We start from the raw sequence: 64,266 nt of genomic DNA, 5'->3' as shown, positions 1-64,266 counted from the left end.
AGTTGGGCTATAGGCATAATTATCGGCGATTTGTGAAAGTATCTAGGTGGCTATGAGATGTTGTAAAGGGAAGGATTTTACTTCAGAAAGTATCCAATACAGAAATTTTGTTATACATATACATTGAAAATGGGAGATGTCGATCCAAGGTCCATATCCGGGTATCCCAAAAAAATTTGATATTTTTAACCGAATTGATGTTTATTTGGATTTTCAGTAGTTGGAAAATCTTCCTACCAAAAATTATTAATATTGGTCCACTTTTCAGGGTAGCCCCGTACCTTCAGAATTTCTGTATCTTGGGGAACTTGAGTATATATTGCAACCAAATTGCCTGTAATTTAATATTTTGAGTTCTCATGGGATAGCAAATCGTCCTACCAAAAATTATCCATATCGGTCCACGTTTAGGTATATCTCCCACACAAAAGAACCCTCTTTATTTCGAATTTTGGGAATCTTGGATAGGTTGTCCACACGAATTACCTGTAAATTGTCATTTTGAATTATCATGGGACAGAAAACATCCCTACCAAAAATCATGAATATCGGCCCAGATTTAGGTATAGCTCCCACATAACAGTATCCCAAAATGTTCGAAGTTTGAGGATTTTGGTCACGTTTATCAACCGAATTGACAGAAATTTCGTATTTTAGCTTCTCATTGGATTGAAAATCTCGCTAACAAAAATTATAATTATTGGTCCACTTTTTAAGGTAGGTGGTACTTCCTCCTGCCAAAAATTATCAAGATCGGTCCATGTTTTGGTATAGCTACCATACAACGGCACCCCAAAATTTTTCGAATTTTGAGGATTTTGGGTACGTTTTCCTACCGAATTGTCTATAATTTGATATTTTGGGATCTCATGGGTCAACAAATCTCCATACCAAAAATTAGGCAAATCGGTCCATGTATATCCCATGGTATAGCTCCCACACAACAGTCCCCTTAATTTTTCGAATTTTGAGAATTTCAGTCAAGTTTTTTCAACCGAATTGTCTGCAATTTGATATTTAGAGTTCTCATTGGGTGTTACATCTCCCTACCAAAAATTATCCAAATCGGTTCACCTATAAGTATAGCTCCCACACAACGGTACCCTTAATTTTTCGAATTTTGAGAATATCAGGCACGTTTTTCAACCGAGTTGTCTGTAATTTGATATTTTGGGTTATCATGTGGTGGTACACCTGCCTACCAAAAATTATCAAAATCGTCCCACATTTTGGTTTAGCTCCCACATAAAAATACCCTCAATTTTTCGAATTTTGAGGATTTGGGCCACGTTTTTAAACGGAATCAACTGTAATTTGATATTCTGAGTTCTCATTGGGTGGTACATCTTCCTACCAAAAATTATACAAATCTGTCCACGTTTAGGTATAGCTCCCATATAACATTACCCTATATTTTTCGAATTTTGAGGAACTTGAGTACATTTTTCAACCGCATTGGTTGTAATTTGATATTTTGGAATCTCATGGGTCAACAAATCTCCATACCAAAAATTTTGCAAATCGGTCCATGTTTAAGTATAGCTCCCACACAACAATACCCTGAAAATTTCGAATTTTCAGGATTTTGGCAAAGTTTTCCAACCGAATTGTCTGTAATTTCATTTTTTGGGATCTCATGGGATGGCACATCTTCGTACCAAAAAGTATCTAAATAGGTTAACGTTTAAGTATAGCTCCCATATAACAGTACCCTACAATTTTACGAACTTTGAGGATCTAGGGCACGTTTTCAAACCGAATTGTCTGCAATTTGATATTTTGGGTTCTCAAAGGGTGATACATCTTCGTACCAAAAATTATCCAAATCGGTCCACATTTAGGTATAGCTTCTACATAAAGGTACTCTAATTTTTTAGAATTTTAAAGATCTTGGGTATATTTTTCTGCCGAATTGGTTGTAATTTTATATTTTGGGTTCTCATTGAGTAGAAAATCTCCCTACCAAAAATTGTCCAAATCGGTCCACATTTAGGTATAGCTTCCACATAAAGGTACCCTCAATTTTTCGAATTCTGAGGATTTTAGGTACGTTTTTCAACCGAAATTGTTGGAATTTAATATTTGGGGATCTCATGGTGTGTCAATTCTTCCTGCCAAAAATTATCAAAATCGGTCCAGGTTTAGGTATAGCTGCCACACCACAGAACCCTGAATTTTTCGAATTTTGAGAATATCAGGCACATTTTCTAACCGAATTGCCTGTAATTTGATATTCTGAGTTCTCATTGGGTGTTACACCTCCGTACAAGAAATAATACAAATCGGTCCACGTTTTGGCATAGCTCCCATATAACAGTACCCTAAAATGTTCGAATTTTGGGTATTTGAGTCACATTTTTGAACCGAACTTGCTGTAATTAGATATTTTGGGTTCTCATAGGTCAACAAATCCCCATACCAAAAATTATGCAAATCCGTCCACAAATAGGTATAGCTCCCACATAAAGATACCCTGAATTTTTCGAATTTTGAGAATTTTGGCCACGTTTTTCAACCGAATTGTCTATAATTTGATATATTGGATTCTCATGGGGTGCCAAATCTTCCTGCAAAAAATTATCCAAATCGGTCTATGTTTAGGTATACCTCCCACACAACAGTACCCTGTATTTTTCGAATTTTTAGGAGTTTCGTCAGGTTTTCCAACGGAAATGCCTGTAATTTGCTATGCTGAGTTCTCATTGGATTGTACACTTCCCTACCAAAAATTATCCGAAACGGTCCACATTTAGTTGTAGTCCCCTTTAAACCGTACCACCAATTTTCCGATTTTAGAAAATTTTGTTCGAGGTTTTCAACCTAAATGGCTGTAATTTGATATTTTGGGATCTCATGTGGTGTCAAACATTGTGAATATCGGAATTATTTTTTCCCTAATTTTTTTTTTAATTAAAGATTTTTTTTAATTATTTATAAATATATATTTTATTTAATGAAACACAAATATGTTTAACAAAAACAAAAGCTATGTGAATAATTTTGTTGTTGCAAATGTATATACGAATAAATAAGCGAAATTATGTGTATATTTAAATATATGTATATATAAAAACACAGTTCGAAAATACTTAAAATAATTAAACATTGAGTGGGGGTTTTCTTAATTTGTTTTTTCGCTTTTTTTCTACAAAAACATAATATTTATTATATAAATTAAATATTGTGCAAGGGTGTATTTGTTTTAAACAATTTTTTTTGTTTTTGTTTTGACAACATTGGAGGATACCTAAATAAATTGTGTTAAATGTGTTGTTGCGGTTATTTTCATAATTTAAATTAATTAAGAAATAAATTTATTAAAAAAATTATTTATAATAATAATTAAAATTATTATTAATTACATAAATTAAATTAAAAAAAATAATTATTAATTTTAAAAGAAAAAAATGAAACTAAATTGAAAACATTAAATTTTGGAATGTAAAATCTCTTACACACACACTGACTCACAACATTTTTACATTAAAAAAAAAAGATGCACACACACATGCAGACAGGCACATTCAGACAGACAGACAGACCACATCTCTAGACATTTTTTGTTTGTTTTTTCTTCTTCCTTTTCTTTATATACATTTTGTGTAATTTGTTCCTTAATATTTAATTTGTTTGAATGTATACATATGTATATATAGGCGTTAATAAATCTCAACATAAAAAAATAAATTTATATAAATTATAAAAAAAAATATTTTTTATTAAATATTTGTTGTTAGACAAAGTCCATGGTGATGATGTTGTCGATGGTGTTGATGTTGTCGATGGTGATGATTATCTGTTTTGTCCTCCATTTCTATCCTCTCGCCCCTTCTGATCCATTACAAATCCTTTGTACAATTATTACCATTGTCCAGTAGACGCTGATAATACCATTCACCACCACCACCACCTCCCATCAAGTCGTGGTGGAGGTGTTCATGAGGCCGGTGTCAGTGTCGCGACATGGTGCCAAGGCGATACCATTCAATAATTTCTTTACGTAAATCATATTTACGCAAATCGATTTTAAAGCCACCTAGCAGCTCGTTTTCCTGCAGGGTATCATGGGACCATACGGTGACATGTAATTCACGATTTTGTATAATCTCCAGAGGCATGCGATATTCCAACTAGAAGAAAAAAAATAAAAAAGTGTTAAAAATCCGCAAAATTCGGAAATTTTAGGATATTGTTATATGGGACCTAAAACTAAACATGCACCGATATTAATAATTTTTGGTAGGAAGCTGTATCACCCAATCAGAACCCAAAATATCAAATTACAAACAAATCGGTTGAAAAAAGTGCAGAAAATCCTTAAACTTCGAAAAATTTTAGGTATTTTTATATGGGACCTATACCTAAACGTGGCCCGATATAGATAATTTTGGGTAGGATGATTTACCACCCAATGAGAACCCAAAATATCAAATTACAGAAAATTCGGTTGAAAAACGAGACAGAAATCTACAAAATTCGTAAAATTTTAGGTATTTTTTATATGGGGCCTATACCTAAACGTGGGCCGATTTTGATCATTTTTGGCATGAAGGTTTACCAACCAAAGAGAACCCAAAATACGAAATTACAGACAATTCGCTTGAAAAACTTGCCAAATGTCCAACAAAATTCGAAAATTGAGGACAACATTACATGGGAACACTACCTAAACATGGACCGATTTTGATCATTTTTGGCATGAAGGTTTATCAACAAAAGAGAACCCAAAATATGAAATTACAAACACTTCGATTGAAAAACGAGACCAATATCTTCAAAATTCGAAAAAGTGAGGGCAACGTTACATGAGAGCAGTGCCTAAACATGAACCGATTTTGAAAATTTTTGGCATGAAGGTTTATCAACCAAAGAGAACCCAAATATAAGATTACAGACAATTCGCTTGAAAACCGAGACCAATATCCTCAAAATTCGAAAAATTGGGGGTACAATTACATGGGAGCTATACCTAAATATGAACCGATTTTAATCATTTTTGGTGGGAAGTTGTGTGACCCAATGAGAATTCAGAATATAAAATTACAGCCGATTCAGTTTAAAAACGTGGCTAAAATTTTCAAAATTTGAAAAAATCAGGGTACTGTTGTATGGGGGCTATAATTAAACGTGGACCGATTTGAACAACTTTTGGTAGGAAAATGTACCACCCAATCAGATCCCATCTTATCAAATTACAGACAATATGATTTGATAATGAGATTATTTTTCTAAAAATTCGGAAAATTTGGGGAACACTTACATGGGAGCTATACCTAAATGTGGACTGATTTTAATCATTTTTTGTAGGAAGGTGTGCCACCCAATGAGAACCCAAAATATCAAATAAGAGCCAATTTGGCGGAAAAACATATCAAAAATTCGGAAAATTGGAGGATACCTTTGTATAGGGGCTTTGCCTAAACTTGTTCGGATATTGTTAATTTTTGGTAGAATGATTTACCACCCAATGAGAACGCATAGTATCAAATTACAGCCAAATCGGTTCAAAGTCGTGTCGAAAATTCCCAAAAATCGGAAAATTTGGGGTATTTATATATGGGAACTATACCTAAATGTGAACCGATATTCATAATTTGTGGTAGGAATATTTGGCACCCAATGAGAACTTAAAATATCAAATTACAGCCAAATCGTTTGAAAATCATGCCCAAGATCCTCCAAATTCGAAAAAATAAGGGTCACTTTATATGCCAGCTATACCTAAAATTGGGCCGATATTGTTAATTTTTGGTAGGTAGATTTACGACCCACTGAGAACTCAAAATATCAAATTACAGGCACTTCCCTTGAAAAAGTGCTGTAAATCATTTAAAGTCTGAAAATTTGAGGGTGCAATTACATGGAAGATATACATAAACCTGCAAAACATTTTGATAGGAAGCTTTTTTATTCAATTCGAAACCAAAATATGAAATTTGAGCAAATTCGGTTGGAAAACGATGTCAAGATCCTTAAAATTCGAAAAATTTAGGGTACCATTATATGGGGGGTACACCAAAACATGGACCGATTTTGATCATTTTTAGTAGGAAGTTTAGCTACCCAATGAGAACCAAAAATATTGAAATAAAGTCGATTCGGTTGAAAAATAAAACCAAGATCCTTAAAATTCGGAAAATTGGATAATGGGGCCCATACCTAAATATGGTCCCATAGTGATCATTTTGAAGTGGTATGATTTGCCACTCCATGAGAAAACAAAATATGAAATTTCAGCTAATTTAATTGAAAAACGAACCCAAAACCCTCAAAAAATGCTACATCTTATTTTTTAGGTTATATCAGAATCTGTCAATATCCTCCCTCCATCCCCTTCTTACCGTTTCCATATAACTGGGAACACAAGTTTTACGCACCACCTTCGTCTTACGCTTGGTGGCCTTTTTGTCGTCCGGTTTCAGATAGCATTTGACATAGGTATTGGGCTCCTGGCCACCGGCCAGCAAGGGCAGGCCCTTGGCGTGATGTATCTGAAAAGAGGAAAGAAAAAGTTTTCAAAATTAGAAAAATCGGACTAATATCAGTTGTAAAAATTTCCGCTTACCATAACAGTCAAAACTTCTCTTCGATATTGCATGGATAGTTTGAGTTGGCCCACCTCATTAGGTTGTTCGCGTGATGTTTGGGGTTTGATCTCTGCCAAAAAATACTTGTTAATATCTCTCCTTCGTATCCAAAAGTTTCCAAAAAAAAACTTACCCTTAACCTTCGACATATTTAGATTAGCCTCTTTTTGATCTCTCAGCAGTGGATGGAAGAAGGTGTATACCAAATCCGAATGGGCAATTTCATCGGCTGAATTGAATAATGAGATTAGGAACTGTCGGATTTCCGGTAGACGCCTTTCGGCAACCGATTTAACATTGGACCGGCCCACATGCATGCCGCTGGGTAAACTGGAGGTAAGAAATAAAAAATAGTTAATATTAGAGATTTAAATTCAGCAACGATTTCTATGTCATACGGTTGAAAAACGTGCCAAGAATCCTGAAAATTCGAAAAAATTTGGGGTATCCTTATGTGGAAGCTATACCTAAAAGTGAATCGATATTTATAGTTTTTGTAGGCAGATTTGGTAATCAATGAGAAGCCAAAATACCGAATTACAGCCAATTCGGTAGAAAAACGCGATAAGAATTCGGGTACCCTTGTGTGGGAGCTATACCTAAACGTTGACCGATATTGATATTTTTTGGTAAGATGATTATCTACCCCTTGAGAACCCCAAATATCAAATTACTACCAATTCGATTGAAAAACGTGTCTGAAATCCTCAAAAATCGAAAATTTGATGATAACTTTATATGGGGGCTATACCTTAATGTGGACCGATATTGATAATTTTTGGTAGGAGGATTTGCTTACCAATGAGAATCCAAAATATTAAATTAAAGCTCAATCGGTTGAAAAACGAGACCAATACCCTAAAACTTCGAAAATTAGAGGTTATATTTATGTGAGAGCTATACCTAAACGTTGACCGATATTAATAAATTTTGGCAGGAAGATTTGCCAACCGATGAGAACCCATAATACCAAATTACAGCAAATTCGATTGAAAAACGTGCCTGAAATCTTCAAAATTCGTAATATAGAGGGTATGTTTATATGGGAGCTATACAAAAACGTTGACCGATATTGATAATTTTTGGTGAGGAGGTTTGCCACATAATGAGAATCTAAAATACTAAATTACAGGTCATTCAGTACAAAAACGAGCCAGAAATCCTCAAAAATTCGAAAAATATGGTTACCTCTATGTGGGAGCTATACGTAAAAGTGGACCGATATTAATAATTTTTGGTAGGGAGGTTTGCCACCTAATGAGAATCCAAAATATGAAATTACAGGCAATTCCGTTGAAAAACTTTATAAATTTTCAAACTTCGGAAAATAAGAGGTAGCTATATGTGGGAGCTATATCAAAACGTTGACCAATATTGATCATTTTTGGTAAGGAGGTTTGTCTCGCCACGAGAACCCAAAATAATTAATCACAGGTCATTCGGTACAAAAATCCTCAAAAAAATCGGAAAAAATCTGTATGGGAGCTATATATAAAAGTGGACCGATATTTATAATTTTTGGTAGGGAGGTTTGTCACCTAATGCGAACCCAAAATACAAAATTTCAGCCAATTCGATTGAAAAACAAGATACAAATTCTCAAACATCGAAAAATAAGGTGTAACCTTATATGGGAGCTATACTCAAATATAAACCGATATTAATCATTTTTGGTAAGGAGGTTCGCCACTCTATGAGAACCCAAAATACCAAATTACAAACAATTCGATTGATAAACATGCCTAAATTTCTCAAAATTCGAAAATTTGAGGGTATCTTTATACCGATATTGATAATGTTTTGTAGCATTGTACTATCGCGCTCTCTTTATTCAATCACCAAATATTAAGAGAAACCACCCAACATTTGATTTTTCAATGCAAAACTTTATCAGCAATCATCAGGTGGCTGATAAAAAAAACACCGAACCTACAAGCAGAACCGCCGCACTGATATCTGTTATACAAAAATAAAAACAACAAAAACATGATGAAGAGTTCATAAACAGAGTACTTTTTTTCTAACTGAACTGAGGGTAAAAACCCATAGCTATATTGGAGAAGACGGTCAATAGACGTTTTGCCGTTTCCGAATCGGAAAAAACGGGGTGTATCGGTCGGTTTAACGCATGTTGGATATTTTTTGAGGAGAAAAAAATTGTTTCAATAAAAAAAATTACAAATAAATAAACGACGACAATCATCGAAACGAAAAGAAAATAAAAGTTTTCAAACAGTGGAGAAGAAGAAGCAAAAAAATCGAAATTGAAATCAAATGTGTGATAAGGCCATGATAAAATTCTTATAGGCAAGGTAGTAGGCAGAGAGCAAGGAAGAATATCGAGAAAAAAGAAGAAGAAATTGAAAATAAGAAAAAAATAGTGGTAAAAAATAATGGCAAAAATTAATTTCAATCAGCAAGGTATGAATGAAGAAGCGAAGTGAAAAAAATATTCAAATTTAAAAAAAACCAAAAATTGAAAAAAAAAAATTCCAAATTTAAAAAAAATCCAAATTTTAAAAAAAATTTCAAATTAAAAAAAAAATTTAAAAAAAATTAAAAAAAAAAAAAAATTTTGTAAAAAAAAATTCAAATTTAAAAAAAAAATCAAATTTTGTAAAAAAAATCAAATTTTGTAAAAAAAAATCCAAATTTTGTAAAAAAAAAATCCAAATTTAAAAAAAAATCAATTTTTTTCAAAAATCCATTTTTTTAAACATTCAAATTTAAAAACAAATCAATATTTAAAAAAATCTTCAAAATTTTGTAAAAAAAATCTCTATTGCCTTTCAAGATCCCGCGTACTCCCCCGCTGCCCTCCTCGCCACCCTGGGCGTATTTGTGTGTTTAATCTTCTCTGTGGTGGGCATAAAGTTATGGTGGTTTAAACGCCGTTTGGAATTCGATCAGACCATAACACAAAATGGAGCTGCCGGTGGAACACCGCCACAGGTTGTGGTCACCAGAAGGGAAAAGAAAAGCAAGTTCTCCAAAGACAAAAGATGGTCACAACAGGTGAGTCGAAGGAGAAAAAAATTCTCAAAATTCGAAAAGGGGGAAAATTAGAAAAAAATCCCCAAATTTGGAAAATTAGCAGTAACCTTATGTGGGAGCTATACTTAAACGCTGAGCGATATTAATAATTTTTTGTAGGGAGGTTTGCCAACCTATGAGAACCCAAAATACTAAAAATTAGGTCATTCGGTACAAAAACGTGACAGAAAACCTCAAAATTCGAAAAATAAGGTGGAACCTTATATGGGAGCTATACTCAAATGTAAACCGATATTAATAATTTTTGGTAGGAGGGTTTGCTACCCAATAAGAATCTCCAATATCGAATTCGAGGTCATTCGATACCAAAACGTGCCACAAATTCTCAAAATTTGAAAAATTAGGGGTACCCTTATGTGGGAGCTATACTTAAACGTTGACCGATATTAATAATTTTTGGTAGGGAGGTTTGCCAACCTATGAGAACCCAAAATACTAAAAATTAGAACATTCGGTAGAAAAAAGTGCCAGAAATCCTCAAAATTGGAAAAAAAAATTGGCTACCTCCATGTGGGAGCTATACGTAAAAGTGGGCCGATATTGCTAATTTTTGTTAGGAGGGTTCGCTACCCAATAAAAATCACCAAAATCAAATTCGAGGTTATTCGGTACAAAAACGTACCAGAAATCTTCAAAATTCGGAAAATTAGGGGTACCCTTATGTGGGAACTATACTCAAATGTAAACCGATATTGATAATTTTTGGTAGGGAGGTTCGGTACCCTATGAGAAATCAAAATACAAAATTACAAGTCATTCGATACAAAAAACGTGGCAGAAATCCTCAAAATTCGAAAAATACATGGTTACCTCTATGTGGGAGCTATACGTAACAGCGAGCCGATATTAATAATTTTTGGTAGGGAGGTTTGTCACCTAATGAGAACCCAAAATACCAAATTAGAGACAATTCGGTGGAAAAAACAAGACCAAAATCAAACAAAGTTCGAAAAATTAGAATCCAATTTGTTTTCATATTGGGGTCCCTATTTAAATTCCAATTGGAATCCAACTAGTTTTCATGTTGAGGTAGCAGCCCCATTGCCTTTAGGGCTGCTGAGGTGCCAGGCGTTGCCCAAGTATGACTCGAGTCGTTGCGAATCCTAGAGACCCCATTTAATTTCCAATTGGAATCCAATTAGTTTAATTTAATTTTTTTCTTATTTTTGTTTTTTTCCTTTTGTAATTAAATTAAACTTGTCTAATTAAAATAAAAACCCTGCCTCCATTTGGCCTTACTAAAATGACAGTCACTCAGTCAGTCACTCACTCATAAAAAATAGCAACAATAAAAACTATCATATTTTTTGTTCTATATATAGATAAGATTTTTTATATGATGGCTGGCTGGTTGGTTCGGTTGATGGTTTTGGTTGCGGTTACGGTGTTTAACGCGTAGATGACGCATTGAATTTTTGAGCGAATGTCGTCTTCTTCTATCAATTTGTGTGGTTGTTTGTTTTGTTAAAAAAATATTATTTAACTCCAGCAGCATGGAGGAGTTCGAACATAAAACAGATACGTTTTTCTCTCAGATATTTGTTTAAAATAACAAAAACAATAGCATCAGAAAAATCAAATAACAAACAAAAAAACAGACACCTTATATGGCGAGCTATACCTAAAAGTGAAGCGATATCGGTAATTTTTTGCAGGAACAGTTGTCAACCAAAGAGAACCTGAAATATCAAAATATAGCCAATTCGCTTCAAAAAACGTATCTAAAAATCTCAAAATTCGAAAAATTAGAGGTAAATTTAGGTGGGAGCTATACCTAAACGTTGATCGATTTTGAAATTTTGTTTCATACGGAGGTTTGCCACCCTGTGAGAACCCCCAATATAAAATTCCAGGTCATTCGGTTGAAAAACGTGCCAGAAATCCTCAAAATTCGAAAATTTTCCGGTGCTTTTAGGTGGGAGCTATTCCAAAACGTTGACCGATATTGATCATTTTTGGTAGGGAGGTTTACCACCTAATGAGAATCCCCAATATCAAATTCGAAGTCATTCGATACAGTAACGTGCCAGAAATCCGCTAAATTCGAAAAAATATGGTTACCTTTATGTGGGAGCTATACGTAACAGTGGGCCGATATTAATAATTTTTGGTAGGAAGGTTTTCCACAACCCAATATCAAATTCGAAGTCATTCGATTGAAAAAGAAGACCAGAATCTACAAATTTCGAAAAATTAGGGGTACCCTTGTGTGGGAGCTATACCTAAACTCTGACCGATATCGATAAATTTTGGTAGGAGGATTTACCACCCAATGAGAACTCAAAATACCAAATTAGAGCCAATTCGGTTGAAAAACAAGACCAAAATCCTCAAACTTCGACAAATTAGGGGTAGTTGTATGTGGGAGCAATACCTAAACGTGGACCGATATTGATCATTTTTGATAATGGGGTTTGCCAAACAAAGATAACTCAAAACACCAAATTGTATCCAATTCGGTTGAAAAACGAGACGAAAATCCTCAAAATTCAAAAAATTAGGTGTACACTTAGGTGGGAGCTATATCTAAGAGTAAAGCGATTTTAATAATTTTTAGTAGGAAGATTTGGTTCTCAATGAGAATCTAAAATATGAAATTACAGCTCATTCGGTTGAAAAACGCGAATAAAATCCTTAAAATTCGAAAATTAGAGGGTAACTTTATATGGGGCTATACCTAACCGTTTACAGATGTTAATAATTTTTGGTAGGAAGATTTGCCACCCAATGAGAACCCATAATATCAAATTACAAGCAATTCGGTTGCAAAACGCAACCAAAATCTTCAACATTCGAAAATTGTAGGGCACTGTTGTATGGGAGCTATACCTAAAATTGGAATGATTTGTATAATTTTTGGAAGGAAGATTTACCACCCAATAAGAACCCAAAATATTAAATTACAGACAATTCGGTTGGAAAACGTGCCTGAAATCCTCAAAGTTCGAAAAATCGAGGCGAACGTTGTATTGGGGCTATATCTAAATGCGGACCGATATTGATAATTTTTGGTAGGGAGATTTGTTATCCAATGAGAACACGTGATATTCAATTACAAGCAATTAGATTGAAAAACGTGTCAGAAATCCTCAAAAATCGAAAAAATAGGGTTACCCTTATGTGGGAGCTATACTTAAATGTGGACAGATATTAAAATTTTTTGGTCGGAAGATGTGCCACCTTAAGAGAAACCATAATATCAAATTACAAGCAATTCGGTTGGAAAACGTGCCTGAAATTCTCAAAATTCGAAAAATCGAGGTTACCGTTGTATGGGGGCTATACCTATAAGTTGACCGATGTTAATAATTTTTGGTAGGAAGATTTACCACACAGTGAGAACCCAACATATAAAATTACAGACAATTCGGTTGAAAAAACGTTTCCGAAATTCTCAAAAATCGAAAAATTGAGGGTATTGTTGTGTGGGACCTATACCTAAATGTGGGCCGATATTGATGATTTTCTACCCCTTGAGAACCCAAAGTAACAAATTACAGGCAATTCGACGAGATATAAAAAAAATTTTCTCCCCTTGCTTCGAAAAACCTACGATCGGATTCATTGTTGAAACCACTTCCACATTCTGTTCTACATAACACCCGGGTCCTTTATGATCATAGTCCAGACTAAAACACATTTTTCTTCCCTTTTAGGTCTATCACAATGTTGAGGTCCATGGAGTTTTCAAACCCAAAACCGATGAGGATGCAATGATAGAAAGGCCCTCGCAGTTGCCACGTGAGTTTTGAGGTTAAATTTTCTTAAAATAGGAAACTAAAAATTGTTCTCTCTTCCCCAGCTGTTCGCATTCGACCCTCAGAAAGTGCACCTTCGCTAATTCTACCACCACCGAGAAAAAATCGACGTCCCCAATATGTACAATCGACGGCATTTGAGGAATTCACAGAATCAAATGGAACTTCTGCTACACCCTCATCTCCAAGTCTGTCACAGGAAATTTTCAGTAATCTCTCAGGCATGTCGGAACCCAAAGAAACAACATTTAGCATATCACCTGCTGCTACACCTTCTCCCCAACCCACAACACCTTCCTCCCCCTTAGGACCCAAGGGAGATGCAGCTGAAAAATCTCCGGAAATCTCTTTAACCTTTAAAGAAGTGGAAAAGGATATAAAACTACCACCCTTGGTGGCGGGTGATGTTCTAGCTCCGCTGCGCGAACCTCCCACCCCTCCAAAACGTCTGAATCGCAGTTCCTCTGCTGCCACTAGCCATCCCGTACAAGAAAAACCTGCACGTTTCTTGAAATCTTCACAATCAGTATCGGTGCCAGAATTCCGCAAGGTAATTGAAAGACGCCCAACCGGCTTCCATCGTCCCGCGGAAGTTGATGATCTCACGAAAATCGATGATTTAGAGGAGAAGACAACGAAGTTGGATCTGCGTCGTGCTCCTCCGCCTGGTTATATAAAATATGAGGAGGTCGATATGGAATTGGAAGCGGATGATTATCGTTTTGAGAGGGCATATTTAAAGGCTGGCATGTCATCATATCATCATGAACCCATTGATGCGCTGCGGGATGAGGAGATTATCTATCAGAATCCAACAAGTCCTGATATATGTGAGATTAATGAGGCCATTGAGAGTTTTGAGAAATCGCAAAGGGGTGGAGGAGGGTCGGAAAGGGGAGGAGAGTTGAATTTTAAGAGAAATGGAGACTTTGGAGAGTTCCATAATAGTTATGGGGGCCTGGAGGGTGGTAAGAGGCATCAGACGCTGGATAATAGGGTGGATTATGAAAATGAAGATGTATTCGGACTTCAGGGTAATAAATTCGACACTTCGGGTCAACATTTTAACATTGGCGATAAATATCAAAATCTAAGACTATATACCGATCAGAGTACACCCGTGGATTTTGAGTCATATTTACCCTGGCAGAATAATCGAAAGGAATTACATTCTAAAGAAAAATCCGATGAAAACCGACCCGCAGATTTTGAGTCTTATTTACCGAGACATGGTGGTAATGAAGAGGACTTGAAATCTTTGAAGCCCAAAGGAGGACCAGATGAAATTGATGGATTCTCCAGGTCTCCAAATTCGGTTAAGGCCTTACCTGACCTTCACTCCTTTGAGGAACCCCAATGCTTCGAAGAGAAACAAATCAATCCTTCAAAGGTACAATTTTCTGCAAATGATGGAGAGGAAGAGGGTGAAGAAAAATTCACCCTGAACCATCGGAGACCCACCGAATACCCTGGCTATGAAATGGAGGCATTTGAAGCGGAATTTAAAGAGACTCCTAGGCCAAATACCAATTACTCCTCCATTAAGGCCTTTTTGTTATCGGAAATGTCAAGGGACGAATCCGATTCGGAAGATGAGGGTCTAAAAGAAAATTCTCAACAGCAATCGGTGAGATTTAATGCCGATCGAAATGAGAGCGTAGAGAAATTTACGCTCAACCAGGGAAGAAGGCCAACAGAATTTCAGAGAGAGGGGAGAGCTTTTGAAGAGAATGACTTCGAAGAGAGTGGAGAGCGAGGGTGGTGAGCATTCGACTGTGAGATTTGCTTCAGATTCTCTCAGTCGGGATGATGAGGAAAAATTTACGCTGAATCAAAGGAGACCCACGGCATTCCAGAGAGAAGAGAGAGCTTTCGAAGAGAGTGATTTTGAAGGGGGAGAGGGTGCTGAGCATCCGACTGTGAGATTTGCCTCGGATTCTCTCAACCAGAATGGTGAAGAGAAATTTACATTGAATCAAAGGAGGCCCACGGCATTCCAGAGAGAAATATTACCCAATGAAGAGAGCGCTTTCGAAGAGAGTACTACTGTGAGATTTGCGGCCTCCTCTCTCAGCCAGAATGATGAGGAGAAATTCACCCTGAATCAAAGGAGACCAACAGCATTCCAGAGAGAAATATTACCCGATCAAGAGAGTGCTTCCGAAGAGAGTACTACTGTCCGATTTGATACCTCCTCTCTCAGCCAGAATGATGAGGAGAAATTCACGCTCAATCAAAGGAGGCCCACGGCATTCCAGAGAGAAATATTACCCGATCAAGAGAGTGATTTCGAAGAGAGTACTTCGGTGAGATTTGATGCCTCCCCTCTCAGCCAGAATGATGAGGAGAAATTCACGCTCAATCAAAGGAGGCCCACGGCATTCCAAAGAGAAGAGAGAGCTTTCGAAGAGAGAGGCTATGAAGAGCACAGCACTGTGAGATTCGCTGCCTCTTCTCTCAGCCAAAATAATGAGGAGAAATTCACTCTCAATCAAAGAAGACCCACAGCCTTCCGAAGAGAGCTACCATCCGATCCAGAGAATCGGTATGAGGAGGACGAGGAGGTATTTCTTCAAGAAGCCAATGAGTCTCATGTCAGATTTGAAAGTCAGTCCACACTCGAAGAGAAATTCACATTGAATCAAAGGCGGCCCACGGCCTATGTTCCTGCCGGCTCGGAAATAAATCGGGAAAAATTAGTAAATTTTGAAAATTCGGAATATGCCACAAAAATTATCTTAAATCAAAGTAGGGGTACCGCATATAACTTCGAGCAAGAAAATTGGCAGCAGGTCGTAGATACCGCTAAACCAAACATGCTACGATTTGAATATGCTCCCGAAGTGGAAGAAGATGATGAGAACCACAAGAAATATCCGGTAACCCCCACAGCAGATCTGGATGGAATTAAGTTCGTTTCGAACCTGGAGAAGGAGAGAGGATCCTCCGCCGGTCCATCTAAGGTCACATTTAATTTAAATGAAGATTACGAACCCTTTGAGGTGGTCAATGAAAAATTCACCCTCAATCAAAGAAGGCCCACGGCATTTAATCGGCCAATCGAAGATGGTTTTGAGGAGGAGGTAACAAGTTTTATTGCCCCGGAAGAAGAGGGTACCTTCAAATATTCCACAACAAAATTAGAAAATAATCACCCTTCCGACCTCATCTGGCAAGAATTGGAAAAGGATATTGAAAAAGATTTTGCCCAAAATATCGAAGAAGAATTCAACCGCATCCGACAATCGTTGGAACTGAATGAGACCGGATTTTTGGAACTCAAAGATGATTTACAGCTGCTCAATTCCCCCATTGCCATGGAGGCCACCCCCATAGCTCGCAACAATTTTGGTAATGGTTATGGTAAATCGATTGAGGAGGATTGGGAAAATTTTGAAAAATTAAAATCCGCAGATGAAGCCATACAAATAACCTATAACCAACAACAACAAACGACAAATGAAAACGGCTATACAACAACAACCACAACTGTTTCAATACTCAAAGAAACCAAGGCAGATGGTTCGCCACCCACAGCAAAGCCCAGGAAAAGTAAGGTGACCTTCGACTCTAAAACCGAGGAGCATTATATACCAGCCCGGAGATCGGTGTCCGATGAAGATGATGACAGTGAGGAGGATAATGAATACTATGAAACATCTCTGGCACCCATACCCTCACAAAGATTTCAAAATTCCGCTGCAGATGATTTCAATCCAATTGTTCTGACCTCCCCAAAAACCATATCCCTATTCGGTTCTCTAACAAATGAAAACGAAGTGGAAGATAGTTGGTCAGCCATACGCAAACATCGTTATATGACGGAACAATTTCAGGAGCTGACATTGAATTCATCATCGCCACCGCCACCTTCCTATCCTCCACCACCATTGCCAATTGAAGACGAGGATGATGATGGAGGAGGAGGAAATGGTAGTTCAAAAACCAAAACCAGCCTATCGCAATCCCATGGCCTTATTGGCCGCCCAGCGAGCCAAAGAAGCCCGTTCGGATTTGGCCGACTTCAAAGGACGTTCCATTAAAAATGCCAAAAAGCGAAGTAGTCAGGAATTTGTCAATTTAAATTCGGATGATTTTGATGATACGGAAGCTTAGCGAGTTTTTTCTTTTTGTTTAGAATATAAGTTCGGAATAAAAATATAATTAATGTAAATTAATTTAATAAATAAAAATCAGAATAAAAACATCTGGAGCACCAGAACTTTAAATAATCGTTTGGTAGGTGGTCCGGAACAAGGTTGGCATCTTTTCTTTGGACATTTTTTTAAAATATTTTTAGGACCTCCCGCACGGGACATCCACAATAGGCCTGGATTTTTTAAAAATATATTTTGAGAACCTTCAGGATAGACGTGGATTTTTTAAAAATATTTTTAGGACATTCCGGATAGGCGTGGATTATTATAAAAATATTTTTTTGAGGTCCACCCCTTGGCTACACTCAATTGTGGACACGGACCTCCTGTCACCCCGTCGATAAGATGGATGATTCATCAGTAACAGTATCCCTTCAAAGAAGGAGAAAACTGTTGTGGCCGCGAGCAAATCGAGATGTAAAGAGGTCATAAAAAAAGACATGCGGATTTATGGTTAACAGGAAAATTCTACCAACGTAGATAAAACATATTCCAAAAAGAGAAGTTCCGAAGGCTTTGGTGCAGGCTTACAACTCCTCCTGTAGAGATGAAATCCCAGGATATACCCATTCTGGTCTCTAATGACAGATACAGACAGCGTGTTGGTCCACTAGGTGCTGTCCTTCTCCTACTAAAGGTCCACTACGAACGTTGCGTCACGAATTAATTCGTACGTCACCCTCTAATTGTCACTGTTCGTCCACCTTGTCCTCCACCTATCAACAACACAGTCCCAAAGGATAGTGCTGTACCGCCTACTCTCCCCACCCACCAAATCAGAAGGCCTGAGCCAATCATCCTCATCCAACTGCAAGCCACGCTTAAGCTTATACATGATAGCCCTACATCTCACTTCAAGATCAAGCGGCGCGGCGCCAAGCAGCACTTGCAACGCCTCTGTGGAAACAGTGCGACACACTGGCAATCATGCTAACATGACGACCCGCTGACACGAAAGGAGCTTCTTCTGCCCAGGCTGTTCTGTACCATATAGGTGCACCATAAGTTACGCAGGCAACAAAAAGCCCACCATATATGATACGCACAGAACGCCTACTCAAGCCCCAATCAGTCCGCAAAACACGCCGGATGGTCCCAACGACCGTTGTCAGCTTCTCCTTCAACCGATCGAAGTGTGGTAGAAAATTTAAACGCTCTGACACCGTTATCCCGAGATGTTTGACAGTACACAAATACCTTATGCCGCGTTCACCAGCTCGAATGCAGGGAGGATGGCTGCGTGTCCACCTGCCTTTCAGCAGGAGGTAGCTAACGTCTTCTCGGTAGCCACCACCACTCTAACTCGGTCATTATGCACAATCTGCATAGCTTGCTTACCACGCTTTTCCAGTTCAAGGCGACTATCCCCTTCAATCATGATGAGCAAGTCATCCGCATATGCACAGGCCTTGAAGGATGCAGTTAGCTCCCGCTACAGAGGATCCATCATAAGATTCCATATACATGGACCGCAAATGGAACTCTGTGGGCAACCACACTGCACATCCCACCAGACCGAAGTACTGGCTGCCACGACACAAGCCTTCCTATCCCGGAAATAAATTGCCCAAAGAGCGATCTCCCTACACCCGACCTCTGACAACCTTGTGAGCACGCTATCCCATAAAAGGAAGTCAAATTCGCCTTTAAAATCCACAAATATGCAAAGGACATATATGGAATATGACCCGCTCAGGCTATCTTGCACATGCCGCCACACTGTAGCAATTCCTAAGCCGTGCCATCATAATCCTCTCTAGTACTTTTCCAAGCACTGGACAGAAGACTTATGCCCAAGGTATATGGAAGATCTCTTCTATAGATAGAAGAAGGTCTCTCCTTTCTAGCCTTATTTCTAAAATTTTTGTTGTTCACTTACCTATGCAATTTAGCCAATGGAAAATGCAGACACAGCTTCTGATGAAATTCTGTAAATTCTTTATATGAACGAAACAGATGTGTAGGATCCTTTTGACCGTGGCGGGTTACTTGCAGTATATAGGTATAATATTTTTCCATATCGTAGTGTTTTTGACAGCGGACAACCATGACACTTTTTAAGCGGCCATCCTGCTGCATTCTGTAGAGAAAAATAAATATATTTTTATATAAAAAATTATGAAAACTTCGTTCCCCACACTTACGTATATTTCCTAGGAACAAAAGAGAGTAGCTCTCCGTTACCCTCATCATTGCTAAACCGCATTTGTGCTAAATTGTGCAAAAAGAAATTGAATTGGGTGAACCAACTTTTCAGTGAAAATTGTATCATTTTGGCAAATGAGGCTGCTGCCTCAGGGTTCGATTGGGAGGGTAATAGAGCTTTGCGTACATAGGTAACAGCATCCGCGGTTACACCCGGTATACCGGCAGTGGCCATCAGAGCCAGCATATGTAACAGCAGATCTCCGTGTTTGCGTATAATATTAAAGGCACGACAACACAAGTCCACAAAATGATGGAAATCTGTTGAGGATTTATCACCGTTATTAATGACATAGGCCATGTCCGAGGTAAGAACAAAGGGCGTGCGGTCTCTGTAAGAAAAGTGAAAATATAATTAATCCTCCAGCCTAGAGAATAAAGTGGTTTCTATGTCTTACCTCTTGAAATTGCCAAACATTTGGGCATCACCCAAAAATTTACCAAAATCGATGTGAAACAAATGACCGGAAGTTTTCAGCATAATATTGTCATTATGTCTATCACAAATGCCCAAAATATAGGTGGCTACACAATAGCCAGCACAGGATGCTTTAAAAAGAGAAACCCCATTTAATTTTTAAAAATATTTTAAATTCGAATTTCAAAACCCTACCCGTAAAATTCTTCACAGCCCTTTGATATTCCAATTGACTGGGATTTTGTTTGGCCAGCCATTCGGCAATGGGTCGATCTTTAAATGAACCCGTTAAACCATATTCCACCTGGATTTTCCTTAGCGTCTCGGCATCGGATACCATTTCAATCATACCCTTTTTATAGCCGGTGGGTACACATTTAAAGGTGACAATTTGCAGATCCAAACCATCAGCCAGCCACATTTTATTCATGGCACGGATCAGTTGAATGGTCAGCATATCCTGCTGCAGATCATCGCCAGACTAAAAGAACGAGAAAGAAGGACTCAATTAAAAAAATACAAATTTTGTATTAGAAAAAACCCACCTTAAAGATGGCCGGTAACGGCTCCGCATCGGGTCCGACAAAGGAGATTTTCAACGGCAAGGTGTTGGAGTTAAAGTAGCTGCAATTGCGTACATTTACCCCGCTAACTTCCAGCTCTGGACCCAAAGGCAATGAGGTATGTTTATCCAATAGCTCCTGATTCAATTCATCCATGCCGGCACACAAGAACTTTTGGCGTAAAGCTTCTCGGGCCTCCTTGACATTTTCGGCAATGTTGGCAAGGTTCTGGAAGAAGAAAAAAAGAGAGGAAGGAGGTAATCGGAAGAGAACAAAAAATAAGAAAAAAATAAATATATTTAAAAAATCCCAAACCTGACTTCTTGAATATAATTAAAAAAAATCTGGACAATGCCGGACTTCTTAAAAATATTTTTAAAAAATCCCTACCAATTGCAGAGCTCACGATCCTTAAAAATTGCAATTCAAACTTACCCTACACATAAGATTCTGCAGCAGGAACCTCTCCGACAATTTTTCCCCACAAATGGCCAGCAGAGCTCGCAACATCATTTTATTGCGACGATGATATCGGGCCTGTGTCACCAGCGACTCATCAATTTCTGCCGCACTGGCCGATGAGGAGTCAATGGAATTTTGTGGATCATCACCGGGTAAACTGTGTACCAACAACCAATACATATGATGGGCAATGCGAGGCGATTCTAATGATTTACACAGCAGGAAACGAGCCATGGCCGATGCCTCATAGGTATCATGTTTTAGAGCCTGTATTAGCTGAGGCAAATAATCCACCAACTGATCATTGGACAGCTTCGATATCCATTCTACGGCTTTTTGCCGTACCTTGGCATCGGGGTAGCGTGGTAATAGTAGTTCCAAGGCTTGTAGAGGTGATAGTGGGGACCATGAATAGAGTAGCGAATGTAAATCCATGAGGCTGGCATAATCCCAACTGTGGGCCGCGTGTAAAACCTTGGGCAGGGCGTGAGGATAATTTTGCAGATACAAACGTTTCTCCCAGAATACCTCACGTTTATCACTGGCTCCCGGATAACCCTGTTCGGCGGTATCCAATAGCTCTTGTTGTAAATTTGTGTCCAAGGAATTGAAATCGTATCTGAAATGTGAAAGAGGGAATTTTAAATTTGTCCTCTAATGGTATGGGAGAGGGGCTGCAGAACCCACCTTGGTGCCGGTGCTGGATTTTCCAAAGGTTCAGGGAATTGTATTCTACCACCATATGGTGGTATTTCAATACTCAAAACCGGACAATAATCTGGATGAGGATGACAACCCTTGGCTGGAGCTGGACCCAGAAATTTATCAGCCGTTGCTGGCCACATGGAGAGTAGATATGGACCACATATCATTTCACGTTTATAATCGAACAATTGTATTGCACACCAACCCAATTCGGTGGTCACCTGACGTTTCTCATCATTTTCATTATTCGTATTGGGTTCATTCTCCGCCAACTGGGTACCATAGAGAACGAATATCAGACGAGACTCTCGGGGTAAAGTACAAATGGGATTTTTATCAAATGTCAGCCATGAGGAGAAATTTAAACGGGCAAAAAGACCTCCGGAAGTATCATTGGAACACTTTGTGACCACAGGTTCCGAGATGAAACGGGTGCCATAATTTATGTGGACCCCCAGAGAATAGCTATCATATTTCCACAAAGGTGGTGGACGATGCAGGCAATTGATGCTGACCACAACGGGTTTTGAGACACAAGAGACATGGATAGGGGCTGGAAAAGAAAAGGAGAATCGATTAATACAAATTTTAATATAAAATAAGGACTTCCGACTTACTTATCGAATAATCGATGGTCTTCACCGAAAATCCCACCCGAAAAACATTAGAGTACAATTCGATTAGCTCCTGTACAGCTTCCCGCAGCTTATTGCATTTCAATTTGATTTGTTCCAAATTCGAACGAGGCCTCAGACACACCTCAGCATAATCTCCACAATCCTGAACAATTTCAGGATTTCCCACATTGGAGGTATATTTAATTTGACTCTCTTCACAAATGTGTTTGAGCTGATCAACACATTCCGCCAACTCCAGGGTATCAATGGAACCCAATAAGGCACAAATCGCTTTAACACCTTGGACCACACCGGAACAAGATAAGACACTGCGTGAGGTATTATCACTGGCTGCTGATTGTAATTTATCGATTTCGTTTTCAAGGGTTTCTGGAAGGAACAAAACAAAAAACAAAATTATTTTAGGGGTCTAATTAGAACCCATAGGGGTCCAGAACAAGGTGAGGATTTTTTTTGAAAATTATTTTAGGGGTCTAATTAGACCCCTTAGGGCTCCAGAACAAGGCGTGGATATTTTTTAAAATTATTTTAGGGGTCTAATTAGACCCCTCTTAGGGGTCCAGAACAAGGCGTGGATTTTTTAAAACTTTGTTTAGGGGTCTAATTAGACCCCTTAAGGGTCCAGAACAAGGTGGGGATTTTTTTGAAAATTATTTTACGGGTCTAATTAGACCCCTTAGGGGTCCAGAACAAGGTGGGGATTTCTTTAAACATTATTTTAGGGGTCCAGCCAAGGCGTGGATTTTTTAAAAATTATTTTTGGGGTCTAATTTGACCCCTTAGGGGTCCAGAACAAGGCGTGGATTTTTTAAAAATTATTTTTGGGGTCTAATTTGACCCCTTAGGGGTCCAGAACAATTTTAAATATTTTTAGGGGGTCCAGAGAAATTCTAAATTTTTTTTAAATATTTTTGGGGTTCCGTATCCTTCTCCCTTCCTCTTCTTCTTCTTCTTACCTATCAAAATCATCATATTATCATAGGTAATTGTGGTGGCCGATTCGTTGGGCAGCACATCCTCTGGCCTCAAATCCATATCGTTCATATCATCACGTTGGGTACGGGCAATGACCTGCATATTTTCACGGCTCTTCAGCCACAGTCCCAATTGGACATCCTTTTCCAATTTGAAACAATTATGGACATATTCCAATTGACTTAGTTTTGAGGTATTCGCCAACCATTCCGAAACACCAATTGGCTTAATGGCATAATCATCCACGGAACCCCTTATCTGGCCCTCCAGCGAACAGTAGGCCTGGCTGATGACCAATTCAACGGGAGTGTCAACTAGAAAACAAAATTCGACATGATTGGTTTATTGAAAAATTGGGGAGGTATTTGCTACTCACTGTTACAGGTGAAGACCACCGGCGACCCATAACCCTTAAATTGTCCACCATTCAGTGTGGCAGCTGGTACATGCGACTCCAGGGCATTCAGTGCTGGATGCACCAGAATTTTTATACTGGTATCCGGTGGAAATAGATAATTAAATTCCGAGGCAATTATGTGACCCACATTCGTTGCGGCATCATTGTAGGGATAATTTTGACGCAACTCCTTAACCATATAATAAAAATCTAGCAATTCCGGATCAATTGTCCGCTGATCGGTGACCATGTCATAGAGGCGAGAATAAGTTTTTCGTCTATCCAAAACATGGCTGCCACCCAATACAGCGGGTGCATAATTTTCATTTGTTATTATATCCCGGGCAAAGGTATTGAATGAGGCAATACTGTTGCCACCACCGCTGTTGCGGGGTGGCAATGGTGGTGGCGGAGAATGGGAATGAGAATGAGATTGTGTTTGAGAGGCCAATGAATAGGTCGATTGTAGATCTACATCACGTGCCGGATACTCTGAGGGACTGTAATCACGGCGCCAACCTAGAAAAGAGAGAGAGGGGGTGAATTTTATTTGTTTATTAAAAAAAATAGTAACCAACTTACCAATCGATCCGGTTGCTGTTTTATCAAATTTATTCACCGCCTCATAGACTGGATCCGAACACTGTGTACTGCCACCACTATAGAGATAATCGAATGGATCATATTCCGCATAAAAGGAGGTACAATCGGAGGCATCATCATCGCCTGAAAATATTGAATGGAGCATGATTATTTTTGTTGCTAATCTTTCTCGTTCTTCGATGACAAAAAACACGACGAGTGATTTCAATGCATCGCCACTTTGTATGAAAACGTTTTTTGTTAATGAAATACTAAAGAACAGCAACAACAACAACAAATTAGCATTGTTTTGTTTTTTTTCACTATTCGAGTGATTTCGGAATTATACAATAATAATACTACACTATTAAGAACAAAAACAACAACAATAATAAAATAATCAAAAAAAAAAAAAAATATGCGACACACTAAATATCAACACACACACGATACAACAAATACACATACAAAAAGTATTATGGGTATTCAAAAAAAGGCAATACCTAAAGGAGGCTATACATAAAAGTGGATCGATTGCGATAATTTTTGGTATGGAGGTTTGCCACCCAATGAGAACCCAAAATACCACAGTACAGTCAATTCGGTTGGAAATCGGCTTCGAAATTGTGAAATTTTATGGTACCCTTATATGGTGGCTATACCTAAATATGGATCGATTTTGATAATCTTTGGTATGAAGGTTTGCCACCCAACGAGAACCTAAAATATGAAATAACAATCAATTCCGATGAAAATTGGCTTCAAAATCGAGAAATTTTATGGTAGCCATATATGGGGACTATACTTAAATGTGGACCGATTTTGGAAATTTTTGGTATGGAGGTTTGCCACCCAACGAGAAGCCAAAATATGAAATAACAATCAATTACTTTGGAAATCGGGTTCGAAATCGAGAAATTTTATGGTAGTCATATATGGGAACTATACTTAAATGTGGACCGATTTTGATAATTTTTGGTATGGAGGTATGCCATCCAATTAGAACCCAAAATATGAAATTACAGTCAATTCAGTTGGAAATCGGCTTCGAAATTGAGAAATTTTCTTGGTGCCCTCATATGGTGGCTATACCTAAATATGGATCGATTTTGATAATTTTTGGTAGGGAGATTTACCAACCAATGAGAACCCAAAATATGAAATTACAAACAATTTGGTTGAAAAAACCTTTCCCAAATCCTTTTGATTCCGAAATTTAAGGCTACCGTTGTATGGGGGCTATACCTAAAAATGCATCGATTTTGATAATTTTTGGCATACAGATATGCCAGCCAATGAGAACTAAAAATATAAAATTACAGCCAATTCGGTTGGAAAATGGAATGAAAATAGGAAAATATCGAAAATTTTAGGGTAGCTATATATGGAGGCTATACCTAAATGTAGATCTATTACGATAATATTTGGTAGGTAGGTTTGCCACCCAATGAGAACCCAAAATATGAAATAACAAACAATTCGGTTGGAAGTCGGGTTCGAAATCGAGAAATTTTATGGTATCCATATATGGAGACTATACCTAAATTTGGACCGATTTTGATAATTTTTGGTATTGAGGTTTGTCATCCAATGAGAACCCAAAATGTGAAATTACAGCCTAATCGGTTGGAAAATGCGATGAAAATAGGAAAATATCGAAAATTTGAGGATAACTTTATATGGAAGCTATACCTAAAAGTGGATCGATTACGATACTTTTTTGTATGGAGGTATGCCAACCAATGAGAACCCAAAATATGAAATAACAACCAATTCGGTTGGAAATCGGCTTAGAAATCGAGAAATTTTCGGGTTCCCTTCAATGGGGACTCCACCTAAATGTGCACCGATTTTGATCATTTTTGGTAGGGAGGTTTGCCAACCAATGAGAACCCAAAATGTGACATTACAGCCAATTCGGTTGAATTTTTTTCTTTTATGTTTTTCATTTTCCGTGAATACCCCTAATATTTGCCAAATCAGCCCCCAGCTATGAATTATTTTTTTGTTTCTTGTCACACAGAAACCCCTTTTTTAATAGGATTATTATGGGGGGAAATATTTATTAACATGTGTGTCATTATGACGATGATGATGACAATCGTCATCATCATGATGATCGTCATCATTCTCATAATCATGATCAGCATTGCCATCCTTGGTGGGATTAGCATCATGTTTTTTGTTTGTATGTTTGTTTGTTGAGATTGAGAATTGTTTGCCACCATCGACGATGTGGTCGGCTACTCAAGAAGATCACCCGCACAACAAGTGAGAAGAATATGGTCTTGGTGACATTGGTGTAGGCCCACACATTATAAATAGATTAACAAAAAAAAACAACAAATTAAAAGAAATAAAAATATCGGAAACATTGAATTATTGTCATGTTCTCTTTTTGTTGTTTTGTTTTTATTGTTGTTGTTGTTTTAATTTTTTTTTAGTTATGGCCAATTTGCTTTCCTTGCCATTTTTTTAAATTATGTGATCACATTTTTCGATTTTATAGCAAATAAATTATTTGTTTATTATATGTGAGAGGGAGAGAGAGATAGTCTGCTCTCTACGAGACAGGAGCAGATATGTTTATATGAGTGTGTTCAATGTGATTAATTAAAATTTTCCCCTATTGAATTGCTTTGACAAAACAAAAATTTTGTCTCACCCTGAGTTTCGGAGGTTTACCATATTTTACGGATTTGAGACAAAATTGTCAACTGAATTTGCTGTTATTTCATATTCTGGGCTATCATACAGTAACCTCTCTTCCTACCAAAAATTATCAAAATCGGTCCACATTTAGATATAGTATCCATATTAGGTTACCATAAAATTTCTCGATTTCGAACCTGATTTCCAACCGAATTGATTGTTATTTCATATTTTGGGTTCTCATTGGGTGACAAACCTCCATACCAAAAATTATCGTTATTGATCCACTTTTAGGTATAGCCACCATATAAATATACCCTCAAATTTTCGATATTTTCCTATTTTCATCACATTTTCCAACCGAATTGGCTGTAATTTCATATTTTGGGTTCTCATTGGGTGGCAAACCTTCCTACCAAAAATTATCCAAATCGGTAATCATTTAAGTATAGTCTCCATATAAGGCTACCCTAAAATTTCTCAATTTCGAACTTGATTTCCAACCGAATTTATTGTTATTTCATATTTCGGTTTATCATTGGTTGGCACACCACCATACCAAAAATTGTCAATATTGGTCCACATTTAGGTATATTCTCCATAAAGGGGTACCACAAAATTTGTCGATTTCGAACCAGATTTCCAACCAAATTGATTGTAATTTGATATTTTGGATTCTCATTGGTTGGCAAACCTTCCTACCAAAAATTATCGTAATCGATCCACTTTTAGGTATAGCCCCCATTTAAAGCTACCCTCAAATTTTCGATATTTTTCTATTTTTATCACATTTTCCAACCGAATTGGCTGTAATTTCATATTTTGCATTCTCATTGGCTGGCAAACCTCCCTACCAAAAATAATCAATATTGGTCCACTTTTAGGTATAGGTCCCATATAAGGGTACCCTCCAATTTTAGGCATTTTTGGGCATTTCGTTCCGGAACATTTTATTATTTTCACAATAATAGATGCCACAATATATATATTTTATTATCTTTTGTTGTTGTACACATTATAAATATTTATATCTGTTTCAAGAATTGTCGGAAAAACGTGTTGCGGATTTCAATATTATTTTGTTGTTGTTTTTTTCATAGATTTTTTTTCTCATTTTTTCAAATATGTATTTTTTTCTTGGTTAGCATTCACTTGCCAATTGTCGTGTTAGTAGACGCTGTCACCGACATTCGCCAGCCGATACTTCAACAAAAAATCGCAACAACAACAATTGTTTTAGTATTGCGCGAACAAAAAAATCAAAATTTTTTGTTGTATATATTTTCCCGACGATAAGCCGTTAACCGTTCGTTCGGACAAAAGCAAAAAATCGACAACTACTATTTAATTATTCTTATGGTGGCGAACGCCGCCGTGCGCCGTAGCACTTATCATTTTGGCTAGTTCAATTGTTTTGATATACTAGGTGGTGGTGTTGTTGTTCGAATTCACAATCATTCACAATTACACGAAAAGAAAACACTTTTGATTTCAATTTTCATTCACTCAATTGCAGGGTATAATTTTAGGATTTGTTAAAAAAAAAAAAAATTTTTATACCCAATGCTTTGAATTCCTCATCATCCGCCTGGGATGATTCGACCTGCACCGATGCCGGTAAATATGCTGAAAATCGTTTACGTGGAAATGCACAGCATGATATTGACATTATTTTGATATTAAATTTTACAGAAGATTTATTTTTTATTTCTAAATTCCGTTGCGTACCCGCCGCCGTCACCGCCGGTTATGTTGTTCGCATAGAAGCTAATAATAATAGACTGTGTCACTTTGGAGAATCTATTGTGGGAGAATTTAGTCAAATGGTCAAATGGACAAGAGACAACCGCAAAAAAAAAACAACAATAAAAATCATGTACAAACAAGATCAACCAAAAAAAAAAGCAAAAACAATATATTAAGCTATGCCATACAGGGTAAACCAGAAGTAAATCTACAAATTAAAAAAAATAAATAAATATTAAAAGAAATAGGTTCACAACTCGTAAATACTTTATAATATTAGAAAATATCAACATAGGTCCACTTTTAGGTAAAGCCGCCATGCAAATGTAACCCTAATTTTTCGAATTTTGAGGATTTTAGACACATTTTTCAACCGAATTGTCTATAATTTGGTATTTTGAGTTCTCTTTGATTGGCAAATCTCCCTACCAAAAATTATCAAAATCGCTTTACTTTTAAGTATAGCTGCCACATAAGGGTGCCCTTAATTTTTCGAATTTTGGAGATTTTAGTCTCGTTTTTCAACCGAATTGGCTGTTATTTGATATTTTGAGATCTCATGGGTGTAAAATCTTCCTACCAAAAATTATCAATATCGATCCATACAACGGTACCCAGAATTTTGAGAACTTTTCCAACCGAATTATCTGTAATTTGTTATTTTGGGTTCTTAAAGGGTGACATATCTTCCTACCAAAAATGATCAAAATCGGTTCACTTTTAGGTATAGCTCCCACATAAGTGTACCCTTAATTTTTCGATTTTTGGGGATTTTAGTCCGGGTTTTCAACCGAATTAGCTGTAATTTGATTTTTTGGGATGTCATGGTGTGTAAAATCTTCCTACAAAAAATTATCAATATTGCTCCAATTTTAGGTATAGCTTCCATATAAGGGTAACCCAAATTCTTCGATATTTTGAAGATTAGGACTGATTTTCCAACCGAATTGGCTGTAATTTCATATTTTGGATATTCCTTGCGTGACAAATCTCCCTACCAAAAATTGCAAACATCGTTTCACATTTAGATATAGCCTCCATATAAAGGTGCCCCACAAATTTCGATATGTTGAGGATTTTGGACACTTTTTCTAACCTAATTTGATGATATTTCATATTTTTGGTTCTCATAGGGTAGCTTAGCTACCTACCAAAAATTATCCACATTGGTCCATAATTAGGTATAGCCCCCATACAACGGCAACCTTAAATTTCGCAATTTTAATGATTTGAGATACGGTTTCCAACCAAATTGGTTGTAATTTCATATTTTGACTTCTCATTGGATAACACACCTCCATACCAAAAATTATCAAAATCGGTCCACTTTTACGTATAGTCCCCATACAAGTGTGCTACAAAATTTCTCGATTTCGAACGTGATTTCCAACCGAATTAGTTGTTATTTCATATTATGGGTTCACATTGAGTGGCAAACCTCCAAAAATTATCAAAATCGATCCACCTTTAGTTATAGTCCCCATATAAGGTTAACACAAAATTTCTCGATTTTAAACGCGATTTCCAACCGAATTAATTGTTATTTCATATTTTGGTTTCACATTGGGTGGGAAACCTCCCTATCAAAAATTATCGTAAACGATCTACATTTAGGTATAGCCTCCATATAAGGTTACCCTCAAATTTTCAATTTTTTTCTATTTTCATCGCATTTTCCAACCGTATTGGCTGTAATTTCATATCTTGAGTTCTCATTGGCTAGCAAATCTCCATACCAAAAATTATCAAAATCGGTCCATTTTTAGGTATAGTCCCCATATAAGGGTATCACAAAATTTCTCGATTTCATACCTGATTTCTAACCGAATTGATTATTATTTTATATTTTGGGTTCTCATTGGTTCGCAAACCTCCACACCAAAAATTATCAAAATCGGAGCACATTTAGGTATAGCCTCCATATAAAGCTACCCTAAAATGTTCGACATTTTCCTATTTTCATCGCATTTTCCAACCGAATTGGCTGTAATTTCATAACTTGGGTTCTCGTCGGGAGCTAAATCTGCACACCAATTACTTTGAAAAAACGGGCCACATTTAGGTATAGTCTCCATATGAAGCTACCCTGAAATTTTCGATATTTTTCAATTTTCCTCGCATTTTCCAACAATTAATTTTTTTTAAATTTATTCCTGTTTAGACACCCTAAAAAAATTGTAAATATTATTATTAGCCATATAAAAATAATTATTACAGCAACAATAAAAAATTTCAAATTTAGATGAAATCCAATCAAAATTTTAAATACAAAAACAAAAAAACAATGAGCCATTCAAGAAAAAATGCAGCAGCAGAGGCTAGGCTAAGAGACTAAGGCTAAGGAGGGTAAGGAAATGTTTTTAATGGGCTTTTCTTTTGCATGAGTTATCTTGCTTATTAATTTTTCTTTGTGATATTAAAAAAAAATGCATGATCGAATATGCAAGGCAAGCAAATTAAAACGCAAATTATTATGATAACATAATTTTAGAATACATACATATCTAATATAGTTATTATTATAATTATTTCAATTTTTTTTTTTTTTTTTTTTTTTTTGAAGACAGTTAACAAACCCTTTTTTTCTTCCTGACTTTAATAAAACAACAGATTTTTTTGGTTTTGGTTTGTAGTGAACATTTTGAGGTTTATTCGCACAACATTTCTTTGTTTTTTTTTATCTCAAAACAATTACAAAATATATGTATTTAGTATATAGACGAACGAAAACAATACAAAAAATGAATATGGAAAACACAGAAAAAATACTGGACAAAAAAAGGAAATCATGAACAAACAAAAAACTCCAATTGGACATACAAAATGAAATTACTGACTGACTGGTTCCTAGAAAATTCGAAATATTGGAAATAAAAATAAATTAAATGTTTTTTATTAATAAAAATAAATAAATTTTTTTATTATAAAAAAATAATTTTTTTTATTAAAAAAATTATTTTTTATTAATAAAAATAAATGAATAAAAAAAATGAAATCTTGAATTTCGAATTTTAGAGAACCGACCGCCTTGTCTGAAATTGTAATCAGATAAAAAAAGATGTACGAATTTTTGAATTCAATGAATTTATGAATTGAATTTACTTTATTAAATACTTTTTTAGGTTTTTTTTTTTTTGAATTGAAAAAAAAAATTGAATGAAAAACATTATTGTTGTTGTTATATGCATAAAATTTCATTTTTGGTTGGATACTATAATGGTAATAGAATTATAATAGAGTACAATACAATATAAAAATACAGAATTATTTTCAATTTTCTGATTGATAAAAAAATAAATTAAAAATACAATTTTATTTTCAAATTTAAAATTTGCGTTTTTTTTTTTGGCAATTATACACTTTTGTTAAACATAAAATCAGATTTTTGAAATTTAGAAAAAAAAGTTTGAACATATTTTTTTTCGATCCTTAGCTTAGCCTAGGCTCAACAGCTGCATCAAATCAATACTCATCGTTTTTGGTTTATCTATTATTTAAATCATAATTATTTTTATTTTGTTTTTTTTTAAGATTTAATTTTGAAATTTTTATTTTTACTGTTTTTGCAACATAATTCAAAATTAGGGATTTTTTTCTGTTCGAAACTGGCATTCATTCTCAATGGCATATATTTTTGTTTTCTTTTTTTTTAATTTTTTGTATTAGAAATTAATTACAGTTTTTTTTTTTATGTTCATATCTAATTTTTTGTTTTTTTTTTTTATTTAGTAAGTCTTTTGGTAACTGAAAGAAAATACAAAAAAGAGAGAACAAGAGTGAAAATAAGGAAATCACATTTGTTTACAAATATTTTAGACAAACTAATTATTGGCAAAGAAAAAAATGCAAAAGAAGGGGACAACATAGCAAAAATAAATATTGTGGATATTGAAAAAAAAATCAGCTAAGAAGGACGTCATATTTGAAACATGCATGATTGAATCGATTAGACAATAAAAATAAAAAAAAATGTTCTAAAAGTGAACCGATATTGATAAATTTTGGTATGGAGGTTTTCTACCCTATGAGAACCCTAAATATCAAATTACAGCCGATTCGATTGGAAAATGTGTTCACAATCGCCAAAATTCGAAAATTTATATGAGAGCTACTACTAAAAGTGGACCGATATTAATAATTTTGGGTAGGGAGGTTTAACACCCAATGAGAACCCAGTATATGAAATTACAAACAATTCGATTGGAAAATCTGTCCAAAATCGAAAAAATTAATTTTCCGTTATATGGAGGCTATACCTAAAAGTGGACGGATATTGATAAATTTTGGTATGGAGTTTTTATTCGCTATGAGAACCCTAATTAGCAAATTACAGCCGATTCGGTTGGAAAATGTCTTAAAAATCCTTTAAATTCGAAAATTCAAAGGTACTTTTATATGGGAGCTACTCCTAAAAGTGGACCGATATTAATAATTTTCGGCAGGGAGGTTCACCACCCAATGAGATCCCAGTATATCAAATTTCAAAAAATTCGCTTGGAAAATACGCCCAAAATCGAAAAAATGGATTTTCCGTTATATGGAGGCTAAACCTAAAAGTGAACCCATATTGATAATTTTCGGTAGGAAGATTTGCCATCCAATGAGAACTCTAAATATCAAATTACAGCTGATTCGGTTGGAAAATGTGTAAAAAATCTTCAAAATTCGTAAATTCGGAGGTACCTTTATATGGGAGCTACTCCTAAAAGTGAACCGATATTAATAATTTTGGGTAGGGAGGTTTACCACCCAGTGAGGACATAGTAAATCAAATTACAAACAATTCGCTTGGAAAATGTGCCAAAAATCGAACAAATCGGTTTTCCGTTATATGGAGGCTATACCTAAAAGTGAACTGATATTAATAATTTTCGGAAGGAAGATTTACTATCCAATGAGAACCCTAAATATCAAATTACAGCCGATTCGGTTGACAAATGTGTTCAAAATCCTCAAAATTCGGAAAATCACGGGGTGTCTTTATATGGTAGCTATACCTAAAGTTGGACCGATATTAATAATTTTCGGTAGGAAGGTTTACTACCCAATGAGATCCCAGTATATCAAATTACAAACAAAACGGTTGGAAAATGCGCCCATAATCGAAAAAATTGGGGTTTCATTATATGGAGGCCATACCTAAAAGTGGACCGATATTGACAAAATTTGGTATGGAGTTTTTCTATCCTATGAGAACCCCAAATATCAAATTACAGCCGATTCGGTTGGAAAATGTGTCCAAAATTCTTAAATTTCGAAAATTCGGAGGTATACTTATATGGAAGCTACTTCTAAAATTAAAATTTTTAACATCTACAGGTATCACTAAGGTGTGGGGGGGGCAACGAGCGAACATAATTTGTTGTTGTTGTGTGGAGTAAAAGTAAGAGAATAAAGTTGAAATGAAATGCGTTCCAAGCTTACCATCACTATTTTCATTTAACAATGGATCGAAGGCTTCCAAAACGCTAACACGGGAACTGAAACAGAAAAAAAAAACATGATTACAATTTCAATAAAATCGAAAAAAGGAATCTGATTTCAAAACCTACTCATCTTCATGGGATAAATCGATTAAATCCGAACCCGGAACCCGTGACATTTTACGAGCTGGCGGTGTTTGACGTCTTGAATTATTGAGGCCGCCATTCGATTGAGCACCAGCAAGGGAGGAAGCGGAGGATGATGATGCAGCGGCACCAGCAGCAGCATTGAGGGACGAGGCAGAATTGGTGTTGACGGAGTTGGTAGCCATGGAGTGAATCAGGGCCGAGGAATGTTGTTGTTGCGGATTAAAGCTATTGGGATGCTGGGGAAATGCTTGAGATGGAGGTTTCATATTTACACCACCCGCAGTCCCGGCGGCCATAGATGTATTGAAGGAATTTCCTGCTGCAGCTGATGATGCCGCATAATAGGGTTGACCCGCCGTCGCCATGGGTTGAAATTGAAATCCGTAGGGATGTGTGGGATAATGCAGCGGGGCACCCCCAGCCATCATCATTGTTGGTGGTGGTGTATAATAGCCGGATTGGGGTGGAGCTATAAAACCCATTGCCGGTGGCCGTGTGTGGCCATAGACGGGAGCACTATGTGGAGCCGACATGCTATACAATTTGGTCAGCTCATCATTGGTGAGGGGGACCTTTTGCTGTTGCTGGGCACTGGGCACAAATGGTACCAATTGCATACCACCGACAGCGGAATTATATTGATGTATCGAGGGGGCTGGAACAGCTGCTGCACTACCAGCAGCCGCAGCAGCAACGGGGTAGAGATTTTGTCCTCCTGGCCCTGTATGATGAGGATGATATGTTGCTGTTGGATGTGGTGGTCCTGCTGCCGCATACATGGGCGCTGCTGCTGTCGGTCCCAGTGGCACCAGGGCCGTTTGCGGATTTGTTGTCTGCAATTTTTGCAGATCTTCAATTAATTTCTCAAATGAGGAATTTTCCGGATTTTTTGAGGTAGGACTGGCAAAATTGATTAAATCATTTTCCAAAGCTGAGGAGGAGGCCGCCGGTGGCGTTTTGGATCGCTCCATCACATCATGAGCCGTGGAATATGTTGATGCTCCCGCGGAAGAAGTATTGTGATTATTGGCTTCGGAATGACGACGTTGAGGTGTTTGTTGTAATTTCGGCAGGGCCAATGAGGTGGCATGTTGAGATGCGGAATAATTATTGTCCCCACCCGACGACGAGGTACGGGCATACTGTTGTCGCCTCAGCTGAGAATATAACTTATTCTTCGACTCCTGTTGTGCCGATTGGACATAGGCACTGCCATATTTTTTCGCCCGATTATATTCATCCAGAGCTTCTTGTTCTAAACTTAAGGCTGTGGCTTTGGCCAAATCTTCCTGGAATTGTTTTTCATAATCCACTTCGCTTTGCTGTTGGGAGGACATGTTGATGTGGGCGGTGGGTGTTGTTCCAGTTTAAAAATCGGAAATCGGTATGGTTTTTGGAAATCTAAAAAAGAAAGAAATCTTTTTGTTGGTTATTCTGGTCTCTTGCTTGTCTGATGGTAAATGAAATTTTCAAAAATTTATTAGGCTTTGTTCTTCGTCCGGCGTCTTTTGCGAAGAATTTTAATCGCCGGCAGATAGGTAGATTTGTTTTGTGATTGTGATATGTGGATGATATGCCAAATTTGTTTGATAAGTAGAATTATTTTTTTTTAAGAGATAAGAATATCGAAATAACGCAAAATGCAATTGCGATACACAAAACGGGAGTAATAAAAAATGGGAACTACACCTAAAGTAGACCGATATGGATAATTTTTGGAAGAGAGGTTTACCACCCAATGAGAAACTTAAGTATCGATTTTTAGCCGATTCGGCTGGAAAAAATGTAAAAAATCGGGAAAATAGGTTTTACGTTATATGGGACCTATACCTAAAAGTGGACCAATATAGATAATTTTTGGTACAGAGGATTTCTACCCTATGAGAACCCAAAATATAAAATTACAGACAATTCTGTTGGAAAATGTGTCTTAAATCCGCAAAAATCGAAAAATTGAGGGTAATTCTATGTGGGACCTATACCTAAAAGTGGATCGATTTTAATAATTTTTGGTAGGGAGGTTTGCCACCCAATGAGAACCCAAAATATCAAATTACAAACAAATCGGTTGGAAAATACGTCAAATATCGGCATTTTTGGATTTCCATTATATGGGACCCAGACAAAAAAGTGAACCGATATTGATACATTTTGGTAATGAGGTTTACCACCCAACGAGAAACCAAAATATCAAATTATAAAGAATTCGGTTGGAAAATACGTCAAAAATTGGAAATTTTGGATTTCCATAATATGGGACCTAGACATAAAAGTGGACCGATATAGCTAATTTTCGTAAGAGAGGCTTTCTACCCTATGAGAAACCAAAATATCAAATTACAGCCATTGGTTGGAAAATTTGACCAAAATCCTCAAAAATCGGAAAATGGGGGGTAATTCCATGTGGGAGCTATACCTAAAAGTGCACCCATTTTGATCAATTTTGGTAGGGAGGTTTACCACTCAATGAGAACCCTAAATATCAAATTACAAACAAAACGGATGAAAAATGTGTCCAAATTCGGAAATTTTGGATATCTATCATATGGGGCCTAGACCTAAAAGTGGTAGATATAGATAATTTTTGGTAGTGAGGTTGTGTAACTTTTGAGAATCCAAACTATAAAATTGCATACAATTCGGTTGGAAAATGTGTCATAAATCCTCAAAAATCGAAAAATTGGGGATAATTCGGTGTGGGAGATATCCCTAATAGTGGGCCGATGTTGATAATTTTTGGTAGGGAGGTTTACCATCCAATGAGAACCCAAAATATCAAATTACAAACAATTCGGTTGGAAAATGCGCCCAAAATCGGTAAAAATCGGTTTTCCGTTATATGGTGTCTATTCCTAAAAGTTGACCGATGTTAATAATTTTTGGTAGGAAGATGTACCACACAATGTGAACCCTGTATATAAAATTACAGCCGATTTGGTTAAAAGTTGTATCCAAAATCCTCAAAATTCGAAATATAGGAGGTAACTTTATATGGGAACTATACCTAAAAGTGCACCGATATTGATATATTTTGGTAGGAAGGTTTACATCCCAACGAGAACCCAAAATATGAAATTATAAACAATTCGGTTGAAAAATGTTCTATATCGAAAAAATGGATTTTCCATTATATGGGACCTATACCTAAATTTGGGCTGATATGGTTAATTTCTGGTAGGGAGGTTTACCACCCAATGGGAACCCAAAATATCAAATTACAAACTATTCCGTTGAAAAAAGTGTCTAAAATCGGAAAAAATAAATTTTCCGTTATAAGGGGGCTATATCAAAACGTGGATCGATGGTCATAATTTTTGTTCGGAATATATGTCACCCAATGAGAACTCAAAATACCAAATTCTAAGCGATTCGATTCAAAAAAAAGTTACAAAATTTGCAGAAATGCGGAAAATTGGGCAATGGGGGCTATAGAAAAAAATGGACCGATATTCATAATTTTTGGTAGTGAGCTTTGTCAGACATTTAAAATGTTGTTTTTTATGTTTTCTTAATATATTAATTATATAAAAAAAATTAAAAAAATCAATTTTTGAAAACCTAAATTTTTTGTATTTTTTTCAAAATTTTCTATTTCATTTGTATCGCAAAAATTGGTAGGGAGATATTGCCAGACATTATTAATAATTCCGTTTTTATGTTTTCTAAATATTTTATTTTTTACGAAAAAATAAAAAAAAATTTTGAAAACCTAAAATTAGTTTTTTTTATTTTTCAAAAATATTCTATTTTTTACAAAAAAATAAAAAAAAATTGAAAAGCTAAAATTAGTTTTTTTTATTTTTTTCCCAAAATTTTCTCAATATTCTATTTCCTTTTTATCCCAAATATAACGAATTCCGATTTTATGTTTTCTAAATATTTTATTTTTTACGAAAAAATAAAAAAAAAAAAAAAAAAAAATTTTTTTTATTAAAAAAAAAAAAAAAAAAAAATATTTTTTTTTTTAAATTAAAAAAAAAAAAAAAAAAAAAAAAAAATTTAATTTTATAGTGTTGACAGAATTATTACTAACAAAAAAAGAGAAAAAAATAACAACAATTACAATTTTATTACTATCTAATAAATGCCCTAGAATTTCTCTTTATACAACTACTTGAGGTTTAAGATAAACAATTTGTTGTTGTTTTTGTTTTGTATTTTTTTTAACACAAAAGACCAAGTAGAACGTCATGTCATCATCTAAACATATATAAATGTACTAAATAAATACATACGAATGTTTCTAATTATATATTCCCTATATGGCTCTTATCTAGAAATGAGATTTAGGCAATGGAGAAGGTTTTCTTTTCTCCGCTTTAAAAACAAAACATAAAAATTATTTATATTTTCTCGAAAAAATTGGACACTTTGAAGTATTTCTTTTTTTGGTTTAATTTTTTCATTACCATTTTAGGCATTGTCGTGGCCGATGAAGAAGTAGTAGAACAAAAAAAATTGCCATAAAACATGAACAGCTCGCTCATAAGTGATGCTATTTAGAGCTTAACCAAAAAACCCCAAGCACCCACACACCACATGCAATGGTTTTTATACCTTTCATTTAGCGGGTGAAGTTGTTTGCTAGTTTCGAGCCAAGATTTTGTACATCATCTTGTACATTTATGTTCGTACATGTCTGTATGTATGTACCATATATATGAAAGGCTTGAATGAAAAAATAATAATAATAAACCACAACGTATTAATATTTCTGTCTGAACAAAGAATACTCAACTGGAAATTGGTACTCATATGTCTGTCTGTTGAGGGTATGTATGATTGTAATTGAATTGCTGAATGCTACTGCTGCTAAAAGGGTGATTGACATTAATTTCATTTTATTTGTTTTTTTTTCTATACAAAGAAAAATATTTAAAAATGCAGCTATGTTTGTTTGCCGTTTTTGTGTAAATGAAACATGGAAGTAGTATTTAAATCAGTTGCTTTTTTCAAGGTCATGCCATGACTTCAATAAAAAAATCATATTTTTCCAAAATTGAATATTGCACAATATGGGCCGAAATGTTGAATATTTTCAATTTCAATTTATTTGCTTTCAATACAAAGAAAGACATTTAAGGTCCAAACATATTTTCCCCCAAAAGTTCCCTTTATGTTTTTTTTTTCGATTTTGGTTTACGTTTTTCATTTTATTGATTTTCTTCCTCTCATTTTGTTATTTTTTTAATGTGAATTTCTTTTTTTTTAGATACACACATTGCATTATTTATTCTAGTTGCATTCATACACCTCCTCCTGGTATTTCCTTAGACGGCAAGCAATCATTGTTTATAAACAATTTTGTATAAATTGTAAACAATTTGTAATACAATTGGTAGTGCAAGGGATAGGGTGGGAGGTAATAAAATGCCATAGACATGCTGGAGCATGTTATTTTTACAATTTTCTAAATTGTAAAAATAAACACATTCGAATTAAAGAGGCCTCCAAGGATTTCAGCAGTAATATTTTCATTGCCCTCCATATGGACTTGGAAAGCGATATCCATAATTTTTGATGTGGAGTTTTACCACCCAATAGGAACTCGAAGTACCCAATAAAAAGCAATTGGACTGAAAAACGTGCCAAAAATCCCCGAAATACCGAATATTTGGGAGTATCGTTACATGGAAACTACACTAAAAAATAGACCGATATTCATAATTTTTGGTGGGGAGATCTGCTACTCAATGACAACTCAAAGCACCAAATAACAAACAATTCCATTGAAAAACGTTCCAAAAATCCCCAAAATACCGAATATTTGGGGGTATCGTTACATGGAAGTTACCCTAAAAAAACCGATATCGATAATTTTTGGTGGGGAGATGTGGTACCAATGTGAACTCAAAGTACCAACTTACAGCCAATTCGGTTGAAATACGTGCAAAAAATCCGCAAAATACCGAATATTTAGGGGTACTGTTACATGGGGGCTACCCAAAAAAGTAAACCGATATCCATAATTTTTGGTGGGAGATCTACTACCCAATGAGATTTCAAAGTGTCAAATTACAGAAAGAAATGTATCAAAAATCCCAAAATACCTAATATGTGAGGTTATCGTTATAAAGAGGGGCTATACCAAAACGTGGATCGATATTTTCCCATTTTCAATACCAAACATCCTAGGAGCAGTAACAATGTATGTGGAAATTTTCAAAGCTCTATGTGCAAAATTGTTGGAAATTAATATATCGAGGTGTTGAGATTTCAAAGTGTCAAATTACAGAAAGAAATGTATCAAAAATCCCAAAATACCTAATATGTGAGATTATCGTTATAAAGGGGGGATATACCAAAACATGGATCGAGATCTACTACCCAATGAGATTTCAAAGTGTCAAATTACAGCCAATTCGTTTAAGAAATGTATCAAAAATCCCAAAATACCTAATATGTGAGGTTATCGTTATAAAGAGGGGCTATACCAAAACGTGGATCGATATTTTCCCATTTTCAATACCAAACATCCTAGGAGCATTAACAATGTTTGTGGAAATTTTCAAAGCTCTATGTGCAATATTGTTGGAAATTAATATATCGACGTGTTGGAACGGGGCTGACAAATTGAATATACACTCCACCTTAAGGCGATGGGGATGGTGCACAAATTAAAGTATATCATTTATCATATCAGCCCTACAGTCGAGGTGTCATACTCCAGGTATTGGCTTGTTTGTCAACAGTATGGACGTTTGATCACATGTATACCCTGTTCGGCTTCACATAGATCAATCTAATAGATGAGATCTATAGTGATTTTTATTAACACAATTTCCTAATTAAATGCCTTAAATGGTATTTTTGTTTAAATTAAATTCTATTCATGTGCCATCAATGTATGACGTTTGTCGTTTCGTGCACTCATCTGACATTTAACTCATGTACTCTCCTGTCAATCAATTGATGCGCACCTTAACCATTGACATCTCTCACTAAATCAATAAGCCTTCTTTTCGCACATAAACTTTTACAAAACAAAAAATCCATGAAGATAGTATTATTAAATATCATCTAGGATATTATTAACACAATTCCCTATTTAAATAACTTTTAAATTGTACTTTTTTATTTAATTATATTCAATTGATTTGCTATCAATGTATGACGTTTGTCGTCTCGTGCACTCATCTGCCATTTAACTCATGTACTCTGCTGTCATTCAGTTGGCGCGCGCCTTAACCATAAACATCTGCGTCACGGTTAAACATGCAAAGCAATCTCTCAATGGGATATTAAATATTATAAGCAATGAATTGATTTTATTTAATAAAAAATATTTTTATTTATATAATTCGTAGCACAAAAATTTAATAAATATATATATTTTTCAAATTACAACTCTAATAAATTCCTTTAATAATTTTTTATTAACTAATTATTACTCTCCTGTCATTCAATTGACGCGCGCCTTTGCCCTTGACATCTACTATATCAGAGTTAAGCATGCAAGGCAATTTACAATAGGATATTAAAGATTATACGCAGTGAAGTGATTTTATAACATAAAAATGTTTATTTTACTATATTTATTAACTAACAAAATTTTTAATTTAATTTCCAATGATTTCCTTCATTGTAATAATTACATCACTTAACTAACTCTCAATTGAAAATACCACAATTTATTTATTAATTATCACCCAAAAAATGATTTTTTATTATAATTAATATTCTAATGATTTCTTATCATCAAAGCAATAATTACACAGGCGGCAGTGGCGGCTGACTAACGTCATAATGTCATGTACTCTTCTCGCATTAATCCCCCTCTCTCCTACCCTCTGTCACTCTCTTTATTAAATAAAAAATCAATTACTCTCCTGTCAATCAATTGGCGCGTTCCTTAGCCCTTGACATCTACTATGTCATAGTTAAGCACGCAAGGGAATTTGCTATAGGATATTAAAGATTATAGTCAGTGAAGTGATTTTTAAATATAAAATTATTTTTTTTAGTAATTATATTTATTTTATTATTATTTATTAACTAAAAATATATTTTTTAATTTAATTTCCAATGATTTTTCTTCACTGTAATAATTACACAAAAGGCCAACGTCATTGTCATGTCATCTTCTCCCATTATTGATCTCTCCTAACTCACCGCCTCCAAAAAATGATCCTCAATGGTGCTTCATTAACAACAAATTCTATTAAAAACATCATTTTTTATTTATTAAAAAACTTCTAAAACATCACGTAACTAACTCCTATTAAAAATATCACAATTTATTTATTAATTATCACCTTAAAAACGATTTTTATTTATTTCAATTAATATTCTATTGCAGTGTTGGGCAAAATTAAATTGAGAGCAAGTGTGTGCGAGCGTAACTGTGAATTCACCACTAAAAACGACTGACGTAAAGAGAAAGAAAGAGAAAATGTGTTTACCCATCGACCCTCAGTTACGGTAGCGTATATGGCCGAGCATGCCTGTTCTATTGATATCTTAACATCAAAGCAATATTTACAACGGCGGCTGACTAACGTCATAATGTCATGTATTCTACTCGCATTAGTTTCCGTCTCTCTCTCCTTCCCACTGTCAACTCTCTTTATTAAATAAAAAATCAATTACGTTAGTTATTAACTACTCGCGCCTTAACACATTTGACATGTACGTCAGGGTTAACCAATCATACAACAGCAACAATTAAGGAAATGCAGAAAAAAGAACAAAAAATCGAAGGAAAGCAACAACAACAAATGGAAAATGATGGCACCATTCATTAATGGTTTTTTTTATAAAAAAAGAAATAAAAAAACACAGAAACAAACAACAAAGAAAGCGGAAAGAACAAGAAGAGGAAAACAACAACAACGATATACAACAAGCACAAACGTAATCATAAAAAAACACAGTAAGTGAAGTATTAAATACAACAACAACAAAACACAAACAGCAAAAACAACAAGTGGTGCCAAAGTTAAGTTATGCACAATAAACTACAACACAAGTCCGTCTGTCAGTCAGTCAGCCAGTCATAATGATTAAAGTCTGCGATAAAATATAGGAAAACAAACACAACAACAATAGCGGCTCATCAAAACACAAGATATAAAAAGTGAGAAGTGGTGGGGTGGGGAGATGGTTGATGGGTGTCAGTCAGTGTTGTGTAGTGAAAATCACAGACAAAAAGAAAGCAAAAAAGCTCAAGAAAACGTCATTCGTCATATGAAATCAAAAAAACGAAGGAAACACAACACACACACTCGCACACACCAAAAAAGGCCGGTTATATTAAAAACATGAGAGGAGTTAGTGTCATAAGGGGGGATTTAATAGAACAATAAACAGGGGGTTTCTCGTAATGGGGTTGGGTTTAAAAACCAAAGAAGAGGCAAATAAATAAACAAAACAGCAACAACAACAATTATATATTAAATTGTAAATTTTCCTTAACTGTTTTTTTAATAATTAAGAACAACAATGGCAAATTAGTGAATAGAAACGGACAGACAGAAATAAATGAATGCCTCTTGCAAAGCCCACAATTGAGGCAGACAGCCAGCCAGCTTAAGTTAAGGCAATGAGGCAAGCAAAAGTTGTGACAAGTTTTTTTTTCTTCTTTTTGTGATAAGCAATTGCACTCTACAACAACAATATGCGTTTTTGGAGATTATTTACTTACATTTGCTTTTTTTGTTGATTTAATAATTATGCAAATATAAAAAATGTTTCCTCGGAATTTATTTTGTCAACACAAACACAATTTTCAAACACTTAACATAATTAAATATGTTGGAGGCCTTGCATTGGAGGCTTCAAATTTCGAACGATTTTTCGAGGTTTCTTCTTTTTTTGGATTATTTTTTGCACTTTGTTTTACATTAACACACACAGACGTCATTCAAACTCTTCTCATCTTTTTTTCTGGAATTTCAAAGGTAAATTTGATATTCATAATTTATTACTTTTGTATTTTCCGCGTTCATGTTTTTTCCCGATTATTGATTAACTTAAATAATTATTTTGTGTTTTAAATAAAAAACATAAAAATATTCTTTTTTTTGTCGTTTCTCGGCTCGTAATTTATTTGTTGTTGGATGAAAGTTTAATGCTGAAATGTCAAACAAGTACTAAGGTGGTAGGGTTTTGTAAATCGAAGATGACTAAGAATTAGGGTTCTATAGTTAAGAAATGGGATGAGAGCATTTATCGATAATCAGAGTTGGAAAATTGTATTTTGGAATGACATTGAAGAAAATGGAATGGAAAAGCAACTGTTGCTTCATTTCATGGACAGGGTTGCAATTGGAGACTTAATACTTGTAGAAGGGGTTCCTTTCTCTTGTTGTTTGAAAAGCTGTGATAATGAAAAATGAATTATAATAAAAAATAATAAAAACCCGATACTAAAAATGGTATATACTTTAAAAAAAGTAAAACATGGGAAGAGGAAAATAAAACATGGAGCACATCATAAAAAACCTCCTCCAGCGCACCCTATCAGTTTGTTCGTTCAAAGTCCAAGAGTTTGTGAACCCCATTAGATGACAAATTGGAAAATTTAAACCCCGTTTAGAGAACTCTGAAAGGTTATTTAGATTTTTAAAGATTTTTTTTATCCTGGACATAAACAGGAATATTTTTCTTGCACCCACACAAGGCGTAAATTTGTTAAAAAATATTTTCCCTAAACCTTCCCAAAGAGTAGATTTTTTAATGAATATATTTTCCTAGATCTAAACAAAGTGTAGATTTTTTGAAAAATATTTTTTTCTTTTCAACTCAGGGCAGAGATTTCAAAAAATATTTTTGCTTGGATTTTTAAAAAATCTTTTTAATTCCAAGCCTCACGGCAGTGTTGTATTTTGTCTTCATTTAAAAAAAAAGAAAACATTTTTCCTGCCTTTTATTTTCAAATGCCAAAACATTACATGTGAACCCAGCTTTTATATTCTCATCATTTCTCTCTCATCTCAACCATATGAGTCAGTCGTTATCTTTCAACAACAATCGATTTGTATAACTCTTTAATTTGTCTACGCTTTTATCGATCTATAGAACCCTTACATATTAACGTTACTTTTGTTTTGATTCGCCGTTTCTTGATTGCTTGTTGCATTATCAACGAAAAAAGTGTTTGTTTTATTTTTTTTACTTTGTTTTTAATTGTTTTTTTTTAATTTTCACAATTAATCATGTTAAGTAGTCTTAGGAAAAAGCTTAACAATGCCCTACAAGAAGCCTCAATAATAACCGAGAATTTGCAGCAACAATATCGGCAACGTGTCAACAATTCCGATGTAAGATTAAACCAATTGGAAAATTTCGAAAGTGAAATCCATTTTTAATATTTTTTTTTACAGAACCTTAATCGCAGCCGCAGTTCCAGTTCATTGGTTTTGTCCACAAGTGAGCTGGGCCTACCATCGCACGTCAATGTGGCCGCTGGCTGTAATTTACTTGCCAAATATGAAGACGACTGGCGGGTGATACATCAAAACAATGAAGAAAATGCCCAAAAGGCGGAGGCTATAGCCAAACAAATTCAGGATATAGAATTGCAGATGAATCAAAAACAAATTGTTATGAGTGACTTAGTACATTGCCTAGCGGTAATTCCGAACTTAATGGAGAAGCTAAAATCATGCCAAGAAACATTGGGGGAGGTAAATCAGCTGAGTCGTACTGTGGAAAAGGAATTGGAGAAATTGGAAGATCTGTGTGCGGAATGTGAACTGGAGGAATATATGCTCGAGAGGCAGTGTGAACTGTCGAAATTTAAACAAAAGAAAATGGGTAAGAAATTAAATTTTTTTTCCACTACTGCTTAGGATTTTAATTTTGTTTATATCTTCTATAGAGGATTTGGAATCATATCGCCAAAAAGTTGCCGCCGAGCATCAGGCGAGGATACGCCAGCATGAGGAGAAGCTCAGGACAATACAAAAAGAACGACAAGCCGTATTCGATGATGCCTTTCGTCATGATCTAAAGGAGTTCAAGGAGAATGGACACATACCAAGTATGTACAATTCTGAATCTATTTCAAAACTTGCAAAAATCGAATATTTTTGTTTTGAAGTGGGGCATACCGACTATTTCAAAATTCTTTAACTATTTTTTTTATTTTTTAGAAATTGAAAAGGAATTAAAACCATCAAAAATATCCCTTGAAGAAGTGGACTTAGATGAAGAAGTTACAGAAACCAAAGATGCTCTGGAAGAGTTTTTAAATGGCTGATAATTGTTTTCTTCGTAAGGGTCCCAAAAAGTAAATACATATAGTCCTCAAAGTGCCTGCATCTACTGTTACAATAACAAAACAATATATCGTATAGTGCAATATTCCAAATCGCCAAAAACGAACAGCCAATTATTGGTGTCAAAAAACAAATTAATTAAAAAAAAATCCCCCACCAACGACAATGAAGTATTTGTTATACATATAACATTTTTTATATTCAATTAGAATTTAATAAATAAAAAAATAAAATTGAATTGAATTCAAAACCATACATTAATCTCCAATTCAGCCCAGCTGAATTATGATTTCTATAGGAAATCTTCAATTCAGCCCAGCTGAATTATGATTTCTATAGGAAATCTTCAATTCAGCCCAGCTGAATTATGATTTCTATAGGAAATCTTCAATTCAGCCCACCTGAATTATGATTTCTATAGGAAATCTTCAATTCAGCCCACCTGAATTATGATTTCTATAGGAAATCTTCAATTCAGCCCAGCTGAATTATGATTTCTATAGGAAATCTTCAATTCAGCCCAGCTGAATTATGATTTCTATAGGAAATCTTCAATTCAGCCCAGCTGAATTATGATTTCTATAGGAAATCTTCAATTCAGCCCGGCTGAATTATGATTTCTATAGGAAATCTTCAATTCAGCCCAGCTGAATTATGATTTCTATAGGAAATCTTCAATTCAGCCCAGCTGAATTATGATTTCTATAGGAAATCTTCAATTCAGCCCAGCTGAATTATGATTTCTATAGGAAATCTTCAATTCAGCCCAGCTGAATTATGATTTCTATAGGAAATCTTCAATTCAGCCCGGCTGAATTATGATTTCTATAGGAAATCTTCAATTCAGCCCGGCTGAATTAAGGTTTAAATATGAAAAAAATTCAAAATTCAATAAATTTTTAAAAACTATTTTTTCCGGGACCAACACAAGGTTTCTGCTCGTCTATGAAAGAGTCCCTGCTTCAGTCGTCTATGAAAGACTCCCTGCTTCAGCTCGTCTATGAAAGATTCCCTGCTTCAGCTCGTCGTTAAAGACTTTAAATATTTCCTTTAGATCGCTCGTCTATGACCCCGTTCCGCTCGTCCTTTTTTACGAATAAATAACATGTTTATTGGTGTCTATTAATTGGAATACAAAATTAAATCTAAACTAAAAATCTAATCACTAGTCAAATCGACAACATTTTCTTTGGCAGGTTCCGAGTTTTGATTATGACTATCATCATCTAGAGATTTACTGGTAGACTCTTCCGTTTTCATGGGTGAATTGCTTTGGGTCAAAATATTATCGGTAGATATTTCATTTTCCAAAGATTGTACCTCCGTATCTTTACTGTGTGACCTAACTTCTGGGACCTCTGTTAGACTGCCTACAATTTTTAATTGATTCAAGACCTCTTCCTTTCGAATGTCATTGGAATTTTCCTCAATACATTCAATGACTTTGGGCATGACTTCGGAATTATTATCTGTAATATTTGTGGAGGTATTTTCTGTTTCCTTGGGTATATCTGTAATCATATCCTTGTCAGAAGAAGACCGATGTTCATTGTCCGAAGTCTCCTTTTCAGCCACAACAGCTACACTGTCTTCAACATTTTCTTTAGATACTTCAGGGTTATCCTCCATCACAGAGGACTCGTGGTGTATTGGCAACACTTTATGTCCCTCGTTGACACCTTCAAAATTTCCCTCGATATTGACTTCTTTGTTATCTTCAATATCCTTTTTAGATGCTTTAGGATTATCCTCCTTCTCAGAGGACTCCATTTTCTGATCTTCAACATTTTCTGTTGGTACTTCAGGAGTAACCTCCTTCTCAGTGGACACATGGCTAGTTGGCAACTCCTCCTTCTCCTCTTCTTGTTTATCATTAACACTACGACTATTTTCTGCTAAATTTCCAGGTACGTTTTGTTCCTCTGCCACAACATTCGCTGCTGGACAACTTTCTTCTGGCAATTTGTTAGATTCCAAATTCCCATCTTCTAGGGAACATACCAAGCTCGATTCCTTCTCCATAACTTCTTTTTGTTCTCCTCTACAAACATTCGGCGTAACTTCCACCTCCTGACAATCCGAATCAGATGAGGAACTACTTGAAATGGAAAGAATACAATTGTTCGAAGTTGTATGCCCCTTTTCGGAAATATCCGATTTAAGGGATATATGTGAATGGACACTTTCCACATCACTTTCATTTTCGATGACATACGAGGGTGATTGTTTCTTTTCGTGACTTTTTGTCGGCCTTTTCGTTTTATTTCCTGACCGATTTTTCTCCTCATCGGACGATAAATTAAATGTCAACACTCCATTTTCATCTTCTTCCGCCGACGAGCTATTAAGACTTATATTTAAATCTTCCGATTCTGAGGTATGATATGTTAAACTTAAATCACTGGGAATGTCCATTTTTTCTTTATCACTATCCCCCTCCTCCTTTAACTCTTCGATTAGCAATTCTGTTTCAGGATCCCGTTGCTGTCGATTCGTCGATTGTAACAGTTGATTCATTTGATTATAGGCCATGGCGGCTGCCATAACCATATTATGATCCATATACAGTGCTAAATGGGGATCTGAGGGATCCACTTCCTGGTGATAATAATCCTCGTTTGCATTTTCCTCCTTTTCCTTTCTATCATGTTTTCTTTTGTGCTTCTTCGTCTTTTTCTTTTTACCCAATTCTTCATTGCTATCAATCGATTCGGAGGATGTGGCTGAGGACAATGTTGAGGGTGATGATGAAGATGATGATGGGCTGGAGGAGGATGAACTTTGTTTTTTATGTTTCTTCTTTTTCTTTTTTGTCAATTTTTTGTTTTTCTTCTCCTTCTGATGCTTCTTTTGCTTGCTGGAGTCAGATGACTCCGTGCTGCTATCGGATTTATGATTGGAATATCTGCGTTTTCTTCGTTCTCTCGTGGCTGCATCCATATCCCTTAGTTTCCGTTGACAATTTCGATGATTACGATCGTACTGCCGCTTATTGTGTCTCATCACCGAGTTAATGGTACGATCTAGGAAATCTTTATTGGGTTTACCCAATGGATTAATTTTACGTTCTTGGACGCGAGGCAACATATCGGCCTCCTTTTGCATTTGCATTTCCCGCATTATTTCCTCCACCGCTTTTCTGAAAAAAATATAAATAAAGATTAATATATTAATATAAATTATAGAATATATACTTCAGGAGTCATAGAAAGAGTCTTTCAAAACTATTTAGCCATTAAGAATCCATTAAGACATTCCCAAAGAAATACTGCTTCCAAAAAAACACTCAAAAACCATGGGATTGTATTCATTGGATGCCCTTGGGCTTGGTTGGCACATTTCCAAGGACATCCTGGAGAGAGTTGAACCACAGAAATCATTGCTAGTACCTTGTTAACTCCGCTTCATCCATTGTTTATCCACTTTATATTTATTGTATATTGGGGATATTGGGAGCCTTTTCCCACAACAAACTAGTTCAAATATAGTGTAATTCTCTGAAATGAACTAACGGCAATAATTCTAGTTGGTTCATTTCTCAGTTCCTTTTGGTGAATAACTCCAATTCAAATATCACAAATCAAAGGAGGAGCTGTTTTGACGATATTTAAATAATTTATTTTATATTTTAATATCTAGATAATATTTTTTGTATTAAAATTAATTTAAATAAATTAATTGTTCGTAAAATAATAAAATAAAGGGTATTTCGTCAAATTTGACACAGGGAACTATAGCTGAAGCAGGGAGTCTTTATAGAGGAGCTGAGTGGGAGTCTTTATAGGCGAGCTGAGGCAGGGAGTCTTTATAGACGAGCTGAGGCAGGGAGTCTTTATAGACGAGCTGAAGCAGGGAGTCTTTATAGACGAGCTGAAGCAGGGAGTCTTTATAGGCGAGCTGAAGCAGGGAGTCTTTATAGGCGAGCTGAAGCAGGGAGTCTTTTTAGACGAGCTGAAGCAGGGAGTCTTTATAGACGAGCTGAAGCAGGGAGTCTTTATAGACGAGCTGAAGCAGGGAGTCTTTATAGACGAGCTGAAGCAGGGAGTCTTTATAGACGAGCTGAAGCAGGGAGTCTTTATAGACGACCTGAAGGGAGTCTTTATAGAAGGGCTGAAGCGAGTCTTAATAGACGTGCTGAAGGGAGTCTTTATAGACGAGGTGAAGGGATTCTTTAGAGAGGAGCTGTATGGATTCATATTTTTCTTTAGAAAGAGCACGAGGCATTTCCTATGATGCCTTGCATGGCATAATTATACAAGGTAGTCGTATGCGGACATATAATTCCAATTATTTTATAAATTTATTTTGACAACACTCAGCTTCCAAAATTTAAATGAAAATATTAATAAATTGTTTAAAAAATAATAAGTTGTTTATAAATAATTGTTTGTTATTGTTTATATTAATTAATAAATTGTTTATGTTAATTAATATTTTGAAGTTCCCTGCCTCTGAAACCTATAAATATAACACCCAATTTACGACTTGAGAACGATGTGCAGCTTAAGAAAATAAAAATATTTATATTTATTAAAAATATGCCAATCGACATACATTTTATGGAATTTATTTAATATTATTTGAAATTAATATATGAGACTAGCTTCCATAATTATGCCTTGATATTCCTTTTAGTAAATATTACAAACATGTAAAATAATTGGAACTAATTGTTATTTTATTTATACTGGCATAAAATGCCATCAGACAGATCTGCATTTCCTTTTCATTTTTATATCTTGGCGTAAAATGTATTATTGTACCGTGCATTGAGCGATTTTTAATTAGTCCATAGATATCGGGTACCGGAACCTAAAAAAGGATAGTATTTTTATTACATATTTATTAATTTGTAATTTTTGCGTATAAAAAAATAATTTAAATTTTTTAATTTTCTATCCCTTACCATCCTACTAACTTCTGATGCTTTGAACTGACACATTACGTTACGTTAATCTATAATTTTAAGTACTTTAGGAAAATACAACCCTGTCTCAATACATATTCTAAGCAAAATGTTTATTGTTTTTAATAATTACTTTCTCCTCCATATTTCAATATATTTTATTGTGAGTAAATATTGTATTTATGAGTAAATTTATTTAAAAATATACCATTCATAAGGAAACAGTCAATGCCAGGCCACAATGTCATAAAGCCACGCTTTTATATTAGGTGTCACTTTGTCCGAGCGCTTTTCAATTAGGTTGCACATGTACGGCAGGCCACAATGTCAAAAATGCCATATAGACACGCTTTTATATTAAGTGTCACTTGTTTTGCAATTTGTTAGTACGCTTTTCAATTTGGTTGCTCACGCACGTCATTCATATTGGCGGGAGTCTGTCTCACAATATCATGGTGCAAATAAACCGCCTTTTTTTAATTTTATTGTTATTTATTGGAGAAGAATAAAGAATAATGGAAAAATAACACTCCCTATAGCCCAACGTTAAGGAAAAATAAGGTTTTCATGCATTAATATAGATGAATTATGCATGTACAAATCCCGGACAGTAACATTCTTAATGAGAGTCCGTTAGAAAAGTAGAGAAGAGATATCAGCTGTTTATGGTATGAATTAAAAAAATCTTGAAGTAATAATAAGAAAAATATTAAAAAATAACAAATTAATACAAAAAACTTCATCAAACAAATAGGAAATCACATATCCTGCATTAACATTGTCGTCGTACGACATAATTTTATACCACGTTACGTCAAATACTAACTCACACACATTCATTAATTATGAGTACCACAATTTACAACCCTGACGACTGGTGTCAATTTCTGATCGCATACTCATTCGTTTTTCTGTATCTATTGAGAAGAAAATTTTCTACCGATTAGACGTGTGGTTTTTTGTAGTGAATTTATCCCGGAAGAATTTTGTTAAAATTTCTTTCTGGGAAATCATCTTAATTGTAAAGTATTTATCTCTCCACCAACAAATAATTCTTCCAGGTAAGTTAAAATAATTCCAAAAACAAATTAAATAAAAAAATACGGGAAACTAATAATAACCTTAATGAAGGGGAGTTTTCTAACGACGCCATCCGTTTTCATATTGGCCGGCATAATTTATTTCATCTATGTAAAAAATGTGTATAATTTGTTTCGTTTTCAACAATAATTGCCACTAAACGTGTAGTTTCGTTTCAATTTGTTAAATGAAAAATATTACTGTCCATATTACATAAAAAACTTTGTGCTAATTTTTCTTCAGTATATATAACGTGAAAAATGTGAGGGTCGTCGAGAAGTGAGAAAAAAAAACCTTTTAATAAAAAAATGGCCGACTGGGTGCGTCTTTGTATGCGGCATTTGTGCTACCACAACTAATATGGGTTTAGTTGTGTGTGTATGTGGTGTGGGGGTTATAACCACGAAATCATTCTTTTTTCTTTCCCTCTGTTGTCTGTTCCTAGTTCTGTGTGGCTTTAATGTGTTCAATCAAATATTTCCTTAACTACTTCTCATATACTTAAAAAATGGCTTTAAAATGAATTGCAAACCAAAACATGATTTTTATTTAATTTAGAAACAAAAAGTCGTCGTAAAACTTTGTTGTAAACGGATTACGTTTTGTCTCGCCGAGTCCGGTTTTGCGGTAGATATCAACGCGCCCGTAGCCGACAACTACGCCTTCGTCGCCGCCGCCGTCATTGTTCACACACGCCGCACGTACGTAAACGTCAGGTGTGCGTTGCCGCCGACTGCTCTCTCTCTCTCACACAGATAGATACAATAGACGTGTTCGTTACCTCGCCGCAGCAAACTTGTCGTCAACATGCCTGGAGCCGGAACTTTTAAATTGTTCATTGGCAATCTAGATGAAAAAACTCAAGCAACGGAACTGAAGCCATTGTTTGAGAAATACGGTACCGTTGTGGAATGTGATGTCGTCAAGAATTATGGTTTCGTCCACATGGAAACCGAGGAGCAGGGTCGCAAGGCCATTGAAAATCTTAACGGTTATATGCTAGGTGGCAACGGTATTAAGGTAGAGGCGGCCAAGAGCCGACGTGCACCCAACACCCCGACAACGAAAATCTTTGTCGGCAATCTAACCGATAAGACGCGAGCACCCGAAGTACGTGAATTATTTAAGAAATACGGTACCGTTGTTGAGTGCGATATCGTCCGGAATTATGGTTTTGTCCATTTGGATTGCATCGGTGATGTGCACGATTGCATTAAGGATTTGAATGGTCGTGTCGTCGATGGTCAACCGTTGAAAGTGCAAGTGTCAACAAGTCGTGTGCGGCCAAAACCCGGCATGGGCGATCCAGAACAGTGTTATCGTTGCGGCCGTCCGGGTCATTGGTCCAAAGAATGTCCGCGTTTGTACGGAGGTAATGGTGGCCGAGACTTGGGTCCGGGCGGCTATAGAGATCGTATGTACGGACGTGATCCATATCCACCACCACCGCCACCACCACCATTCTTGCGTGATCGTATTATGGATGGCTTTAGGGTAATAATAACAATGATTATTTATTTATTATATTCAAAAGAAAAAATACTCGAAACTCCAAAAAGATACTCTACTCTTAATATCATTCAAAAAATCAACTATACACTACTACTATTTACATGCACCAACAACAACAAAACAGAAAAACATTACAAAATGTGGGGTTTGGAAAGAAATTGTGTCCTTGAGGGAGAAATTACAGTAATTTATGCAGCCATAAGTCAAGCTTAGAGTGTTTACATTAAAAGCTATTGTTTTTAGGAGATCTTTATTCAATTTATTTAATTTTTTGTTCATAATCTAAGTTTTCAGTAATTTTTTATATTATTTAATGCTTGATGACATTGTCAAAAACATCATAGGGACACGCTTTTACATTAGGTGTCACTTGTTTACCTTTTAGTTAGTACGCTTTTCAATTAGGTTGCACTTGTATGTCATTCATATTGGCGGGAGTCTCTCTACATATCATTGAGTGAACGAAAAGGAAATAATAATGTATATATCGTGATTTTCTTTATTAAATAAGTGATGAAATGGCAAAAAATAACACCCTATTAGTATGAAATTAAAGAAATAATGATTTTTCTTTGTTAAATTATTGCATTATGTGTATTACAAATCAAAGACAGTGACGTGCATGACAGATACTCTCAAAGAGAGTCAGTTAGCAAAGCAGATAAGTGATAACAGCTGTCTTAATATTAGTTTGAGCATGATTTGCAAAGGCCAAAGTTAGAATCATTAGAAAAATGATTAAAAAGTGAAATTATTTAACAAATAAAAGGAGGAAATAGATCAAGGATTTAAAGAAACGTTGTTATAATAAAAATGGAAAAAATATATTGTTGTTGGTCAGGCGTAGGTGAAATTCTTGCATTATCAAGTCAGAGACAGTGACATGTATGAGAGAGATTATCATGTATGAGAGGAAATTGGATTTTCCCTTTTAGTCATAGGAAAATTGCTTTAAAAAATGCAATTAATTTACAAATAAATAATAGGAAATTGGAATAGGGACGTAAAAGGAAATTATGGAGATAATATTAATGGACAAGTTCCAGTTCCGTATGACAGACGTTGAAGGAAAAATCATGCATTTAAGTTGTTGCATTATGACATGCAAACCAGTGGCAGTGCATGCATGAGCGAGATTTTCAAAGAGAGTCCGTTAGACAAGTAGGGAAGAGTGACAGCAGCTGTCTAATTTCCGTGTAGTCATTGAAGTGCAAAGTTTAAAGTGCAAAACTTAAGAAAAATATTTAAAAAATACAAATGTTTAATAAATAATTCGCAGGAAAGTGTTTTTAAGATATAAAGGAAAAAATTTGAAACAATTCAAGCTGACAAATTTAAATATTACGATTAAAATTTTGCACACAAAATTATAGGATTTGCTTGTGGTATGGATTGCTAGTAGAAATTCAAGAGAGGGAGAGAGTGAAAGTGTCTGTGACAGTTAGAAGCAAATGACAAAGTATAAAGAGGAGTTGATATCAGCTGTTTCATTTAATGATGGCAAGGAAGACTAAAATATAAATCTTTAGAAAATTATAAAAAATAATTTATTTAAGAAAATAAAAGCAGATAATATTGTTTGAGGAGCAGAAGTAAATACTTGGAAGATTAATGTACGTCTAAAAATTAAATATGAAGTCTGTTAAAAACTTGCCATTAATAATTTTTTTTAAGGTTAGGGGATGAAAGTGATATAAAGGTTTTATGTGACATTTTTGGAGATGATGCAAATTTATTAGTGTGATAACGTTTGACTTGGATTTAAATCTAGGGATAAATCAAGACCGAAATTGCTCGATCTGCCCAAATCTTTTGTATTTCAAAGTAAGTCTGAAAAATAATGGAGGTTTGTTAAATATGCGATTGATTTATATTTTTAGTAGATCGAAAGATGAGAATGATCAAAGCCTTATGGGGAGACTATTATGGACTTGATAAAAAAAATAGTTTTGAATTAATTTAAGAAAACATTCAATGAGAGAACTTTAAGGGTTAATAACAGAAAGGGCTCAGCTATAACATATTAAAAATCCAATTACTGTGAGTCTGGAGAAATATACCCAAAACGATATTTTCCCACACTGGATACAATTTCTTGCAAAACCCCATTATTACAAAATTCAACTTAAAATGTATCATCCTATCTTTTTAGCATATTCAATATTATCACTAACTAATATATTTCTTTATCCAATTTTTTCCAACAGGATTACGATTACTATGATCGTCGTTTCGATGATACCCGCGATCTGTTCGAACGCCGCTATCAGGGATCACGTATGCGTGATTTCCCACCACCACCGCTGTCGCGACGTGATCCTATGCCATTGCCACCCACGTTGAACGGTAGCCTGCGTGGCAGCAGCTTATCCCGTGGCTATGACAGTATGTTTAGTCGACGATCACCACCACCATCGCGTAGCAGCAATGGCATGGGCCGTTACGGTGGCTATGAAGATTTTAGCCGTGATTCGTTTGATGATCGTATGATATCACGCGGTATGCGTAATCCATCACCACCCGGTCGGCGGTATGCACCGTACTGAGATGAACTGTATTATAGTAATAGTTCCAAGACCTCTAGATATGATGATGGCACTAAAGAGGAAAAAATCTATCATAATAGATTTTATGTTATAAATTTTTGAGCGTGAGAGGCATACTATTATTATGTTTTTTTATTTTTTTGAATGAACAACAACATTTATGTTTGAACAAAAGTTTATCATCAGATTATATATTACATATATAATAATAGCACATAGAAAACAAACAAAACGACAATTATGACAGATTAACAAAATAGTCCCCCCACACATACATTTTTTTATGTGATGAAAAATAATGTCGCCCTCTACTCTTTTTGCCATTTTCCCCCATTTTTAATTATTTAATTTATATTAATTGTGAAAGTTATTTGTCCGACCCCCAAGCAACCAACTATGCTCCCAACCACCTATCAATCATTTGTCCATTGTAATGTCATTTGCCCACAGAGGGTGATTTTCTTGTTATATAGGAAGCACCCCCATGGACATTTTGGAATTTACAGATTTTATGTGTTTTCCCCTCTCTCTCCCAGTCCCAATCACCACTATCTAGTTTAGTAACATTGGAAATTATAACCCACAAGCAAACAAAAAATAATTATAATGAAGTAAAAAAGAAAAACAATTTATAATTTTTAAGACATATTTAGTTAAAACAAAAAAGAAAACTATTTTTTAAGACATTCTCATCTATATTATTTTTCTTCTCTACTTTCTTCTTTATGTAACTTTATATATAAATGCTTTGATTTTGGAAAGCCACCACCACCATCAGTTCTAATTGGTATTTTATACACAAAAAAAACTGATCTGAACAATTTTTTTTAAAAATTTACATCATGTAAATATACAGCATATAAACAAAACAACAACTACATTTCATTTATATATATTATATAATGATGGAAAAATAATTTAACAAAAATAAAAAATTAAATCGTAAAAATCACACACAAATATTTTTGTGACAAAATAAAATTGTAGTTGTTTTATTTAAAGGGGTGGGAAATAAGGGGATAGATAAAAATTTCGGTGAAAATTTTTTTTCGTCAAAAAAAAAAAATTCGGTAACAAAATGTTTTTTCGTCTATAGAAAAAAATTTCGGTAACAAAATTTTTTTTCGTCTATAGAAAAAAATTTCGCTAACAAATTTTTTTTTTCGTCTATAGAAAAAAATTTCGCTAACAAAAATTTTTTTTCGTCTATAGAAAAAAATTTCGGTAGGAATTTTTTTTTTCGTCTATAGAAAAAAATTTTCCTTGACAAAATTTTTTCTCGTCTAAAAAAAAAATCGTTAACAAAATTTTTTTCGTCTATAGAAAAAAATTTCGCTAACAAAAATTTTTTTTCGTCTATAGAAAAAATTTTTTTTTCGTCTATAGAAAAAAATTTCGCTAACAAAAATTTTTTTCGTCTATAGAAAAAAATTTCGGTAGGAAAAATTTTTTTCGCCTATAGAAAAAAATTTCGGCAGGAAAAATTTTTTTCTCGTCTATAGAAAAAAATTTCGGTAGGAAAATTTTTTTTCGTCTATAGAAAAAAATTTCGGTAAGAAAAATTTTTTTTCGTCTATAGAAAAAAATTTCGGTAGGAATTTTTTTTTCGTCTATAGAAAAAAAATTCTGTTAGAAAATTTTTTTTTCGTCTATAGAAAAAAATTTCGGTAGGAAAAATTTTTTTCTCGTCTATAGAAAAAAATTTCGGTAGGAAAAATTTTTTTCTCGTCTATAGCCAAAAATTTCGGTAGCAAAAATTTTTTTCTCGTCTATAGAAAAAAATTTCGGTAGGAAAAATTTTTTTCTCGTCAATAAAAAAAAATTTAGCTAACAAAAATTTTTTTTCGTCTATAGAAAAAAATTTCGGTAGGAAAAATTTTTTTCTCGTCTATAGAAAAAAATTTCAGAAAAAAATGATGCTATATAATTTGTTTTCAAAAAATGTATATTGTTTTAAAATATTTTTTATGGATAATTTTAAATAATTTTTTAAAGCAACTTTTAAGGTTAATTAAAAATTTTTCCGAATTTATTTCTATAGGCAAAAAAAAAAAAAATCCAATTTTTTCTATAGACGAAAAAAGTGTTTTGGATTTTTTATATAGTCAAACAACTTTTCGATTTTTTTCTATGGTCGAACAATTTTTATTTGGACAAAAATTTTGTTCCTATTTTTTGGAATTTTTTTTTCAACCAATTTTTGTATGGACGAACATTTTTTTCCGAGCGATCCACCCCACCACCACCCACACAACAACAACACTGCAATACGAAAGAACACAACAACAGTATTTGTTATAAACGTCTATCCTCCCATTACCACCCACTCTGTGAAGCATAACAATATCACAAGAGAAGAGACCAAAGAACGAAACACACTGAGAGGAGAACAATTGTACTCTTCCCTACACAGTTACATTCTCCAACAATGAGAACAGTTAAAATCAAATGTAACCTATTGTCATATTAGAATTCTAATTAGAACTACCAACCTATTGCACATTACAGTGTTGTCAATTAAGCGATTTTCATGGCAAGGTATTTTGGAAAACAAAAATAAAAAAAAAACAATAAAGAAAATAAAAAATAGTAACAAAATCCATGCCTATATAAACCTAGAAAAATTAATTATTGAAAAATTAATTTTAAAAAATCCATGCCTATTATAATAGTCCTTGAAAAATTAATTTTAAAAAATCCATGCCTATTATAATAGTCCTTGAAAAATTAATTTAAAAAAATCCACGCCTATTATAATAGTCCTTGAAAAATTTATTTAAAAAAATCCACGCCTATCATAATAATAGTCCTTGAAAAATTAATTTAAAAAAATCCACGCCTATTATAATAGTCCTTGAAAAATTTATTTAAAAAAATCCACGCCTATCATAATAATAGTCCTTGAAAAATTAATTTAAAAAAATCCACGCCTATCATTGAAAAATTAATTTAAAAAAATCCACGCCTATTATAATAGTCCTTGAAAAATTAATTTAAAAAAATCCACGCCTATTATAATAGTCCTTGAAATTAAAAAAAAAATCCACGCCTATTATAATAGTCTTTGAAAAAATAATTAAAAAAAATCCACGGCTATTATAATAGTCCTTGAAAAATTAATTTAAAAAAAATCCACGCCTATTATAATTGTCCTTGAAAAATTATTTAAAAAAAAATCGACGCTCTTTAATAATTATTTTAAAAATCCAACGCCCCTTCAAAAATTAAATTAAAAACACGCCTTTGTTTAACCCTTTAAAAATAAATTCCACGCCTATGTTTTACCCTTGTGCATTTAAAAAAAATCAAATCTTTCAAAAATCGCTAAATTGTCATTACTGTTGCTACTCTCTATTGTAAACTGCATTGCTTGAATTTTGGCAGTTCTAATTTGAATTTTGCACCTCATGACCAGGGCTGCCAGATTTGACGATTTATCGTCATTTTGACGATTTTTTGGTCAAAAATTGAAAAATGACGATTTGACGATTTTTGCCCAAAAAATGACGATTTTTGGTCATTTTAGTAATATTGCAATATTTGGATTCTTTTTGTTATGGCAACATCAAAAATGTATAAAGCGAAAGAAAAAGTAAAAAGAATATGAATATTTGGCATATGTGTGTGAGGTATACTTTGTATTGTTACAAAGCCAACAACAGTTTACGTTTACCCAGATAGATGAAAAACTACCAATTAGCTGTGCCGTTCTCTGGGTAGACATCAACAAAACAAATAAAAGTTAACGGTTGTTGTTTTTTGACACGGGCAAATAGAAGAAAATTGGTGAACGGAAAAGTTGTTATTAAATTTAAGTTTCAATTTATACAAAGTTGTTACAATTTTAAAATGATTCGATTTGAAAGCATTTTTAAAATTGTATCTATGATAAGTCCCACGTATATTAGTTATTTCCACATTTTGTGAACGAAGATGAAAAACAAAAATTGGATTCAGAATTTCGCGAACTAAGGTTGTTTGATTTTGATTTGTGAAAATGATGAAACCGATTTATTTCCTTTTTTGGAATGCAATATTTGATTTGAAACGTGGTGATGGTTCATATGTTTTTCCTATAATAACTAAATTTGTACGGAAGGCAATGGTATTATCCCATTCCTCAGCAAATGTTGAGCGTGTTTTCAGCCAAGTAAATCTTAATAAAACGAAAAGTCGCAATTGCCCCCAATAAGGATTCAATGGAGAAATTTATACCAAAGATTATTTAAAAATTAACAAAACAAATTGTTACGATACGTTAATTAAAACCGACATGTTGAAAATAATTAACACAAATATTTCTTTTCAAAATGAATGACTTTATTAACACTAGAACGCCGAAGGCGGTCATTTTGACCGCTTTCCAATTTCAAGTACAAAAGCAACTGTGCATTTAATGACACTTTTATTTTAAATTTAGTGATTTTTTATAATAAACGTAGTTCTATGAGATACAAAAAGACACCAAATTTAAATAAAAAGTGTCTTTAAATGCACAGTTGCTTTTTTACTTGAAATTGGAAAGCGGTCAAAATGACTGCCTTCGGCGTTCTAGTGTTAAAGTCGAAATGACTATTCAAATATTTATTTATAAAATAAATGAATTTCTTGATTAGCTTTAAAAAACGTGTTTAATAAATTGAATACCTCTTTTATGTTCCTTTTAATAAAAAATATATTTAAATATATCTAAATGTGCGTATTTAAATTTTTGACGATTTTTGATAAAAAAAATCGTCATTTTGACGATTTTCCCAAAAAAAAATCTGGCAGCCCTGCTCATGACATCTCCACGCACCAACAGTTGTTGTGTGTGAGTGCGTAATGCAATGGAGTTTGCCAATTGGCTCTCTTCCGGTAACTCTCCATTCGTTTGATCCATTCATTGTTCTCGGAAATTTACTCGGCTTCAGTTCTTCTTTAAATGTCGTGAAGTGCGGTTGCGGGAATTCCTACGTAATAAGAAATCGATCGAATTGGAATATTAGTTTGGAAAAATCAAAATTATTTAATAAATGTCCCGGCAGAAGTTCGTTTTTTTATTCGCGAGTGAATTTAATTATTAAAATTTAAAAAAAAAATTAAATTTATAAAGCAAACAAATCGTGTGTGTGTGTGTCGCTTTGCCTTAATCGTGCTGTTGTGGTAGTTAAGTATTTTATTTCCTATTGAAATTCCTTTTCGTTTCCTTGTCCAAATGGTTGCGAGAAATATTCAATGTAAAATTGTTAAAATTGTGTGTCGATATGTTTTCGGGGTTTTTTTTATAATCGCGTTTAGATTTTCTTAAAAGAATAACCAATATTTTTCATTTTCCCCGTGTGTGTGCGTGTGCTTTTTGTTTTGTTTAGAAAATGCAAGCCCTCTCTACAAAACTGGACATGATATAAAGGTAAGAACAAGAATTATTTCGCAACTTCTAAAGAAAAAAGGCGCCAAACGCCGTTTGTTGTTAGTATCTGTTGTCATTATGGGACAATGTAACTGATTAGAGGAGAGTATAAGTGTTCTTCTCTCAGTGTTTCTTTCTCGGGTCTCTTCTCTTGTGATATTGTTTTGCTACACAGAGTGGGAGGTAATGGGGGGATAGATGTTCTTAACAAATACTGTTGTTGTGGTGTTGTTAAGAGTCTAAACGCAACCATAGAGTCTAGAGTCAGCGACAGTCGTTTGCCGTGTGTTTCTTATAGGCAACGGGAAATCGCGACGGCTGACGTTCGCGTTTAGCGGCATGACGCTAGAATAGATTTTATTCATTTTTGTGTCATACTGTTTCTCTCTTGCTCTCAATTGAGTTGCCATATTTTAGGTAAAAATCAACAGTGCTACCAAATTTCAATGAGAATTTATATCAAAACATATGGCAGTGCTGTTGAAAAAACAAATATTTTCAATGATTGTGGATGTTTTTTAACGAATTAATAATAAAATGGAAGAAAAATATATTTTTTCGATAATTTTATCCAAGTTCCTTGACATTATTGTTTATTAAATAATAAATTGATTTTGGTTTGCACAACGTAAAATTTTCTGTCAGAAAATGAAAACAAATAATTGACATTTTGTGCCGCTAACGCTAACTCTTTCGTTTGGTTTTCACGCCGGCGAAAAAGTATGACGCTGACTCGTGACTCTCTGGTTGCGTTTAGACTCTAAAGTGGGTGGTGTGGGGTGGATATCTCGATTGCCTAGCTCCATTGATTGATTGTGCATGCATATTAAATTGCGTCTGTGTGCTGTTGTGCTGATGATCTTTACATGGCTGTAACTTTGGTAATAATGATCGTATTAAGGTGAAATAAAAAGCATTTGAAAGGATAAGCCACCAACAAAGGCGTGGATTTTTTAAATAATTTTTTTCAAGAGTTTAATTTAACAAAGGCGTTGATTTTTTTTAAATAATTTTTTTTTCAAAGGGTTTAACAAAGGCGTGGATTTTTTTTTAAATAATTTTTTTCAAGGGTGGATTTTTTTTAAATAATTTTTTTCAGGGGTTTAACAAAGGCGTGGATTTTTTTAAATAATTTTTTTCAAGGGTGGATTTTTTTTAAATAATTTTTTTTCAGGGGTTTAACAAAGGCGTGGATTTTTTTAAATAATTTTTTTCAAGGGTGGATTTTTTTTAAATAATTTTTTTTCAAGGGTGGATTTTTTTAAATAATTTTTTTCAAGGGTGGATTTTTTTTAAATAATTTTTTTTCAGGGGTTTAACAAAGGCGTGGATTTTTTTAAATAATTTTTTTCAAGGGTGGATTTTTTTTTAAATAATTTTTTTTCAGGGGTTTAACAAAGGCGTGGATTTTTTTAAATAATTTTTTTCAAGGGTGGATTTTTTTTTAAATAATTTTTTTCAAGGGTGGATTTTTTTTAAATAATTTTTTTTCCAGGGTTTAACAAAGGCGTGGATTTTTTTAAAATAATTTTTTTTCAAGAATTTAACAAAGGTGTGGATTTTTTAAAATAATTTTTTCAAGGGTTTAACAAAGGCGTGGATTTTTTTTAAATAATTTTTTCAAGGGTATAACAAAGGCGTGGATTTTTTTTTGTTTTTGCAAAATAGTCAGGCTTAATCCCAGTTTGTTGCTTTTATAAAAAACAACAATTTATTAGTGGGGAATGTATGGCATTGTCCGCCGAGGGGTAAGGCAGGGAAGACTATAGTTTCGGATCTCGCCACTGATCCTCATCAGTTCCCTTAGTTTTTTGTTGGGATATTCTCCCCAGAAGCTATTAATAGCTTCTTTACAAAAAACCTTTCAAACCCAAATGTCTCTTGTGACAATTCGAAGTTCTTACGTTACCAGCGATACGACCCCAATGAGAAGTTCGTTTTGTTGGCGCCTGACTTCGTGGTCCACAAGGCATTTACAGACAACTACAACACATTTCCCACTGCTATGTGTCGTCACTTTGTGACGAATGCACATAACGTTGTTGTTGGTATTGCTAGTTAAAGCAATAAACCAAACAGTATGACCGTGCCTCGTCTACAACTTCAGTAGTGTTTGGCGGGTTATTTGGGATACCAT

General features: G+C 34.7%; 4 protein-coding genes across 4 annotated transcripts; 2 read left to right on the top strand and 2 right to left on the bottom strand.

The window, feature by feature from the left end:
* Nucleotides 1-3,930: 3,930 nt before the first annotated feature.
* Nucleotides 3,931-35,809, bottom strand: LOC133338287 (phosphatidylinositol 4-phosphate 3-kinase C2 domain-containing subunit beta). The gene is made up of 16 exons (XM_061546464.1): nt 34,452-35,809; nt 34,324-34,379; nt 23,899-24,645; nt 23,504-23,836; nt 22,527-22,916; nt 21,892-22,462; nt 21,178-21,823; nt 20,725-20,970; nt 20,375-20,660; nt 20,160-20,310; nt 19,701-20,093; nt 19,436-19,636; nt 6,721-6,917; nt 6,566-6,657; nt 6,342-6,491; nt 3,931-4,130 (listed from the first exon to the last, which is right to left on the bottom strand). The coding sequence occupies exons 1-16, from the start codon at nt 35,807-35,809 to the stop codon at nt 3,951-3,953; spliced, it is 5,997 nt and encodes a 1,998-aa protein (XP_061402448.1). The 3' UTR covers nt 3,931-3,950.
* A 9,819-nt stretch (nt 35,810-45,628) lies between these two features.
* On the top strand, nt 45,629-46,674 carry LOC133338288 (dysbindin protein homolog). The gene is given in 3 exon segments (XM_061546465.1): nt 45,629-46,229; nt 46,294-46,455; nt 46,568-46,674. Coding segments are annotated over 3 exon segments (870 nt in total).
* Nucleotides 46,675-47,851: 1,177 nt separating this feature from the next.
* LOC133338286 (myb-like protein X) lies at nt 47,852-49,842 on the bottom strand. Its single transcript, XM_061546463.1, has one exon. It carries the CDS (start codon nt 49,811-49,813, stop codon nt 47,852-47,854), a length of 1,962 nt encoding a protein of 653 aa, XP_061402447.1. The 5' UTR covers nt 49,814-49,842.
* Nucleotides 49,843-53,481: 3,639 nt separating this feature from the next.
* LOC133338282 (RNA-binding protein lark) lies at nt 53,482-56,768 on the top strand. Its single transcript, XM_061546458.1, has 2 exons — nt 53,482-54,173; nt 56,399-56,768. Exons 1-2 carry the CDS (start codon nt 53,487-53,489, stop codon nt 56,735-56,737), a joined length of 1,026 nt encoding a protein of 341 aa, XP_061402442.1. The 5' UTR covers nt 53,482-53,486; the 3' UTR covers nt 56,738-56,768.
* The last annotated feature ends 7,498 nt before the right edge of the window (nt 56,769-64,266 follow it).

The sequence above is a fragment of the Musca vetustissima genome, unplaced genomic scaffold (genome assembly GCF_032173495.1).
Source record: "Musca vetustissima isolate MV318-11 ecotype Yass unplaced genomic scaffold, APGP_CSIRO_Mvet_v1 utg8637, whole genome shotgun sequence".
Taxonomy (NCBI): domain Eukaryota; kingdom Metazoa; phylum Arthropoda; class Insecta; order Diptera; family Muscidae; genus Musca; species Musca vetustissima.
The sequence above is the reverse complement of the archived record's forward strand: the minus strand, read 5'-3'. Positions and strand labels throughout refer to the sequence as shown.

What these genes read in the sequence shown, in the direction of transcription:
- LOC133338287 (XM_061546464.1), bottom strand. Translation starts at nt 35,809, where the DNA reads ATGTCCTCCCAACAGCAAAGCGAAGTGGATTATGAAAAACAATTCCAG. An exon ending in GACCATCGATTATTCGATAA is followed by an intron (nt 22,463 to 22,526) that starts GTAAGTCGGAAG and finishes TTTCTTTTCCAG; the next exon opens with CCCCTATCCATGTCTCTTGT. An exon ending in ATGTTTGGCAATTTCAAGAG is followed by an intron (nt 20,094 to 20,159) that starts GTAAGACATAGA and finishes CTTTTCTTACAG; the next exon opens with AGACCGCACGCCCTTTGTTC.
- LOC133338286 (XM_061546463.1), bottom strand. Translation starts at nt 49,813, where the DNA reads ATGCGGGAAATGCAAATGCAAAAGGAGGCCGATATGTTGCCTCGCGTC.
- LOC133338282 (XM_061546458.1), top strand. Translation starts at nt 53,487, where the DNA reads ATGCCTGGAGCCGGAACTTTTAAATTGTTCATTGGCAATCTAGATGAA. An exon ending in GTATTATGGATGGCTTTAGG is followed by an intron (nt 54,174 to 56,398) that starts GTAATAATAACA and finishes TTTTTCCAACAG; the next exon opens with GATTACGATTACTATGATCG.